The sequence below is a fragment of the Lactuca sativa genome, chromosome 5 (genome assembly GCF_002870075.4).
Source record: "Lactuca sativa cultivar Salinas chromosome 5, Lsat_Salinas_v11, whole genome shotgun sequence".
Taxonomy (NCBI): Eukaryota; Viridiplantae; Streptophyta; class Magnoliopsida; order Asterales; family Asteraceae; genus Lactuca; species Lactuca sativa.
In genome coordinates this window covers 348111303-348183391 of record NC_056627.2, presented here as the reverse complement: position 1 = coordinate 348183391, position 72089 = coordinate 348111303, and the positions used below count along the sequence as shown (strand labels likewise).

Sequence of the window (72089 nt, the reverse complement as noted above, 5' to 3'; positions counted from 1 at the left end):
GACGAATTCCATGGGGAAACCCATTAGAAATCGTCCTAGGCATCAAAGGAAGGAGTCCATGGGTTGCTTAGGGCCTAAGCAGTCAAATTAGGGTTTCCTTGTTAGATAACCCTAATAGCCTCACTATTTAAGGATCCATAGGGAACCAAAAACGTGGCCAACTGATTCCTTAGGGTTTCTGCATGTTTTTTGGTGCCTCCTCGTTTATCATTCTTCATCCTCTTGCTCTTGGTGTTTGTGAGCCATTAGAGGAGTGACACTTGTGACTCTAAGCTTTCTAAAGCCATTACAAGGAGGATTTGAGATTGTTATTGCTACATAACAATAAAGGTAAGATCTAAAACCCTTTCATATGTTAATATGATTAATTGTATGCTAGATCTAGGGTTTATAGCTTTGGATGTTCAATTGCATGTTCATTAGACAAACTAGATCCAAAAGCTATTAGGGTTTGCATGTACACCATAGGAATGATGTTTTGCTCAAAACCCATCACCAAAAAACAAGATCTAGTCTTTAAGTCTCAAGGGACCCAAAAAGTGCATCTTTTCCAACTTAATTCATTAAGTCCAAGTCTCTAACCTCATATCTAAATCAAAATGATGTTTAGATGGATAAAGTTTCCAACTTTATACATAACAAGGTCACAAACCTTCAATATCTAAACTTTATGCAATTAAAGTGACCAAAAGCTCATAACACTCAAAACTAGCTAGATCTAATAATTTCATCATCAAGATTCAAGCTTTATACCTCTAAGAGAAAGATCAAGGCGGACAAAGTACGGATCTACAAGCTCCAATGCAACCAACAATTATTCAATGAGTTCATTCTTCTCCAAGGTGCACCAAGAACACTCTATAGCATTTAAAAACATGTTATTTTTGCTCGCAAGGATCATTATAGGGTTAGGGTTACAAGAGAGGGTGTTGGAGAGGTGGAGGCTGAGAATGGAATGGGTTTGCAGGAGCTAAGGAGCTTAAATAGGGCTCAAACCACGAAAATAGGGTTTGTGCACTGATCGCGTACACCCAACATACTCAATTTACGCCCAGCGTACTCAGGCATACTTAGTACGCCTAGCTTATTCAATTTACACCCATAATACTCAGGCGTACTCAGTATGCCAAGCGTACATATTTTACGCCCAACATACGTGGCCGGCCCAAAACTCGTCCTAACTTCAAACGGTCGTAACTTCTTTGTTCCATCTTCGTTTTCGACGTTCTTTATATCCACATAAAGGTATTGAAGAGCTCTACAATATTATCTAAATATCTTGGACTAAAAATTTCTTGAACAAAAATCCATATTTCATGTAAGAACCCGACTTATGACTTTTCCCGTATTACCCTTCGACTCCAAAACACAATTTAAGGGTTTATATCTCATTACCATCTTTACCTCCTTCTAAAAGGTCTGAACATCGCCTCCTTAAGTGTCAAATCCTTTACGCAATTGACTTCCAGCCAATGGCCCAGAATCACAAAATGATCCCAAACATGGTGTTACAATAACGTCCCAAAGTTTAAGACCAAAATTTTCATTTTTATTTAATTAAAAAGACCTTCAACCAAACATTTCATACAAAACCATAGTGAAATAAAAGTATGTCAATAATCATCGAAATACATCAAGTCAACAAAATGTGGAACAACATGGTGTGTGCGATGCGATCATCCCAAACTCTTACCCTTTGATCCAGAAGTACCTGAAAAATAAACTGAAAACCGTAAGCATGAAGCTTAGTGAGCTCCCCCAAAATACCTCATACCATAGATATCAAACATACAATGGTCCATGCCCAACATCCATCGGGCCTTGCCCGACATCGAGCCCTTCTCAGAACAATCTGTCAAAACATGAGATGGGCCCTACCCCATCACATTCATTAGGCTCCACCTAGCATCAGACCCCGCCCGAAATTCATACAGACATATAAACACATGCAAGGACCACTAAGATAAATAGCATAAATACATCCATCAGGCCTCACCTAGAATCGGACCCCGCCCGATATACATATCACATACTAAATATGCAAGAGTCACACAAACAACTAGCATCTTAATTATAATAAATCATGGGTCGACATTGGTGCCTTCGACCCGCCAAGCACAGTGAGGAGACTCACCTTAACTGCTAAAAATCAGATAAATGCTCGGACTACTGATCTATAAAATCCTTGCACTAAACAATCTAACAATACCCTAATTAATAATTGGGCGATAAACCATAACTGGGAATCAATTTTATTTGTCCAACTCCTAGGAAAGAAGACCATTTTACCCCTTCCTTACTTGGCCCAATAACCGAGGCCCAATCTAATGGCTCCAAGAGCCCAATATGGCCCAAAATCCTAAACAATGACCAAAGCCCATTATAGGCCCAACTCTAGGAAGGAGCAAAGCCTAACAATGTGAAAGTGCAAGACTTAGTGTGCGGACAAGGTTTAAAAACTCCAACCTTGAAATAACTTAAGATCAATGTCTACTGCTAATATTTGGGTCTAGTCAAGTCTGGTAAACCAATCTTGTCTCAAAGTAAGAAGATCAACAAAGTATTCGACAAAATAATCAAGTGAGATAAATTGGGTTTGAACAAAGTATAGATAACTTAAGAACAATGAGAATGATAGATTAAAAGATTTGACTTACAAGATACTTAGTATTTTATGTGAAAGAGATTATTGCTTCTAAAAAGGGTTACAATTCATGGAAAACTCATCTCCCTAAATAGCCGAGGAGAGATAAAAGACAAAATCCAAGACTTGCATGGAGAATGTAAATTTGAGAAGTCAAAAGTTGAAACACATGGTTTACTCGATTTTGTCCCATGAAGTGTATAATCAAACAAGTACTAGACGAAAAGAAGCATTAAATGCTAGTACAGACTAAATAACACTAAAACTAGGAATGTCTCGGGTAAGTCTTCATCTTGGAAGAAGATTGACTTCGGAACCCTTCACATCTCGTAATGCACTTGGACTTTGGTTCTGGTTTGACTTAAGATTGCTAGAGGATCAATTTCATGTATAAACAATCTCCCTAAGTGAACTTAGCAATTAATCAACTCCTCACTTGACTTCATCAAGCACAAAGAGATAGGCACTCTGGAGCCAGCTTCGGACTTCTAAATACCATATGGTATGTTCGATGAACTTCTTCTTGACATGCTCAGGAGAATCACTTTTGCAACATTAGAAATGAACTTCTGAAGGCTCATGTCATTGTCAAAACAAGATGTTTGTCAATAAATCTAAAGAATTATTTTTGGTTAGTCTTCTTTTTGAGATAGACATAGTCGAGTTTTGGTTCTTTAATGGGGCCTTCTGCTAAGATATGTGCTTCAGGGAGTTCGGTAGTGATTTTGCCAAAACGTTCTCGGTTCCGAATAGGTGAGAAAATTCAATGTCATACCTGTAGAACTCAACAATATAGTCCTTCAAGAAATTGATTGTAGCATTGTAAGCTCCGATGCTCGTTTCACTTGATTGGCGATCTCGAAAGTGAGCAACCATGGTGAGAATGTCATTTGGGTTGATTGAAGGAAAGTCGACATCCGTGATGGTGATGATTGATTCTTTGTTCCGAGAGACATAATATCTGTACAACATGCATTTAAGATCAAACTTGCTCTGAAACTTGTTACCGTATCCAATGATCCAGGTAGTCCTCTTCGGAGACTACACTTCCTTTTGGGGTCATGCGTTGATGGTGTAAAAGGTTCTCAATATCTCATGCTCTGTTCTGATGATTATTTGAGGATTATAATTTGAATGAAGAGGAATCTACTTGATGTAGAAGTGACTGTGAGGAGAGATTGGCAAATCAAGTTGATTGACATCTTATGTTGGAAGATCATAATACATCAACGGTACAAAGTGTATGTCGTGAATAACTCCTTATCGGAAAAGAGAATATATGCCCAGCATCGAATTCAGATTGTCTTTCGGCGCTTGAATATGAATGCATACTTCAAAAGCTTGATCGATTTGTTCTTGAGACCAACCCTAAGACTTTTTCAACATCTTCGCTCAGTTGTTTGATTCGTTAGCAATCTGTTTGCCTTTGTCTTGTGGAGTTTCGCTCATGCCAGAAATGTTTTGTTGACTGGATTTGGTGATCATAAATTCTGGTGAAGGAGGAATCAAAGGCACTTCTGGGAGATCTTCAGGTTTGCAGGTTGGAGAACCTACATTGATTTAAGCGATCCTCGGACCAAGGATTAGTAGAAGCATAGATTTAGTAGCTCGGAATGCGTCGACAGTTAGCTTTGTCTTGATTTTTTCCATATTTCAAATTCATCTGAATGTGTCTGCTAAAGATGATGGCCACGTAACCGAGAACCATTTCAGTTTTTCTGCATCCGAAAGGATCCTCACAGGTTGTTGCATGATAGCTTGAAGTCCTAAAATAACATTTTCAGCTAGGTATTCTTCTTCTTCATCTTCTAATTCAAGAGGTTCTAGAGTTTCAACCTCAAAAATTTCTTCATTAGACAATTCATCTCGGAGCACAAACTCTGAGACAGGTTTCCATTGAATATGTCTTTCTCTTTCACCAACTCCTTTTCCCCCTCTTGCATTGGTTTCACGTTGAAGTTCACTCAACCGTTCAAACACTCTTTGAAAGCTCATATTGATTTATCTGGAAAGAGCATCTTAAGCTTCGACTGTAGGAGCTTCAGATTTAAGATGGACAAATGTTTCATCAATAATTACGAGCATGTCATCGAATTTTTTTGTTTAAAACATCAACAATATTCTAGGTGGCTCGGATTAGCTTGATAACCACTTGTTGCATAATCATATTCATTTCTTCCTTTTTCCGAATCTCCTTTTCCAGCCTTTGAATTTGTTTCTCATGATGAACATGAGTCTGCTTGATGAGTTCGTTGGTAGCATTCATCATGTTGTCATGAATCTTGAGCATAATGGTGGTGGTGGAGATGTGGTGATCGAGACTATCTTTATACTTCTGTCTGATTTCTTCAAGAGTGTGCTTGAACTGGAGGGAAATGAGTTGGTCGAGTTGATTGGATCGATCGAGTTCATAGGTGGTAACATCTTTGATACTGGGAAGAGATTTGAGAATGAGCTATAGCTTGGAGTCGACACTTGTAACCTTCTGATCAATCTTAGAATCAAGGTTTGAGACAGTTTTATCGAGGGAGTCAACTTGGGAGACGCAAGATGCAAGATTGTCTTGGAGTTCTAACAAGGCAAAAGGATGTTCAATGTTTTCATCCGAAGATCCTGTGTCCGAGGTGGAACTCTTAGACTTCTTATCATTGTCGTCATCATTAGCACCATTATGAGGTTCTGAAGGCTTGGGATTATCAACAATATTTGCTTGATCCTTGTTGCCTTGATTGCTTTCCAAGATAACAGGAGACGATTGCTTGTTGGCATTAACATCTACTTCTTCTTCTCTGTATTCCTCGTAGAATGAGAAAAGACCGAAATCATAAGTTGGTTTGGAGGAGGAGGGATTTTGTAACATGTTGAAGGATATGAGGATTGGAATAGCACCAACTGATGTGATGTTATCTTTGAACATTCCATCATCTGAGATACCCTCTTCGGTAGGAGGCTTGGGAGTTTCTTCACTTGTGAACATCAGAGGAGGATCATCCGAAACAATTGTAGGACCGAGAACATCTCCTGTAGCGGTTTGATGAGCTTCTTCAGAAGGATGGAAAACTTCATCAATCTCTTCATCAGATGGAAAAGTGAATGGAAGATGACTTTAAAGAGCTCTTTGATGCATGGAAACAAGAGTATAATCCACTTGTGCTCTTGTTATCTTTGAATGGCTAGAGTGATCTCTGTCAACAAAATCAGACCAGTCTTTGTCAAAAATACTCGATCATCCTTTACCTGAAGCAGTTATCAGAACGGGTGAGGCTTTCGAAGTAGGAGAGACTGCTCCAGCTTCAGAAAGCTTAGAATCAAAGGCAGGAGTCAATGATTGTGCTTGTGTAGAATCGAATGGGATTTCCGAAAAGACTCGTGGGTGTGTCCCAGGGGGCTTCAAGGGACTATTTTCAATACTAGCACCATCTTTTTGGGAAGATGGGGGTAGATTATGTGCATACTCCCCATGAGTGTGTGCATGTGTGTGGGCCAAGAAGATGTTTTGGCTTAAGGTAAGGCCCATTAGAGGGATTGGGTCCAATTTGGCAAATTGGCTATTAGCGGGTCACTAGTGGGCTTGGGAAGCCTACCTAGTGTTGGGCCTTTTTATATTATATCTTGGGCCTTGGAGATGGACCAAGTTGGACTAGGGGTAGAATGGTCATTTTACCCTAAGAAGGATTATTGATCCAATCTATGTGATATTTTGGTATTCGTAGCTCGGGGAGCCGACGGATCAGCAGTTCGGGGACTTTTAGATAGCAGCCAGAGGGGTATGAGCAGGTTTTCAGCAGTGCAAGGTGAGTGTCCTCACTATGTGCATGGGTCTACGGCTATAATGTTGGCCCATTATGTTTGTGTATAGTAGGAAGACTCGGGGTTAGCCCTAGGCAATTTTATGATATGTGTTCCGGATTACGATCCGATGTCGGGCGAGGCCCGAGGTGTGTTACTATGCTACAGGTCTTTGTGATTCTTGCATGTGCAGGTAGTATGTTTTCGAACTAAGGTTCTATGCGGGGGTAAGCCCGAAGAATGTTATATGTTGCATATTAGAGTATACTTGTTGTCTTTGTGATAGATGTATGTGGCTGGTAGGGAGGTGAGTGTGGGCGAGGTCCCGTATCTCACCACTAGCCGAGTGTGGACGGGGTTCCACGACTCATCAGTAGCAAAGCAGGGGAGAGGCCCAAGGTAGGCAAGGCCTTAGAATAGGAGTACAATGTAGTATGTTTTTTTATTTACTAGTATGTTATATGTTGTATGTGTATAGGTGGCGAGGCCCAGAGACAGGAAGGGCCTATGAGAGACAAATCTATATACTGAGCAGGGCTCGATTCTAGGTGAGGCCTATGAGAGACAGATCTGTATACCGAGTGGGGCTTGATGCCGGGCGGGGCCCGATGCCGGAGCGAGTTTGATGCCAGGCAAGTCCCATTGCAGTGGGCGGGGCCCCAGTATGTGGTTATATGTATGGCATGCGATAGTATGGGGAACCCACTAAGCTTCGTGCTTACCATTTTTAGTTTTGGTTTCAGGTACTTCCAATAGTGGAGGAAAGAGCTTAGGATGACTGCATGACACACATCAAGATGCTTTTAGCCTGGGATGTTTACTCTGATAAAAATAATATGTTTTTGAGATGATACTCTGATTTGATATAATTGTTTTGTTTATAAATGAAATGGTTGATAATTATGATTTTATTAATGTTTTAAAACGAAATTTTTGGTCTGGATTTTAGGGATGTTACAATATAATTTTGACTGAAGTCATGAACCAGAGTTAAAAAAGGTCAAGGATTTTATGAAAACTTAATTTCTAATAAAAGATCTTGGAGTTCTTAAATATTTTCTAAGAATTGAACTTGTTAGTATTAGTAATGGTTTATTTTTAAATCAGAGGAAATACTGTCGTAAACTTCTTCATGAGTATGGTATGCTTGGCTGCAAGCATGTTACCATACCTTTGGAAACTAATATAGTTGTTAACTCTCGTGATTTTGTTAATAATGAGGAGTTATTGATAACTAAAACTGAATTCCAAAAGCTTATTTGGAATTTAATATATCTTACCATTACTAGACCTGATATTTCTTATGCAGTTCGGGTTCTAAGTCAATATATGGATAAACCTAGAAAGTCATATTTGAAAATTGATTTTAGGTTACTAAGGTATTTGAAAAATACTACAGATAAAAGGATTGCTTTAACTAAGACTAATGTTTTTGAGTTAAAAGGGTTTTGTAGAAGTAGATTGGGCTAAATGCCTGTTTACAAGAAGATTTGTAACTGGTTATATGGTTTCCTTTAATAACTCATTGGTTTCATGGATGTGACATCCCCAATTTCACGGCCAGAAAATACCGATTTGTTTATGCTTTGTTTTGAAAATCAGAGTAATCGTTTAAAGAAAATGATTGCGGAATTCGTTCCCAAAACAAAATATGATAAGAATTTATCAAAGCATTTCTTTAAAGAAATGTATTTTCATTATATAACAAAATCTCGAGATGTCATGTTCCGATACAGACCAAAAGCATAAACAGAATAACATAGAACTTACACAGTTAATTATAACTACGAGCCTATAATCCATATCTCTCGTTATGTCAACCAACTTATGCTCTTGTGCCACAACCTCTAATACAAAGAAAATTGAGTGGGTCAGGCTTGGGAGCCTGGTGAGCATATAGGGTTTTCAACCCACAATATTATATCTTATATATATATATATATATATATATATATATATATATATATATATATATATTCAATCATCAAACGATCATTCCAATTACCCATCACCATTATCTTCCTTACTCTTAAGAGTCTACCCTAAGAGTCATCTATTCGTTCATTCCGTATTAGGCACTAAGACAATAGCTGCGGGGATTCTTTATTAGGCACTAAGACAATAGATGCCAAGGTTCTTTCGTAAAGCACTAATTCCATAGCATCTATGGTTCATTTATCGGGTACTAAATCCATAGCTATCAGTGTAGCTACTAAGTCCATAGCTACCAACGTTTGTCTAACAGGTACTAAATCCATAGCTACCATCGTCTATCTAACAATACTAAATCCATAGCTATTAACGTTCGTCTATACGGTACTAAATCCATAGCTACCAAAGTTCATCTATACAGTACTAAATCCATAGCTACTGAGGTTCATCTTTACAGTACTAAATCCATAGCTACCGAGGTTTATCTTTCGTCTCATCCTCAAACTCATCCTTCATCACACACCAGCTATTTCGTCTACCCATGTTCTACCCAACATATTTGTAAATATAAAATACATATACAGTTTAACTCATTTAAAACCTATATAAAACATCCATTCCACACCCATCTCAAATAATCAACAATATATAAACACATAACACGTATTTCATAGCCAATACTTCATATTTATGTGTTAGAAGACAGTGTCTACACACTCACCCAAACCATATACTTAATACATTCAAACAATACTTGTATTAAAATCGTGTTTATGAAAGGGACTATACACTCACTTGATCAGAAAATGATCGGACAACACTACGGCTCGCAATGGTAGTATTCTTCGGTGAAACCGGGATATCTTCACACACCGGACTTCTCGCGGGCAGAGCTTCGGCTCAGAAACTCTTTTCTTCTCGGGATCTTTGGGCTTCGGGACATGCTTCGGGTCTCGGGGTTGATATCGGGGCTTCGGGGGGTTAAAATAGGGCATAGAGAGTGTATCGGGAGTGGGAGAGAAGAGATGGAGCAACCATAATCGGCTGGCCCTTGATTTCCATTTATAGGGCAAATTTCTCATTTTCCACGTCGTGAATAGTACTTTCACATCGTGGGCTTGATCGTCACTGCATGCGTCATCACAAGTTGGGTTTTGCAGACTCCAGGAGGCGTCATAAGACATGCCACGTCGTGACCACTGATTTTACGTCGTGGTCTCTGACAGTCTTAGGGTTTCGCGCCCCGAACTTCAGAAATTCATAACTTTCGCATACGAACTTCATTTTCGACGTTCTTTATATCGGCGCGTAGGTGAGATTATGATCTACAACTATCGTTTAGACTTCGTCGGCTAAATTTGACTATATTTTTAATATATTGATAATATATCATTTTTAGTAGGCCGGGACAGGAAAACTCCGTTAGAAAATCATAACTCCTTCGTTTGACGTCCACTTTCATCTGTCTTTTCACTGTTGGACTACTATCGACAAGATCTTCAATTCTCGTTTAGATTGTTTCGGCTAAATATCGCTCGATCTCATATTCGAACTTCGGGCTGTACACTGCTAAGCCGAAACTTCGAAAAATCATAACTTCCTCATACGAAGTCAGATTTGGGCATTCTTTTTATACACTGATATTACCCACGAACTAGGATCCGTGCCTCACCTACAGTTTGTAATAAACGAGCCGCAACCTACAATAATTCCATAATAACATAAATAACTCATAATAACAATAGTAAACAAAACAGATTAATACAAATGAAAGAAAAAAAATAAGAACACAATGAGATTATGAGAATGATAATATGCTTACAATGTGCTTTGAGAATCCTGAGAATCTTGCTCCCAGTTACACTATTCACCTGAGCAATACCATGGGAATCACGAAGGATAACACCAATCTGGGATGGGGTGAGACCTTTTTTAGCAAACTTACAGATGCTGTCCTGAATCTGAAAGAGTATTAAGAGAATACACAAACAGTTTCAGTTAGAAAAAGCTAACATCAATAATATCTCGCCCAGTTCATATCAGTGACCCGAGATATTATTGATGGCAATAGCAGTGTATTGTCCATTCAGTCGAGATTCTCAACACACAAAGCTCTCTCTCTCTCTCTCTCTCTCTATCTATCTATCTATCTTAATATCACCTTCTTTCGTTTAAGGTTTCAAAGTAGTTTATCTTCATTGTATAAATCTATTGTTCTTGATCGATTATTGAATATCTTTGTAGAATAGGTTGAGTGTATAGTTCTGAGAGTAGATTAAAGTTTTTTTTTAATGAAGTTTGATTTGTAAGTATTTTGAAAACCTTTTGGTTCTTTGTCATTCAATGATATAAGAAACGTTGATGTTGGCAATATATGATTTATCGTTTTTTAACATTTTTCATTCCATGCACTTGAAAGTTGAAACCACCTCTTTAGCACCATTCACAAGTAACTATCAGTTAGTAGAATTTGAAAGGTGGGGGCTAAAGTATTCGTATTGCACTCTCTAATAAACAAAATAGTAAAATGATAAAAAAAAAAAGCAATTACCGAAGGCCATTATCCGAAAGAAGCGCCACAACTAAAATTTATCAAGTTTACCTAGGTTATGACCATTATCGTTAATTTATGTTTCCGACATTTGATCTAACTCATCAAAGTTAAATTCATTGATAGTAGTTGTTGTATCGTCAATACTTTCATTAACCAATTGTATTCATTAATTGCATATATTTTTTTTTTAACCGGAAAATATAATATATAACTACTCCTAAACTAACACTTAAATTTTTTTTTAATGAAGTTTGATTTGTAAGTATTTTGAAAACCTTTTGGTTCTGTGTCATTCAATGATATAAGAAACGTTGATGTTGGCAAAATCTGATTTATCGTTTTTTTAACATTTTTCATTCCATGCACTTGAAAGTTGAAACCACCTCTTTAGCACCATTCACAAGTAACTGTCAGTCAGTAGAATTTGAAAAGTAGGGGCTAAAGTATTCGTATTGCACTCTCTAATAAAGAAAATAGTAAAATGATAAATAAAAAAAGAGCAATTACCGAAGGCCATTAGCCGAAAGAAGCGCCACAACTAAAATCTATCAAGTTTACCTAGGTTGTGACCATTATCATTAATTTATGTTTTCGACATTTGATTTAACTCATCAAAGTTAAATTCACTGATAGTAGTTGTATCGTCAATACTTTCATTAACCAATTGTATTCATTAATTGCATATAATTTTTTTTAACCGGTAAATATAATATATTAATATATAACTACTCCTAAACTAACACTTAATTTTTTTTTTAATGAAGCTTGATTTGTAAGTATTTTGAAAACCTTTTGGTTCTTTGTCATTCAATGATATAAGAAACGTTGATGTTGACAAATTCTGATTTATCGTTTTTTAACATTTTTCATTCCATGCACTTGAAACTTGAAACCACCTCTTTAGCACCATTCACAAGTAACTATCACTTAGTAGAATTTGAAAGGTGGGGGCTAAAGTATTCGTATTGCACTCTCTAATAAACAAAATAGTAAAATGATAAATAAAAGAGCAATTACCGAAGGCCATTAGCCGAAAGAAGCGCCACAACTAAAATCTATCAAGTTTACCTAGGTTGTGACCATTATCGTTAATTTATGTTTCCGACATTTGATTTAACTCATCAAAGTTAAATTCATTGATTGTAGTTGTTGTATCGTTAATACTTTCATTAACCAATTGTATTCATTAATTGCATATAATTTTTTTTTAACCGGCAAATATAGTATATAACCACTCTTAAAGTAACACCTAAATCCACCTATGTCCACGACGGGATTTGAACCCTCAACCTCAAGGAGAAAGAACACCACCTGATACCGCTAGACTAAAAGCCCTTTAGTATTTTTACCATTTCATTCGTACTTGATTCATCAATATCTATTTTATAAATTGATTTATCAATACATTTTTTATAGATATTTATGTTTGTAATATTTCCGTTAACTCATCTAAACTCAAATTCATTAATTTTTTTTCCTTTTTGAATAACTATCATTTAATGATTTCTTTTTATTGGTATTCGATGGTTTTTAACTTTATTTTATATGCAACATTATTAAATAAGTAGGATTGGAGTTATAATATATAATTTTTATAAGTCCGATAAGTAACACTTGAACTTATAAAAGATAAAATTTTATATTATATAAGTAAGGTTGGAATTATGAAATATATTTTTTTATAAGTCCAACTTCATAAAAAAAGTTTTCGTCACCTCATTGTTTTTGATAACAATATAAGCTAATCATGTATATGAACGTTGACCAAACAATAAGATACTCGATTAAAATCTCAATTCTCTTTGATAAAAGTACCAAAATCATATGCACGAGGAAAATAGCACGTTCTTGATATGTTTATCATCTTTAGCATCTTATCATGCATGACGTTTTTTTTTTCCATAATAAAGAAACAATATATATATATATATATATATATATATATATATATATATATATATATATATATATATATATATATATATATATATATATATATATATATATATATATATATATATATCCTTATTACAATAAATGAATAGTTTTAATTTCCTTTTGCTAAATGTCATTATAATATTACTCTTCATTAATATTATGTCATATGTCATGTAAATATATTAGAGAACAACTCATCTCAAAATTAAAATTTACATTTACTAATTATATGTTAAATTTGAAGTTATAATAACTTTAAAATTTTGATATATCTTTTAATTAATAACTTATTTACAATGATTTATTTAAAATAATTGATCAATAATTATAAATTTTTATTATAAAAGTTTAATTAATTTTATAATCCGTGGTTCCACGGGTTATAAACTAGTATATATATATATATATATATATATATATATATATATATATATATATATATATATATATATATATATATATATTTTTGAAGATAATATAATCATGATTTTTGAAAAGGAAATTTTTATAAGTTGAGATAAGCCCATTAAAGAAGTAAGAACAGAAAGCCCAACTCAACTCATGTGAAATTGGGCCAACCTCCTAAAGGCTGAACCGCTAAAGCGTAAATACGAGCCTCTTCTGCTAGGGTTTGCAATTAATCTCTGTTCGCAGATTAGGGTTTTCAAGCAATTCAACCAGTCAGGCAGGTAGTAGCGGCAAACACATCTCCGTCACCATGGGTCGTATGCACAGCTCCGGGTAACATCTCCTCGCCCATCTGTCTACAGCATTGAAATGTACTGATTTGATCTTCGAAATAGATCTGTGTATGTGGTAGCTATGGAAGTGTATAGTTTTGCTTTTGGAAATGCCTACGATACTCTCTCGTGTCCTCAAAGCACGTTTACTCATGATTTTTGAGTGTGAAACAAGTCATTTTGTCAACGTTAGATTCTTATGAATATGTTATAAACGAAGAACTTCGAACATCTTGTCTTATTGCAGTTGTTCGTGCTAATAAAGTCCTCGTTTCTGACTTTTAGGCTATATAGAAATACTCGGATCATGAATGCTTGTTGATTTATGAGTGTAATGTTTAATTAGCTTGATATGTGATTTGACAGAAAGGGTATTTCCGCCTCAGCTAAGCCATATAAGAGGACTCCGCCAAGCTGGCTGAAGATCTCTCCTCAAGATGTAAGTGAATCTAAAAAATTCATGGTTTATCTTCTTTTGATTTGATTCAGTTTGTTCATGTAATCAATTCTTAGCCTTTTCTAACTGAAACTGTTTGTGTGTTCTCTTAATACTCTTTCAGGTTCAGGACAGCATCTGTAAGTTTGCTAAAAAAGGTCTCACCCCATCCCAGATTGGTGTTATCCTTCGTGATTCCCATGGTATTGCTCAGGTGAATAGCGTAACTGGGAGCAAGATTCTCAGGATTCTCAAAGCACATGGTAAGCATATTATCATTCTCATAATCTCATTGTGTTCTTAATGTTATTCTTTCATTTGTATTAATCTGTTTTGTTTTACTAATTTGACAGGACTTGCACCTGAAATCCCAGAGGATTTATACCACCTGATCAAGAAGGCAGTTGCAATTAGAAAGCACTTGGAGAGGAACAGGAAGGATAAGGATTCTAAATTCAGACTCATTCTTGTTGAAAGCAGGATTCATCGTCTTGCTCGCTACTACAAGAAAACCAAGAAGCTTCCACCAGTCTGGAAATAGTAAGTCCTTTCCCTTTTCTATAAAGTATTCTTGATGCATTTGCATGTTTTTAAAGTGTCTAAATTCATCAAGTTTCTCCCTAAAAGATTGTTTTAAGAATGTTCTGTGTTTTTCTTAATGCAGTGAGTCCACCACAGCAAGCACACTTGTGGCTTAGAAAAGAGTTGTGGGGAATGGAGTTTTGAGTTTAAAAGTTATATTTTTTTTAGTTGGAAGATTGTTCTTGTTTTTCTGGTGATTAGGATTGTTTGGACCATGAAAAGATTTTTGTGTTGTTTGAAGAAATTGTTTTATGAATGTAGTATCAGTTCATGCACTTCTCATACATATGGTTATTTGTCAAGAATTCCCTGATGACCAAAAATTTGTGATTCATCCTACTTTTTAGTTCATAAACTTCCAAAGTTTCCCTTTATGTCTGTTTTTTTTGGTACTACTTTTTACACCTCTCAATTAATAACAGTAGTTTAACTATTTGAGGTTTTGATTGGTTGGATATAACTGTATTTACAAATAATGAGTTATTTGATGCTTAAAGTATATTGTTCTAAAAGTATAACTTTAGGAAAAACCAAGTTATCTTCCATTTTGCAATTTGAGCCTGGGCACTTATGATGATAACTAAATTTCGTCTACTAGCTTCATGGTTTAAGTGACCAGAGAAGCATATAGAAATATAGAAGCATGTCAGGATACAAGAGTAGCATCTATATGGTTCTTTATCTATGCATATTCAAATATCTTACATGATTGAACACCATTCACCATCTATAAATATTTGTTTAAGAAAACATGTTATTAAAGCATTTCATCAAACATATCAGCATGTAAAATTATAGACTTGTTTAATAAATACCAATGTTCTAAATAAGACTTGGTTTGTGGCAATGTTAAGACTCAAACTTTTATGAGTTGAAGCAAGTATATTTATAAGATGTGATTAAGGTGACAGTTTTGTATATAATTAATAATTATGTATATTTATATATATTTTCTAATTTTGTGTGTGTATATATATATATATATATATATATATATATATATATATATATATATATATATATTCATTCATTCTACTATTATTTATTTTTGTTTTAAGGTGACATTTTGTTAAAGTGTAGTGTCAAATATAAGTTTTAGAGCCATGACGAGCTTTTTAAAAGCTTGATAAATACAAAGTTATAATTAACCTTAATGTAGCGTTGGAAATAAAATGACACAGAAAAGGAGAAAATAAAACATCACATACCTTCCAACTTTCATCGTTTCAGGTTAAGCACTTTAACAATTTTGATTATACTAGTGAAAGTGATTTAGGTGATTTGTGTCTAAAGGCACCACATGCTCAAGATTTTCTTATAACTACTCCTATTGACGGTTTTGGCCAATATATGTCGCCATGGAGTATCATGTCATCCTCAAACATCGTCTTATGATCCCTTTATGTTCGGTTAACGGGACTTGATCTGTTTGTCGTAAGGCATGCTTGAACTCCTTTGGGGAGCATGCAGTTCATTGTAAAGAGCTCCCGAGTTTCAAGTACCGACACGATCTGATTAAGGATGTTCTTTTCGACATATTTAGGCACAGGGGTTTCTGCCAAGAAAGAGGCACCTGAGAATTTTCTGACTGACCCATTGAAAGGAAGATCAACACTTAGACCAGTTAATGTTTTAGTATTTGGATGGGCTAGAGGAAAACATGCATGCATGGATCTAACATGGGTTTCCCCTATCGTGGGCTTGGGGAGTAGGGTTTTCACCGTGGGGCAAGCTGCATCAAGCAAAATATAGTTCAACGGGTTATGCATGGTAATGTTATGAGTCCAAGATCTATAAATGTTGTTTTTAAAAAAATTAGTTTTGTCATCCAAAAAGGGGTTGCGACCCAACTTGTTGATCGTTTACCTGCTACGTCTATTTAAAACTTTTTTTTTTATTTAATATATTATCAAAAATGCTTCACAATTAAAAAAAATCAACCAGTTCTACTATTGAAATCGATTCAACAAATTCAACTATCATACTTTGATGAAACAACTATCGAGTATAAATCTAACAAAATAAATTTGTTGTGATAAGAATGAACGAAGAAAGTTATGTTGCAATTTATATATTCGTAACCAACTGATAAAAGGTAAAATTAGTAATCACATAGTCGCTTATTGTTCTTAATTGATTTTATACCCAACAATGGATCCAACGTCTTCACACGGTCACTAATCAAAATAGATTGTAACCATGTGATATCCCACCATCTAAGTGTTTGATGAAAAGGTGAATAGTCATCTCAATGTTTGCATCACAAATAGGACAAAGCATGCGATAAAGATCCATTAGAGCATCCACATCCGAACAAAGTACCTTGCAAAAAATGCCACTTGTCAATATTGAAAGCCAACTCACTAGCATGATTAATCAATTCTTGTAAAACAAAATGGTAGGCCACAATTCTTTTGCAAGACTTTCAAAAGTTGCAAGAGGTAAATGGACCCGACAATTAAAGTTGTATAAGTGGCATCGCAAAAAATTTGAAAGAAGCCCATGCATATTGTCTTACCAGAATTTGTGACATAAAATAAGAAACTAGGTGGGAATCCCCGCGTTGCGGGGGTCGGATGCGACAAGTCTTTCAGCAAAATTGAAATACGAACAAAATAACTTTACATAGGGGTAGTTTAGTCACAAAGATGTTAACGATAACAAAACAGATCGATGCCCTAAACATGATTCATAAATATACCAAACATCAAGGAAAAAACTTGTAATCTAATTGAAGGAGGTAACTATATTCACAATTTGCAGTTAAATCTCACAAAGTGAATGGAATGAATTATAGATATATGCTCCACAATGTATTAAAGTGATCCAGCCACCAGATAACAAATTTATGGGTGCCATATATGGGCATAACCATCTGGTACCTGTTGCATATTACACAAGAAAAAAATTCATGAGGAGCAAAAAGAGGATAAAAATTTCTCAAGTTTCAAACAACTGAAAATTGAGATCTATACCTTTTGGCAATTGAATTCTATACATTTGGACAACCATCTATTGCATGTCTATTTCTGCATTGAATTGGAAAAGTGACATGTTTGGTTCCCAAGTTTGAATAGATTTTGGTAACCAAACATATCTTACAATAAAATCTTGAATTCCAACTACTTTGGACTAAGCTGGAATCCATGAGCTAAAACAGGTCCGTATCAACAAAAATCCATATAAATCTAATGGACAAAACACAAGGAAAAGAATCCTAGATTCCAATTTCGTTTGATTTACCTAAACCAAATATACTCCAACGATATGTTTTATTCACGGATTCGGACGAAATCCAATGAAACTGGAGTGTAAGATTCCATTTCATGACGTGTTTGCTCGCGCAATTAGTGGAATTGAATTGAGTCAATTCCAACGGAATCCGCCAAAATCCATATATGATGGATTTCACATTTATTTTTCAACAATTGACATATATCCTTTTAGATCTTTCACCACTAAATATATTGATGGTCAAATACCTTTCAAGAAGAACATATTGTTGGTTTCCAACTGTACTCAACCCGAAGAGTTGACAATGAGTATCCATTTCCATAAGGGACAGAAACAGAAATCTCATCCACCCAATTTTTAGTTATATCAAAATCAATCGGAATTCTAGCATATCCATCTCTACCAGAGGCCTTCATATACATTTTTGATGTAACCATTAAGTAAGTGCACCAATACCAGATGATAATCTTCGGTAAAATATTAATGGAAGTTAAAAACAAACCATAAAATGTAACAGATGCAGGTATTAAAAAAGAAGTCATGATGCACCTAGTAGTGATTCCAATCTCTCAAAACAACACGGAATCCTGAAAATCATTTCCTCAAATATATGTAAAATATTTATGTGATTCCTTAGTGCTATTTACAATGAACTAAATCAGAAAAATCAGAAAAGAGAAAAGAAGCCAATTCCAGGCCAAAAGTTATCAAATAAATGAAAATTTGAGAAGACTATACTTTTACTTATTTGTGTATTATAGCATCATGATTTTTTTTTCTATTATAGCATTCTACTTTCGAAAGAATATTCTTATTAATGCATTGTGCTTTGAAAAATCCATAGAATTATAGTTTTTTTTTCTCTATATCAGTGAAACTGATTTGTCCACGGATGACTTTAGTGAGTACTAATACAAAGAAACGAAAGTAGGATGCTATAATAATTAATAAATAAATCAATGAATACATGTAGTTTTCTATTTTTTGAATTTTAAGCCTAAAATTAAAAATATTACCTGACATTTTTGCAGAGAATACCGACATAGTGACTCAGAATCCTTAATCAAACCAAAACCATCAACCTCCATGCCATAGTAATAGCTCAAATCAATAAATATATAGGAAGACCCCGCAAACCAAACGACAATTGTTACAACCAAGATTATGCATTTCATTCTAGGACCTTTTTAAGTGATTGAAATGTGATGCGTAATTTGTATCAGCTGTTGCATAAATTGGTAAGAAAATGAAAGAGTTAATGTCACTATTTAGCCACAAACCGTTGTCATTTTGTTGTTCAACTCCCTAATTTTTTAATACCCTATATGGCTTAAATTTTGTGAAAAATAAAATAAAAAATAAATATAATAAATCTTTTTTCAAAGATTTATGAAGAGAAAAGTCCATTTGATAGGTTCTCCTTAGTATATATATAGTTGTTGCAGACCCATTATGACCATCAAAGATATGCCAAATTCAAGTCTGGTAAAAGAACTATAACAAAATAGAAATGAAAGGACATAAACAAATGTTAAAGAAAAAAGAAGTCAGCTACCTATCTATCTTTTTCTTCTGTTAGATTCAAATGAAAAATCACCATTGTACAAAGCAAGCATACAGTAACAATCATTATCAATGGCACCATGTTGATAAAGGGATATTAAATAGTAAAAAAGGGAAATAATGAAGATAACAAACCCCAAAAATAGAATAAGTTGTCACACCATCTCCTAAAATCAGTTGCCATTCAATTTTGACTTTTGAGTGGCGTCAAGTCTTCCCTTTTCTTGGGATGATTAGCTTGGCCAGTAGTAATAATCATTAGTGGGATTCTCACTCGCCGAATCGGGCTTCAACACAACAATGGTAATAATCATTAGTGGGATTTAGGGCAAGAGATGGACATCGAGCAAAGAGATGGCAACCGAAATTCCTAAGCCCATATGAACCACTTAAAAATCAATCACAAAGTGTAAAATATATACCGATTCAGACAAATTAATGAAAGTGAATTACCTTATTGTCAACAGATAAGCCATAATTTGAAGCTTCTCCTTCACTTAGAGCCAACTCTTTTACCCCATCAAGTAATATTTATTTAACACATGAAAAAAATTCACATCAACACAATAACCAAAGCATTTTAAAATTTCAACATTACAAAGATTCAAGCAATTTTAATACTTTCAAGCGTGTACCTAAACACACCCTTTCAAGTATTGCTTAATTTTATTGTCTGATAGAACATTTGCATGGATAACCGAGGTGTAGCTCTCATGGATAATTGAGGTGTAGCTCTGAAGCTATCTCTCATCAAAGTTGGTTTGACCTTTGAGACAACAGTTTTATCTATAAAAAAAGTATCTCCATTCTTTAAGATAGAAAATTTAAGATAAAGATTATTGCATAATGATATGCTACCTACTTGAAAATAGTAGACTTCCCTGACTCTCCCATAGCTAAGCATTTTTATGTTCAGTGGAAGTGCAATTTCATTTTTATCCCCCTTTCTCGTTCTTCAGCACTCTCATCTAATACCCATGCATAAGAAAACGAATATTCCCCCTGATTTTAACACAAAATTAGCAACGTACTTTTGGTTGTTTGTGTATTGTAGTAGCATTCTTTATTCATACCTGTAACTTAGCCTTCTTTTTAAACTTATGCATTTATTTCCGAGATATTTTCCCCAGAAGGTGTAGCAATCTTCTTGAAAGTGTCGGTTTTCCAGAATACACATGGCAAACCTGCAAATGTTAGATAGAAGGTTTTAGAATCATATTGGCAAATTATTATGTGAAAAAAAATAAAGTGTTACACTTAAAATAGCAAGATTTAGCTGACTAAGACAATCTTCTCTTCATTAAGTAGCATCCACTTCTCAGGTTTATACTGTGAGCGAGACCTATTAGAATAAAAAAACTTATAAAGTAAAAAAAGAAATGCATAACAAAAGGCAAACAATCGCTCAAGCATTTTAGAAAACAGATAGAGGGCAAAAAGTAAACACACAATACTAATCAAATAATAACCTAAGCTCGAGAAACAACAATCATAAAACTAAAAATCTCGTCATAGAATCGCGAAATCGGAACCCAGAATACTAAAATTTTGAACCGAAAAAGTATGTGAAATTGAAAAAGAAATCGGAACCCAGAATACTAAAATTTTGAATAGAAAACCCTTGATGTATTCCTTTGAACATAATCGAATGAGGAATTAGGTCAAAAATTGAAAGCCTCACGACATACAATCGCGCCTCTAACCTTTGATTGTCGCGTGAGTAAGTTGATCGGATGATGTTGCTGCTCCGTCGATAAGCCACAAGATTGCCTTTCCGACTCCCAGAGTTTTCTTTGCGATCGATTTGCAGTTGCTGCTCTCCTTTGCTTTTCTATTTTCTGTTGAATCTGAAATGTACAGAAGAACATGAAACGTTAATGCTTATAGACTGTTTTTGTTGAACACAAACGATATTAGTTCAGTAACAATCGAACACACCGGAATAGCCGACGTTGACCCCCCATCACCAACAACAGCTGAGGGCCCAACATCACCGCAAAACCGTTTCCTTGGAGCATACACCACAAAATTTAAACGCAACAAAAAGCAGGAACGGCCAAAACGAAGGAACACAAAAAATAGAACTACAACGGGAATGAAAATACCAAACGTTCCGAATAGAACGGAAGAAAACATAATACAAAGCAAAGATTTTACCTGTAAACAAAGGAACAAAGGAAAAGAAGGGAATGGAGAAGCGAAAAGTGAGAGAAGCAAGCGTAAAAGAAACAAAGACCAGTCAATGCACAAAGATCAAAAATGGAGATAAGCATGAAGAAAAAAGACGTGGGTTCACTTGAGAAGAAAGAGCAAATAAGACCCAAAAGACAATTAAAGAACAACTAGACCCATGAAAATACCAAAGAAAACACAAGGACCATTCTTGCCAAATAACAGATAGCTTTACTATTCCTAAAAAGTGACCTTCTTTAATATATATATATATATATATATATATATATATATATATATATATATATATATATATATATATATATATATATATATATATAAAAGAACGTCCACCTCTTTATCTTATAGTCGCTTGATACTTGTAAGCAAAGCTCCCCAAACAACTTAAGTATAGGGCCATTTTTCACCAATATCGAACCTACAATCATGACCATGTAAAATTTTTCGGAGTCACCCAAAGCATATTATGAGCGTGTTTGACAAAAGTAGCTGTTAGCCGATAGCTGATAGTGGGTAGCGGGTAGCTGGCAGCGGGAAGTTGTAGCTTTTATTTGTTATATAAGTGTTTGACAAAAGTAGCTAGAAGCTTTTGAAATATATAAAATTACATAAAAAGACAATTGATTAAAAATAAATAAATACATAAATATATTTTTAAGGATAATTATGGAAATTGATTTCAAAAGCTCAATAGTGTTTTGTTAAACGCTACATGAAGTAACTTTTAGATTTGGAGTGTTTTGTTTAAACTAAAAGCTAAACGCTCGTACTGCCAAACGAAGCTTTTTGTTTAAACTTGAGCGTTTTGTCAAAAGCTAAAAGCTAGAAGCTCTCAAACGCTTCCAAAAGCTCCGTGCCAAACACGCCTATGTTTCAAATAGAACCTCCATTTCTATCACAATAGATATATACTTACACTCTAATTGATTGTAATCACAGTCATCCATACGCCATGTTCACCATGTAAACAAAGCTTAGTTCATTAACTTTTGTTAGGACTTAGGATCGATTTTACAAAATATTTAGAACGACAAAGTTTTAGCAATCTGTATTTAAGACTAATTACAAATTAAAATATTAAGAAAGCACGTGAAGTCTTTTAAGTATCGAATTCTATAGGTATAACCATATCCTTATATCCCTTTACTTAGTGATGCTTCCTTTATGACTTTCTTAAAATACACCTTGAAAAAAATGCTTCTAGGACGAATCGTCTTGTGAGTGATGACTTTTATGATACATATGTAGCACCTGGTTCCTGGTACGCAAATTTCCTTGAGTATTTTCATTTTTATCCTTGGACTTGGCGAGTTGTAGGTCCAACTCGCCGAGTAGGGACGGGACCCGGAACACGTTTTAAGTTGGCGACTCGGCGAGTCCGTATCCTGGACTCGGCGAGTCACCGCTGTTTGATGAAACCCTAAGTTTCAGGGGTTTGCACCCTATTTAATCCCTCATTCCGCCCCAAACTCGCCCCCATTCACCCTCAGAGCCCCAACATCGTTCTTGCCCTTTTTCCTTGAGAGATTGAAGTAATTTGGGTGTGTTTTTGAAGTTGTTGAGGAGAAAGAAGAGGAGAAGGAGGCCAAGCATCTCTGTGTCATCCCAACGTTTTCCTTGAGGTATAGCTCGTTTCCCCTCTGTTTTTGAGCTTGTAGTCCCTAATAGCTTCATAAAGACCCTTCTTGAACCATTTCCCAAGTTTGGTTGTGCATTGTTGGTTGATTTAAGTTGTTAGCCTTTAGATCTAGGCCCTATTCAGTCCCTGGAGCCTGGATCTACTGCCTTTATGGAGTCATATGTTGGGTTTTGAGCATTCTAACACCCCTAAGTGTACATGCAACCCTAAATACCTTGGATCTATGTTTTCTCTATTATACATGCAAATAAGAACTTCCAAGGTATTATCCTAATCTAGCATACAAAAACAATGAGTATAACAAGATAGAATACATACCTTTTTGGTGTAGAAAGTCTTCATGAAGCTTGAGTGCTTAGTGCCCCAAGTGTGACACCTCAAATGGAATCACAATCATCAAAACACTTAGAATAGCTTGAGAGAATTCTACACTTCTTGAAATCGGCTAGCCCTCTCTAGAATACTACTAGTGTCTCTCTAGTGGCCGATTTTGCCAAGAATAATATCTTTATATAGTGTTACAATTAGGGCAAACCCTAATTGTCATGACTTTCCATTTCCTTGGATCCATGGGTACAAATACACCATGGAGCATCCATGGACCATCCTATGGGTTTTAGCCCAACTTGATTATCCATGGAGCATTAGCCCACTATACAAGTATGGATGATTTACACAATCAACCCATATATTTAATTAGTCTTCTTTTGATCACTTAATTAATCCTAGATTAATTCTTGATCAATACTAATTAAATAATCTTATTATTCTTATTATTAATATACTAGAACTTATAATATATTAATAACCATAAGTGTCTTATTTCTCTCATCCAAGTGCATGATGGTATGCAACCCAAATGGACCATGCCGGGTCGGGTCAAGTCTTACCAATTATAGTTATGGACTTAGACATTAATCCAACAATCTCCCACTTGGATAAGTCTAAAACTATTATTGCGTATGACTTCAGGAACCAACTGGCAATCGTAGCTCTCAAAGCTTCTGTCAAACTCTGACCTTGTAGATGAACTCTGACCTTTGTCAGTGACTTGTCCATTAGATAAGGGATCATATATTCCTCCATTCTAGATATCATATGGACTGAGACATGGATTATAATCATTCTCTCTGTCCATTTGTTGTTTCCCGATTTCCGATTTATGACGACTGACTAATTGAACAAATCAAATCAGTCCTGGCCCGGCCGAGCACTTCCATTTGTCATCATCAAATCATCGAGGGGCCCACAGATATCACTTTTATCCCGAAGGTAAAAGGAATGGATAAACTTCGACTCATATGGCTTGTTCTACTACTTGTTGAATCATACACAAAAGCACGTTTTATAGCACAGAGTTACCAAATGCGGTTTCGTGCAATCAATGTACTATCAACTCATAGTAACAACTCATATCTCTAGGTTTGAAGAATATAAGATATTATCGTCTCATGATCACTCGTGATAAAATCCATGAAGTGATTCCAATGAGCGCGGGTTGAATCCAATACTCAGAACTTATGAGCACTCATGATTGCTGTAGCCTTGTCCAACACCTTAGACCTCTACAACCCATCATGATAGTCTTAATTCATATCTACTTCCAAAATATGACCGACTGTGGATGGTTTGAATAACTTAGTCATTCCGAAAGAATAACCTAGTATATTCGGGAAGTCAAAACATGCAAAATGAAACACAATAATAATCGAATCCAATATGGTCTCAGAACTTATGAATATAAATAAAACACCTTTTATTTATCACCATATGATTACACATTATTCATTGTATACTGTTTCAGCTATCAACTTTAATCTTGAATTTAAAACAATAGTTGTCCCATGCTCCAAGCATGTACACTATGTTTTTCTCAAACACTAGTCATGCCATACACCAAGTATGCATACTATGTTTGTCTATGATCTTTACTTTGTGAACTAGATCAATTGAACATAACTTTAATGATTCTTTTTTCACACTCCCAAATCCTTACCGCAAATGCAAGAATTCCAAATTCATGCCATTTACTGAAATCTGTTAGATTCTAAACTTATATGCATTGATCCTCTTGTAATGATTATGCACAAAGTCATAAAGACTTGACAACAACCATTACAGAGTATTCCAAAGGAGATCAGCTCCTTGGAAACATCCTTCTTGCATTAAGTTTCCTTAATCTTACACAGATTGAAAATTCTAACTTTGAAACATTTCCAGATTCCATTTTGACCATCACTTCTGAACAAGAGTTGCCTCCTTACAGACTATGTCAATATGGTCCTTCCAGAATTATCACTATACTTCCAACTGTCCTTGAGCAACCAATCTTTGGTAAACCTTAGATTGTCCTCGACAATTGTTTAATCCTTTTAGTCATATCCAGTTCTAAACCTTTTCCCTTCTTAATGCCCCATGCATTTGGAAAATTTTAGAACGGATGATTATAGCACATGTAATCGATCCTATATCCGAAGCATATGGGACACGATTCATGATGTCTCGCATAAAGACTAAACCAGTCTTTTGCTATAATATTTCCATTTCTATTTGCCAAGTTCTCATAATTCAGATTATGAAAAGGGATGCCGTAATCATAATCGAATTTTAGAACGCAAATAATGGACCCATATACAGAATTTCCTTATGTTGAGCCATTCCAACATGAAATTCATATATATCCTTGACTAAATGATTAAAACCTCATGATCTAAGCTTATAGATTTGAGATGAAGCATAATTTCCTCTCCCTTAATTATAGCAAAACAACTTTTTCCCAATTGAAACTTTTGTTTTCTATAATTAACATTGCTAGCTTGCAATACTTATCATAATTATCATGCTCCCACTAACATGATGATTATTAGCATAACACTTATGCTCCCAGTAGCTTTGACATGTACTCAGAAATCAGCTGACTTTCTTACCAAAGTTCAGATTTCTGATACTAGATTGTTTTGATAAGGCTTTATCAAAATCATACACCTTCCCTTAGATAGCACACTTGTGTATCTAAACAATTATGAAAAGGGATGCCGTAATCATAATGTTTAGACCTTTTTGCCACTTCTCACAAGTCCATGTTAGTGTGCCGGTTAACCACACGCGCTCCACTAACGACTTTGAGAATGCAAATATCACAATTGCTATCTAGCTAAAATCTACTTAGTGAAAGTGTTTCCTCACCATCATTTTCATGAATCGGAGAGAAACCTTATGACACTTAGATTTAATGGTGTATGTGTTCTTATCCATGTGAATTGTCAAAACCATAATCACAAGACAAAGATAATGACAAATCCAAACTCATATGGACCGAACTCAATCTTAACTTCTTGCCACCTGGCAGCTCAAGGGCCTGCCATTGCTTCCAAGTCGTTGTGCAACAAATTGAGAACTCTAAGAACTCATATGCAAAACCAACTTTAACTGGAATGGGCACAAAATATGTCAACACGATAGGTTATAAACCTCAAGTTGTGTGCTAGTGAAGAACTTTAGGTTTTATTCTTGATTAGTTCTTGAGACTTTCAAGACTTTTAAGACTCCCACTGTCCTCTTGACCTATAAGACTCCCTTGTCAAATATCCAAGAGATAGTGTGGATTCTAATCAAGACAAACACTTCACACAATTGGCCTTAGTTGGTCTTTGTTTTATCCAAAACATCACAACTTACCAATTTCAAATGTACAAGAGTAGAAAACTTTTACTCTTACATTTGACAAGTGTTTTAAACCTTCTTTAAGACATGTCACTCAAGTTACAATCTTGGAGTATGACTCTAAGACTTGTATTGGAACGAAGTATGACTCATCTTCTTGATTTAACCACTTCAACAATTCAAGATCCCTCTTCTTAGTCATAAGAATGCACTAAGAGTTTCTTAGAGAACTAATTGTGCTATGGTTTCTTAATCATTAAGATGATCACAAAACTGATACTAAAGTACTCTCCCATCTTTTCAGATTTGAGAAACTTTTATCCTTCTGCCATTTTGATTCTTCTTATTCGCTCTGCCATACATTGGAACCTTTTCCAATGTCTTAGAGTTACACTTAAGCTTGTAAGTATAATCATATTTACTGAGCTTTAGTAAACTATGACGAATAGTCTTATCAATCTTTTGTGGTGGACTTAATCAGTGCACAAGAATGTGTACTCGATCCCTTAGTCCTTCACTTGACTCACACATCCATGTGAACAAGTAATTAGTCCTAATTGTTCCAATACTTGAAAGTTCTCATTCATCATGCTATACAACTTGCATGATTCCAAGTTCCGGTCCAATTGAAACTTGGGTGATGAGAATCTTTCCTTATTTGGTAAATCTAGACATTACCACAAATGAAAGAATCAATTTCATATTTCCACTCTTGCTCTTAATGGAATCATATAAGCAACAATTTTTTCCTCAAATGCCATTGTAAGGATATTTTTAAAATAAATAAAATCAAAAATTTTTCTTTTATTTTAAAACTTTGCGGAAAAAAAACTTATCCTTACAATCCATAAGCACATGAAAACTTGTTGTTATCTATTCCTAAGCAATATATCATAACTCCTAAGAAGTAGCTCAAGAATCCGATTTTTCAAACTATGCGATAGAAATCCATCTATGCGATCAGATTCAGCATATTCTTTCTTTAAGTTTCTTCACCTTTCTTTGGTTCTTAAAAGATCACCATGTGACCCAGTCACATCATGTATCAAGAATCTCAGAATAGAAACTTAACAGAGTTAGATAGTGGAATTTACCTGAAGTAGAGTCAAACTTATTGACTTTAACATCCTTAGGTAAACTTGGCAGCTTCGCAACCAATGCCCCTTTCTTTGGCAATACAAACATATGGACCCTTTGATAATGGTACACAGGACTATCACAGACTTAGCTTTTTCTCTTTACCATTTGGTCAACCGAGTTGACTATGGCCGATCCCTTTCCATTGGGAAGAGAATGCTTTCCGAGATTTCCTGTGTCACTATTGTCAATGTCCATCAAGTTTTAAGAAAGTTGATCTTAGATAAGATCATTAAGGGTCTTGTCATAGTCTATCTCATAGGTGTTCCAAAAGAACTCACTATGTGACTTAGAAAGTGATTGAACCACCAGCTTTCTTAAGACTTTGACACCCAACTCTCCCGGCTTGTCAATATGTGATTACATCTCCAAGATGTGACCACACCTAGACCTTGCCTTGCCAATAGGGCTTGAGTGACCTTGAACTTGTGGGTTAGGGAGAATAATTGGAGGAGGAGAAAGAAGTATGATATCCATGGGACATCATCTTCATTAGGAAACCTTGTTTCAAGAGATTTGGGAAGATCATAGGTGCCTAAACCAGACAACTTTTGGGAGATATTCAAGATAGTTGATTTAAAGTCCTTAATATGACACCCAATATGAAATATTAAGGCTAGGACCCAACAAACTATTTTATAACTTAGAAGAGGTATGCCGTAATCCAAGCTATAAAATATTTGAAGGTAGGTGAATGACGATTCACCAATTTCCACCAAGATAAACGAAATGTATAATTAGGTTTTAATTGGTTTTGAAACTCCTAGATCTTTGAGATTCATTGAACTTTTCAAAGGCATGTTTCAATCTCGAGTGTGCCCTCCAAGTTTTGTGACTGGGATGCCGAGGATCACAAAACGAGGTGTGAAGTAACCATGCAAATCACTTGGTACCCTTAATAAATTACCCCTCAATCGATGTGCCGGTTAACCACACACGCTCCATCGATACTATGATAAATATTAAGTCACCCTTTACCTACCTTGTTAAGTCCAAGTTAGTGTGCCGGTTAACCACACACGCTCCACTAACGACTTAAACAAAGTGCAAAGTGTAATTTCATGGATTAGCACCTTATTCACATTTTTCCTAAGTAACTAAGATTGGGTATTATTAAGAGTTTAGTTACTTAGTATTATCATTAATACTTTTAATGTAGGGAGAATTCTAGTCCTGTCAAACCCGTTCGGCTAACGACCCTCCACCAGTCAAGCAAGCGGTGGGTGAGAGTGGACACCCATTAAGTTGCCATTTTATAGGCAACAACCTTATACCCACCTTATAGACGGGCTTCGTGAATGAGGCGTACTAGCGGTAAGACTGACTTTACTCTTATACATATATATTATTAACTTATAATATTATAAAGTATAAGGGTTGAATTTTAACTTTTAAAATTCTAAGGGCTAACTTGGAATTAAAGTATTCATACTTGAAAACTTTTCAAATTCCAAAACTTGAGGGCAAGTTTTGAAACTATTCAAAACTAATTAATTTACATAACTTATGTGTTTAAAGTAGTTTTAATCCAAAAACTCTTCAAGTTCCATAACTTGAGGACAAGTTATGGAAGACTTTAAACTAATAAAAGAATTAACTTTTCTTTATTTTATAACTTATGAAATTAATTAAGGTTACACTTTATTTATTTGTTTGTTAATGAAGTGACTCTTGAACCTCCATAACTTAAGGACAAGACTCTTCATCTTTTATAACCTTTGCCAACTTTTATGAGTTTTATGAAATTTAAATGTGACTTTTCATATAACTTGAGGACAAGTTACACAAACACATTTTATACTCAACTCTTAGATTAAAATGGATTGAAAACAACTATTTCACTCAACATTTCTATTAATCTAAGCAACTCATAAGAACAAGATAATTCAAATCAAACTTTTTCATGTAATTAGTCTAAACCTTAAACTAATACAAAACATGAATCTATTGACAATTATCTTTGAAAATGGATTAGCATGAACATTACCACATCAAAAACAAGTTTATAAGTTCAAAAACAACTTAGGGTAATGTTCCTAGTCCATTTCTAGCCAAAAACTCGAAAATATGCTGTCTGGGGGTCCAACTCGTCGAGTGCATGAACAAACTCGGCGAGTTGGATCGAATTCATCACTTTTTAGGCATGGACTCGCCGAGTCTGATGGCCAGACAGCACCAAATTCGTTTTTTCAGCCTCTATTGCAGGTATAACAAGAAAACAAGCCTAGACTCTGATACCACTGTTGGGTTTTGAGCATTCTAACACCCCTAAGTGTACATGCAACCCTAAATACCTTGGATCTATGTTTTCTCTATTATACATGCAAATAAGAACTTCCAAGGTATTATCCTAATCTAGCATACAAAAACAATGAGTATAACAAGATAGAATACATACCTTTTTGGTGTAGAAAGTCTTCATGAAGCTTGAGTGCTTAGTGCCCCAAGTGTGACACCTCAAATGGAATCACAATCATCAAAACACTTAGAATAGCTTGAGAGAATTCTACACTTCTTGAAATCGGCTAGCCCTCTCTAGAATACTACTAGTGTCTCTCTAGTGGCCGATTTTGCCAAGAATAATATCTTTATATAGTGTTACAATTAGGGCAAACCCTAATTGTCATGACTTTCCATTTCTTTGGATCCATGGGTACAAATACACCATGGAGCATCCATGGACCATCCTATGGGTTTTAGCCCAACTTGATTATCCATGGAGCATTAGCCCACTATACAAGTATGGATGATTTACACAATCAACCCATATATTTAATTAGTCTTCTTTTGATCACTTAATTAATCCTAGATTAATTCTTGATCAATACTAATTAAATAATCTTATTATTCTTATTATTAATATACTAGAACTTATAATATATTAATAACCATAAGTGTCTTATTTCTCTCATCCAAGTGCATGATGGTATGCAACCCAAATGGACCATGCCGGGTCGGGTCAAGTCTTACCAATTATAGTTATGGACTTAGACATTAATCCAACATCATATTGCACACAAGCCCTAGATCTACCCCTTTTGGTGCACTTTGAGCCTTAAAACCTTTATTGGTGATGATCTACACGTAAAGTTGGAAACTTTACGTGTAAACCAGGCCCTAGGAGCCCAGATCTATGTATGGCATGGACTGGATTCGAGCAAAATCACGTATATGGATTTTGCATGAAGCAGACTCGGCGAGTCGCTCATCTGACTCGACGAGTCTAGTCGCGAGTCTCCGAGTTTGTCCCCTTTTCGTTGTGTCGAGTTGGGTAGTGGGTCCTGGGTGGACTCGGTGAGTTGGTAGCCAAACTCACCCATGAAGGAACTCGGCGAGTCAACGCCCTAACTCGGCGAGTTCAAGGCAATCTTCTTAGATCAAGAACAGACTCGGCGAGTTGTTCATACAACTCGGCGAGTCACATCATAAAATGTTCATCGGATGAAGATGAACTCGGAGAGTTGTTCATACAACTCGACGAGTAGGATGAAGGACTTGGACATCAGTTTAGAAGGAGAACTCGTCGAGTCAACGCCCAACTCGACGAGTAGAGACGGGTTGCAGGGCAATTGATTGGATAGGGACTCGGCGAGTTGGAGAGCCAACTCGGCGAGTCGGGCCAACTGAAAGTTGACTCTGGCTTTGACTTTTAACTTGATCAAGGGTAAAATGGTCAATTTACCCGAGGGTCAGTTAGCGGTGTTTGATTGAGTGTTTTGTGGGAATTATAGCCGGAGGATTTCCGGAGCAACAACAGCAGCAGACAGTCAATTCCCACATCAACCAGCAGCTATTTTGAGGTGAGTTTCCTTCCAGTAGGAACAGGTCTAAGGCACCAAGGCCGACCTGTGTAGACGAGATGTTAGCACTAGAGTGTGGGCCGAGCCCGTATCTCTTGGTTTAGTTGATTATGATATATGTGCCAGTATGATAGAATTGTCTATACTTGTTGTCTGTGTGATACTTGTATATTATGGGTTAGCGGTTGAATGTGGGCAAGGCCCGTATCCCTCCGAGAGTGGAGTGTGGGCTAGGCCCATATCTCCCAGATAGTAGAGTGTAGGCGAGGCCCGTATTTCCCGGCTAGTGAAGTGTGGGCAGGGCCCGTATCTTCATGAGTGTGGGCAATGAAACATCCCAAAAATACGACCTGAAAATTTCATTTTTAATATAACAAAAATCATAAAACTGAGTATCATATAATAAAACCATACGTTGCGTATCTCAAACCATACTAAAATATTGTGAGAAAAACTGTGTCACAACTGTATCAAAACATATCTAAGAAATTGAATCAACTCCCAGGACAAAAACTGAAGCTGTGGTGTGTGCGATGCCATCATCCCGAGCTCTTCCCTTTACTTGCGGAAGTACCTAAAACCAAAACTGAAACCGTAAGCACGAAGCTTAGTAAGCTCCCCCAAACTACCACATACCATGCAATGACAAATAAAGCACATACTGGGCCTTGCCCACTGCATCGGACCGAAGTCCGGAACTGACTGCATCGGACCGAAGTCCGGAACTGACTGGGACCTTGTCCCCTGCATCGGACCGGAGTCCGGAACTAGCTGCATCGGACCGAAATCCGGAACTGTCTGAACATAGCATAACATAAACACGTATCTGCTAAGATAAAACATATACTGCATCGGACTGATGTCCAGAACACATAACACAAAACATGCTTGAATCACAAAGACATCAAGCACTCTAACTATTGCATCAGACTGAAGTCCGGAACTACTGCTAACTAAACGGGCCGACATTGTGGCCGTAGACCCATTCCTACTGGAAGGAAACTCACCTCGTGAACTGGTTGCTGAGTGTATGGCTCTGGAAGCTATCTACTGCTGCTCCGGTATCTCCCTGGCTACAATTCCATAAACACACTCAATCAAATACTAATAACTGAATTGGGGTAAAATGACTCTTTTACCCATGGTCAAAGTCAACTCTCCCGGTCAAAGTCAACCTACAGTTGACCTGACTCGCCGAGTTGGGTCGCCAACTCGCCGAGTCTCTATTCTCACTTCTCAACCTTACTCGCGGCTACTCGTCGAGTATGGCATCAACTCGACGAGTTCCCTTTCGATTCTAGAACTCAGGCTATCTGCATCCGACTCGCCGAGTCGTATGAACAACTCGACGAGTTGTTCTTGAGTTAAGAAGATTGCCTTGGACTCGTCGAGTTGTATGAACAACTCGTCGAGTCCCTCCATTACTGAGTCTGACCACCAACTCACTGAGTCCACTCTACTACTCACTGGTCCCCACTCGGCATCACTCAAAAGGGGAAAAATCGGGGACTCGCGACTCGACTCGCGGAGTCGTTCTTCCGACTCGCCGAGTCGCATGCATGCAGCTACTCTAAACTCGATTCTACTTGAATTCAGCACATAAAACTTATAGATCTGGGCTCCCTAAGCTCGATTAACATGTAAAGGTTCTATCTTTACGTGCCCATATGCACCCATGAAGATTAAGAGGCTCAAAAGCATAATAAAGGCTAGATCTAGGGTTCTCAAGCAAAGAAACTTCGAAAAGGCACTAGATCAGGGCTCTAACACTCCTAAATGAACAGATCTAGGGATATCTCGACCCAACAAGGCATCCATACAACTATAAAGCTTGGAAAATACATTAAACTAGCCTTAGAGGTGTTCTAATGGAGGTTTTAAGCACAAAACAGGATAATTCCGAGACATACCTCAATGAACTCTGACTTTGGCCTTGGATCTTTGCTCTACACTTCCTCTTTTTGGTCCTTTCTTCTTTTTCTTCTTCAATCCTTCAAGAATCCACACAAATACACTTAGATCATACAAGGAATGGTTTAGGGTTTCTCACAAGCTCTCTGAGGGTGAAGGAGGCAAGTTTGGGGCACATAACATTGCTTAAATAGTGAGCAAACCCGGGGATTTAGGGTTTCTTCCTGGCAGGCGGACTCGCCGAGTCGCCGACTTACACGTGCTCGAAATCCCGTCCCTACTCGACGATTCGGGCTATAGACTCGCCGAGTCCCTCTTGAAAACTTCTAAATAAATACTATGGAAGCAACATACCAGAGACGGGTCGTTACAGTCAAGGCCCGTAACTCCTAGCTGAATGTTGTATGTTATATGCTTGCATGGTATGAGGTATTATGGGGGAGCTCGCTAAGCTTCGTGCTTACGGTTTTCAGTTTTGGTTTCAGGTACCTCTTCAGCTAAGGGAAGAGAGCCGGTGCAGTAGCGGCATATCACACACACGCTTTTGTTTTCCGCACTATGGATTTCTTGGATGTACTCTGAATTATTATTATGATATTACCGGTTTTCAAACATGGCTTATTACTAAAAATGTTTTGTAATAATGTTTTTATGTTCTAACCTAAAATAAAAATGAAATTTTTAACCGGTATTTTTGGGGCGTTACAACATAAATCAATTATAACTACATGTAAAGTTAATGCATAATATATTGACAAGTATCAAACCACTGTAAACACACACTATATTTTTTGAAATAGATTTCCTAACATGTAGCCTACCGGTACATATAAAAAGCATTAATTGAATTATTATTTATGGTGAATATTACTATAATTAAATGTGAAATTCATTAATTATATAAAATATTCTTCATAATTAATACATTTCACATTTAATTATGGTAATATTTTCTATAATTAATAGTTTTTATGTGTGTTCTTAAGACATATGTTAAAAATTTCTTTTTAAAAATATTTTTTTATTAAAATTGTGTAAAATTAAAACAAAGTTTTTTAAGGGATAATGACTTGAGAGGGTAACATACTATTGTTTTTGGTCACATTTGGTTACTAATTTTTTTTTCGTGCTCTAATAGCCATTTAACTTGTTGATTCGTGTAAAATTTCCCCCTACGACTGCTTTTTGCCGGTTTCAATGGATTAGTCGATCCTACGTGTCAGTTTGATCCTACGTGGTATGTAGGGCTAATGTTATTAAAAGAGGGGTGTATGTGTAACGCCCGTAGATCCGGGCTCGTCAATTTAGAGGCAATAGGGGTCGAAAACGACTTTTTCGACAAAAGATTATTTAGAATAAATAATGTCACAAGGTTTCCGTACATATAAAGAATGCCGAAATCCGAGTTATAACGAAGAAGTTTCGCGACGAAACCGGCACGGCACCGGGAAGCGTAAATAGTGAATTTACGATATAACGAGATTTAGCCTTAGCGCTCTAAACGAAGGTCGTATAATATGTTAAACTAAGAACATCGATAAAAAGAACGCCCAAATCTGACTTTGTATGAAGAAGTTATGATTTTTCGAAGTTTCGGATTAGTAGTGTACAACCCGAAATTCGAATATTAGATCGAGAGATTTTTAGCAGACACGACCTAAACAAGAATCGAAGATCTCGTTAAGAGTAGCATAACGAGAAAAAGATGGGCGAAAACGGACGTCGGATGAAGAAGTTATGAGGATTTAACAGAGCAATCATGTCCCTGCCTGTTAAAAATATAACTTTAAAAATAAAGTTAAAATTAGCCAACAGAGTCTAAACGAAAGTTATAGAGTACGTCTCCACCTACGCGTGGATATAAAGAACGTCAAAAACGGAGTTCGTATGAACGAGTTACAAATTATAATAGCATATTTACGTATTAAAATAAAGTATAAATCATATATACGTACACACACACACACACACACATATATATATATATATATATATATATACATATGTATATATCATTAGAAAGGTATCGACGATGCGGTCATTATAAGACTAATGTTGAGTTCTTTCGACATTAGATTAGTGCAAATATCGTTAAATCTATTTAAAATAGTATTATAAAAGGGTGTTTAGTTGTTTATATAACTATAAGGTCATTAAGTAATTATGGAGGGTAGTTTTTGTAAATTCAATTACTATAAATAAGAGGCTTGGGCTCTCATATTTCTTGCACCATTCTCTTGATTCAAGAGTCTTTCTCTCCTTATCCCCCGAGCATTTCAGTCCCTCGTGATTCGACTTTTCTTTCTGTAGTTTTAGTATAGTAAGGTGAGCGCTGAAGCGCCGCACGAATCTTTCTTAGAAAGATTCAGCGACGAAGTTCTGCCCCTGCAGAGCCCGACTCCTAGCTAAAATCCCCTTGTAAGTAAGTTATGCTTACCCTATTTTAAATATAGTTTATATTTAAAATTAGTATTGTTATTATAAATTTATAATAAATATTTGAGCTATTATTATGACTTATATAAATGTCGTTATAATATCTTTTTAACTACTCGCGGTACGGGGAATCTGGTTTAAAGGGCCGCATAGGGTTGTTGGATTTCAGAAGTGCTATATGCCAAAATGGTCTTGCCCTTCGGTGTTTTATGTCTGGCCTCTGTCTGTACATAGTGGTTGGAAAGTATTGTTTAAACGCTTATATAATAATAATAATAAGACTAATAATTAGTCACAGTAAATATTAGACTAAAATCTAGTAGTAATAATACTAGGTTTCGTCGAAGGAAATTATTTTAAAGTAAACGAAGCGCTGTCCGAGTACCGAGTCACCACCTTCTCAGGTGAGTGCACAGTCCCTTTCATCTTACACATAGATATGAAGTATTTTAATATAAATTACGTGTTGTGTGTGCATATTGTCTGAATACTTGTTGTTTATGCTGGGTGAAAGATTTTTATACATGTTTTAAATGATTTAAACTGTATATGTATTTTATATCTACAAAATGTGTTGGGTAAAACATGGGTGGATGAAATAGTTGTTTTGTGATAACGCGATGGGAGACATCAATGTTGTCAGTGATCCAGTCATCTAATGGAGTATAGATGATGACCATGGGCGATACTAGACGGTCCGGTGGAACGCTAGTAAGCTCGTAACCTGTAGGTGTTTTTGAACTAGGTGCTCATTAGGTATTTTGAACTGAGTGTGTTCACTACGTATCTTTGAACTGAGTGTGTTCACTAGGTATTTTGAACTAAGTGTGTTCACTAGTTACTTTTGAACTAAGTGTTTACCAGATGTTTTGGACTACGTGTTCACAAGTTGTAATCTATAAGCTTTGGTAACGATGGAATTCGTGCCGATTCCTTAGGATAATCCTTAGGAATGAATGAACGAGAAATAGCTGATTCTTAGGGTAGATCGTTAAGAGTAAAGAAGATAATGGGGATGGGTAATTGGGTTTAATTGCTTGATTGTTTAAACATAATAATTATATTATTGTGGGTTGAAAACCATATGTACTCACCAGGTTTCCCAACCCGACCCACTCAGTTTATTTATATCACGGGTGTTGATATGAAGTCACATTACACGGAGAGATTAAAGAGATGTAGATCACTAGTGTAAATAAATATAAGTTCTGTTTATGCTTATGTTTATGTATTGACAATGACATCCCAAATGTTTTAAAATGAATAAAATACGTCTCTTCGAAAATGTTTTTATAACTTATTTATCGTGTTTTTCTGGGAACAAATTCCGCAACATTTTTATGAAAAAGTAGTACTCTGACTTTTATAAAGCATAAACAAAATCGGTCTTTTCTGGCCGTGAAAATGGGGATGTCACAGTATGTGGTTCCTTTATTGTGCCATAATACCCTGATGGCTTCCTCCTACTGTTGGATTAGTGTCTAAGTCCATAACTGTTTTGGTATGTACTTGACCCGATTATGAGCATGGTCCTTTTGGGTTGCCTTCACTATAGCAATATGTAGGATGATTTAAGAAGAGAAAGGTTTAGATATGATTTATTAATATCTTATGAGAATAATATATTAAAGGAGAAATCATATTGTTTAATTAATATTGGTCAAGAATTAATTAAGAATTAATTTTGTGGCTAAAAGAGATTAATTAAACTTAGGGGACTGAAGTTGTAATTATAAGATAATTATAATTGGGCTATGGATCACCTAATAATATATAGGTTGAACGAATTCTATGGGAAGCCCATTAGAAATCGTCCAAGGGATATGTTTAAGGAATCCATGGGCTGCTTAGGGCCTAAGCAGTCAGATTAGGGTTTCCTAGTTGTAAACCCTAATAGCCTACATGTATAAAAGGGACCCTTAAGCCCCAAAACGTGGACAACACTTCCATTAGGGTTTCCAGCCGTTTTTGGTGCCTCCTTTTCTTCTCCTCTTCATCCAAGTTGCATATGGTGTTTGTGACTCCATTAGAGGTACTACACTTGTGGTACTTGCTTTCAAGAGCTAAGGAAATTCAAGGAACTAGTTGTTATTGCTATATAACAACAAAAGGTATGTATTCTAGCTTTATATATGAATTTCGAAAATTATAGTAGCATGCCAGGTTTCTTTTTGTGTTCATAAAGTTGTATAACTAATAGTGAAAACATAGATCCAATACTAGGGTTGCATGCACACATAGGATTGTTTGTACTAAACCCATCAGTGGTATCAGAGCCATTGGTTTTTGTTTTCAATTAGCTTTTATTCAAATTTATGAACTTGACATATTAGGGTTTATGGCTAATGAACCCTAAAGGCTAGGTATTTTTCGCAATTAGGGTTGCTAAACCCTAGATGGCGATTTTTGCTAGGGTTTCCCAAATCCTTTCCTTAGCCTCCAAGATTTTGAAATCTAGGGTTTCCCAACCCTTGGATTTCGAAATTACCTCCTTCCCCAAGGTTAGATCCTAAATTTTAGGGATTTGGATAATCTCATATCTTGTAATTATATTTTAATTGTTAAATATGGTAATTAAAGATCTTGAATTATCCCATCCCTTATTTTCGTGATTTAGAGAGGGATTCAAGGGATTTGGATATCTTAGATGTATAATTGGTAATTATCCTCATGATCTAGATAATCCCTTGTGATTTAATAATTTAAATTAATTGTTTAATTTATGGTAATTATTAAATCAACAGTTTTAATATTTAAAATTTTAATTTAAATGTCTCAAATTCAAAATTTTAAGTGAGATTAAAACCTAATTGTTTTGAAGAGTTTCAAAACTTGCCCTCAAGTTTTGGAATTTAAATTGTTGATTAAAAGTTAATTTTGAAAGTCTAAAATCCAAAACCTTGATTTTGAAAAGTTCAAATTAAACCCTTATGGTTTTATTAAATTAATTAAGTGTATAATTAAAAGAGATTTAATAAATCCATAATGATTTTGGTTAATTAAAAGTATAATTTAAACCACCTAGTATTTTAAAAGTGTAAAATACACCCTTATACTATATATAACATTAAAAGTTTAATATTATATATGTATAACTAAAAATTCAGTCTTACCGTTAGTAGGCCTCATTCACGAAGCTAGTCTATAAGGGGTGTTTAAGGAAATTGCCTATAAAATGGCGATTGAATGGGTATCCACTCTTACCCACCGCACTCTTGACTAGTGGAGGGTCGTTAGCCGAACGGGTAGGATAGGACAGAAACCTTCCATTATAAGTATAATGAAGTACAAAGTAACTAAATGCTTTTTTCAAATTCCCAAATCATAGTTACTTTAGGCAAAAGGTGAAATTGTATGCTAACCCATGGAATTACACTTCGTACCCTTGTCAAACGTTAGTGGAGCGTGTGTGGTTAACCGGCACACTAATTTGGGGATGACATTGGTAGCGAAGGGTGACTCGATGTTTGTCATAGATCAATGGAGCGTGTGTGGCTAACCGGCACATTGATTAGGTGATAGTAACATTGGGTGCACCACGTGATTCGTATGGTTATTCACACCTTGTTTGTGATCCTCGGCATCCCAGTCACGAATAGTAGGGCATAATCGAGATTAAACATGCCATTGAAGAGTTCAATGAGTCTCAAAAGATCTAGGAGTTTCAATTCATTTAAAACTTAAACTTCTTTTTCGTTTTTCATGGTGGAAATTGGTAAATCGTCATTTACCTACCTTCAAATATTCTGCAACTAGATTACGGCATCCCTCTTCTAGGTTGTAGAGTATTGTGTTGGATCCTAGCTTGATGTTTCATTTGGGTGTTGCATCAAGAATTCTAATCAACTTAACTTGAATTTTCTCCCGTTTTGTAGATGTCTGAATCTTACAATAGTCTTCCCAAATCCTTTGGAACAAGCTTTCCAAATGAAGATGACGTTCCGAGATACGATCAAGGAAATGAGAGTCATGCTTCACTTCCTCCACCTCCTCCAATTATTCTCCCTGACCCAGTTCAAAGGCTTGAAAAGTTCAAGCTCACTCAAGCCCTTTTGGCAAGTAAACACGAAGATGGGAAACCTGTGTGTGCGCACGTCTTAGAGATGAAGTCATACATTGATAGGTTAAACATGTTGGGTGTTGAGATTTCAAGTGGGTTGGATATTGACTGGGTTCTTCAGTCACTTACTGAATCATATAGTGAGTTCGTTAGAGAGTACTATATGATGGACCACGACGTGACCCTAATTGATCTCACCTACTTGCTTATAGCTGCTGAATCAACAATGATTTGGCGTGCTGGTCAAGCAAATTTGTCTAGTGAATCAAACTCCCAAACTTCAATGGATACTGGCAACATTGGAAGTCCAGAAAGAACTAAGTCTGTGATTGTCCGATGTGTTGTGCCAAAGGAGTCTATTTGCTTTTATTGCCAAGAGAAGGGGCATTGGAAACGAAGCTGCCCTAATTATCTGAGAGATCTAAGAGATGGGAGAGTCAAGACGTATGACTCTGCTTCAGGTAAAATCCATTAACTAACTCTTTTAAGTTCCTATTCTAGATTCTTAATACATGATGTGATAAGATTACATTTTGATGTTTTGTAGGATCGAAGAAAAGAGAGGAAGCTTGAGAAAAGAAGTGAGCTGAATCTGATCATGAAGAAATGGATTTCGATCGCATTACTTGAAGAATGGATTCTTGAGCTACTACTTGGAGTTAGAATAGATTGTTAAGAAATATGTAATAACATAGTTTTTCAATTGAATTACATTGTAAGGACAAATTTTTTCCGCAATAAAATGAATTTTGATTTTATCTTATTTATTTATCCTTGCAATGGCATGTATGAAAAATTAATGTTTGAATGTTTCTATTATTAGCAATAATGGATTTGATTCTTAATTGTATTATTTGTGGAAGTGTCAAGAATTTACCAAGTAAGGAGAGTTTCTCATCACCCAAGTTTCAATTTGACAGAAACTTGGAATCATGCAATGTGTATTGTATGATGAATGAAAAACTTTTACATTTGGGAAACTTAGACTAATTCTTTGGCAAAGTGTCAATTAAAGGACAAGGAGATCAAGTACACAAGGTTGTGTGTTGATCAAGTCCACCACAAGAGTGACAAAGATATTCGTCATGATTTACTAAAGCTTAGTAAATATGATTATACTTATAAGATTAAGTATAATTCTGAGTTGATTGAAAAAGTTTCAATGAATAGTAGAACGAATAAAGAAGAATCAAGTAGGCAGAAAGATAAAAGTTTCTCTATTCTAAGAAGAAGGGAGAGTACCTTTTATTGTGTTTTATGATAAGTCTTAATGATTAAGAACCATATCTCAATTGATCCTCTAAGTGAGTCTTAGTGCATTTGCATGTCTAAGAAGAGGTATCAAGTATTGTAGAAATGGATATATCAATAAGTCAATCATACTTCGTTCCAATATCAAGTCTTAGCGTCAAGATTGTGACATTGAGTGAAAAGTCTTAAGTAGGTTTATAACACTCATCAAATGTGGAATTTGTAAAAGTTTTCTTATTCTTGCACATTTGAAATTGGTAAGTTGTGCTGTCTTGGATAAGACAAAGACCAACTAGGACCAATTGTGTGAAGTGTTTTGTCTTGATAAATGCTTCACTAACTCTTGAATATTTGTTTGTCAAGAAATGTTTCTTGACAAGAGAATCTTATATGTCAAGAAGTCAGTGGGAGTCTTAATGGTCTTGAAAAGGTTTCAAGAACAAATCAAGAATAAACCTTATCGATCATCACTAGCACACGACTTGAGGTTTACAACCTATCGTGCTGACATTGTTTTGTTTCTGTGCCATTCCAATTGAGTTAATTGTGTATATGAGTTCTATGAGTTCTCATTTGAATACAGACTAAAGCCTTAGTCGATGGAAAGTAAATTGATATGTAAGGACAAGTTACTAAACTACTTGGAAGGCATGGTGGGCACTCGTGTTACCATAGGGCAAGAAATCAAGATTAAGAAAGTTCAGTCCATATGAGTTTGGATTTGTCACAAACCTTGTTTTTGGCAAATTCACATGGATAGGAACTCATACACCATAAAATCTAAGTGTCATAAGATTCCCTCCTTCATGAAAATGATTGTGAGGAAATGCTTTCACTAAGAGAGATTTTAAGAAGATAGCAATTGTGAAAATTGTATTCTCAAATTCGATTATGGTTACGGCATCCCTTTCCATAGTTCGAATTGTGAGATTTGGCAATTAGTTTCAACATTTGGAACTTAGTAACATAAGTTATGAATTGTTTAAACACACATATGAGCTATCTAAGGCAAATGTGTATAAGGTTAAGAAGCTTAGATAAAGGCTTATCGAAGCATCTGGTATTAGAAATATGAATTTCAGAGATTCAATAGGCATTGTTTTCTGAAAGTTCATTTGTTTTCTGAATACATGTCAAAGCTAGTGGGAGCATAAATGTTATGCTGATATGATAATCATCATGATAGTGGGAGCATAAGTGTTATGCTTGTATGATTGTTATGGCGAGTATTGCAAGTTAGCAATATTAATTATAGAAAAACAAAGATTCCATTTGCAAAGTTGCATGGGTTGAAAAGTTGTTTTGCTATAATTAAGGGAGAGAATATTATACTCCGTTTCAAAATCTAAAGCTTAGATTAAGAAATTTTAATATTTTCAGTCAAAGGATACATTGTGTGTTCTTAAAATTCGATTATGATTACGGCATCCCTCTTCATAGTTCGAATTGTGAGAACATGACACATAAAATATTATGGCAAAAGATTGGTAAAGTATCATATCTTTATGTAAGACATTATGCATCGTGTCCCATACGCTTCGGGTATAGGATCGATTGTAAATGCTATAGTATTTTACCATTCTAAAATTTTCCAAATGCCTAGCGCATTAAGAGGGAAAAAGGAATAGAATTGGTTTTGACTGAAAGAATTTAAACAACTATCAAAGGATGATCCAAAGTTCGCTGAGGATTGATCGCTTGTAAGTAGTTGAAAGTATGGTATTGGATGGACCATATCGACATTATTATGAATAGGTAAGATTCTATTAAGAATGAGTTGTCATATGGCAAATGTGGAAATGTTTCCATATTGGGAGTTGGATATTGATTGTCTATGCCTAGATTAGAAACTTTTATGCAAGAAGGATGTTCAAAGGAATGTACTTTGAATGTGAGACTTCACATCTATGGAATTGTCTTGTAACAATTTCTAAGAAAATACTTTGTAATTTCATTAGCTACGTCTTGGTGACTTTTGTACTATGATTTTGCAAAGGGATCGTTGCATAAAATGTTAGAATCTAGCATATTCTAGTAGTGGCAAGAACCTTGTGTTCCTACACTAATAATTAGGATTAAGGAATTGTGAAATGAGCATCATTGGAAAAGTTTTCAGGTGATCTATTTCACAAAGCATGGACCATAGGAAACAAAGTGTGCATGTTTAGAGCATGGGACAATTGTTGGTATAATTCAAGTAATGAGTTGATTATCCGAAACATTAAATGATAAATAATGAGTAATCAATATGGTGGATAAATAGAAGGGTTTTATTTACTCTCACAAGTTTGGGGCCATATAGGATTAAGTATTGTTGTCGTGTTTCAATTTGCATGTTTTGACTTCCAGAATAACTAGGTTATTCAAACATCCACAGTTGGTCATACGTTGGGAGTAGGTATGAATAAAGACTGTCATGAATCTGTCTGTAGATTGTCTGAAGTGTTTAGACATGGCACAAGTTTGCTGCAGAGTTCGTGAGTGCTTTGATAAGATTAAAGTATTGGATTAAACCCACGCTCACTTGGATCACTTCACGGTTTTATCACGAGTGATTAGTGAGACGATAATATTGTATATTCTTGAAACCGAGACGTGTGAGTTGTTATTTGTTGGTCAGTTACACATTGATAATAAGTAAACGCACCAGTAAGTTGGTGTTATAAAACTTATTGTTGTGTGTGATTCGATCAGTAAATGCAAGCGAGCATTTGAGTCGAAGTTTATCCATTCCTTTTACCCAAAGTGGGATAAAAGCAATATATGTGGGCCTCTCGATGATTTAGTGATGACATCTAAGCGCTTGGCCAAGCCGGGACTAAGTTGATGTGTTCAATTGTAGTCTGTTATCAGTCATCATGAATCGGAAGTCGGGAAATAGTATAGAGAGAATGATTGAAATTCATGTCTTTTGTCTATACGATATCTTGAGAATGGAGGAATATATAATCCCTTATCTAGAGGACACGCTATCTGATAAGATCAGAGTTGACAGCGGCTTTTGAAAGCTACGATTGCTGATCAGGTTTTGAAGTCATAGGGAAAATAGTTATTAGACTTATCCAAGTGGGAGACTGTTGGATTAGTGTCTAAGTCCATAACTGTTTTGGTATGTACTTGACCCGATTATGAGCATGGTCCTTTTGGGTTGCCTTCACTATAGCAATATGTAGGATGATTTAAGAAGAGAAAGGTTTAGATATGATTTATTAATATCTTATGAGAATAATATATTAAAGGAGAAATCATATTGTTTAATTAATATTGGTCAAGAATTAATTAAGAATTAATTTTGTGGCTAAAAGAGATTAATTAAACTTAGGGGACTGAAGTTGTAATTATAAGATAATTATAATTGGGCTATGGATCACCTAATAATATATAGGTTGAACGAATTCTATGGGAAGCCCATTAGAAATCGTCCAAGGGATATGTTTAAGGAATCCATGGGCTGCTTAGGGCCTAAGCAGTCAGATTAGGGTTTCCTAGTTGTAAACCCTAATAGCCTACATGTATAAAAGGGACCCTTAAGCCCCAAAACGTGGACAACACTTCCATTAGGTTTTCCAGCCGTTTTTGGTGCCTCCTTTTCTTCTCCTCTTCATCCAAGTTGCATATGGTGTTTGTGACTCCATTAGAGGTACTACACTTGTGGTACTTGCTTTCAAGAGCTAAGGAAATTCAAGGAACTAGTTGTTATTGCTATATAACAACAAAAGGTATGTATTCTAGCTTTATATATGAATTTCGAAAATTATAGTAGCATGCCAGGTTTCTTTTTGTGTTCATAAAGTTGTATAACTAATAGTGAAAACATAGATCCAATACTAGGGTTGCATGCACACATAGGATTGTTTGTACTAAACCCATCACCTACAACTTCTCATCATCCCTCAATTGATCAAGCAAGAAATCAATAGTGAACAATCCAAAAACTTGTGATTGTGGGCTCCTTGCACATATTCTAATGTCAACAACACCAAAGAATCCAGGGGGGCATTTCATGGTGTGCAATGAGGTAAGTTATTTCACTTGAATCTTCTTCCTTTTCTGATTATTTTTCCTAATTTGAAATCTCATTATGAGTTATTTGTGTTTAAGGGTAAATGCAAATATTGGAAATGGTTGGATGTAGAACCTGTACAAATGCCGACAATGGAAGTGGTTGAAGGAATGAAAGCTAAATTAGTAGCATTGAAGACCGAAGTAGAGAAGGTGAAGGAAGACATGGAACAAATGAAGAAGGAAAAGTACTCTGATGCCATTGAAATGAAGGAAAAAATATATAAGTTTACCATAGGATTTCTGTTTTTGATCATCATGTATATGATTAAATGATGTGAAATGATGTATTGAAAGATGTTGTTTGAATGGAATGAAGGCATTATCTTAACTTCTTGTTGGAATGGAATGAAGTAATTTTGACTGGATGGAATCACAAAGTAGTAATTTATGATTGGAATGGAATCACAAAGTAGTAATTTTGACTGGAATGAAGGGATATATGTAAAAGTAATAACATTATACATCAAGACGTCCAATTAACTTGTAACAGACAAGAAAGTAGAAAATGATGAAACTACTCTTGGTAGTTAAAATTGATTAACTATCATATTAGCAAAGCTTTTGACTGGAATTAGAAAGAAGTAATTTTGACTGGAATCATAATGTAGTAATTTGCACTGGAATGGAATCACAAAGTAGCATACATATAACAATGAATACATATATGTTGATGTTCAAAAGATTGGTTTGAGAGAAAAGGATGATTGAAAATAAACTTTTTCTTATTTCTCTTCTAAACATCTACTGAACTATTACATATATGTAAAATTAATAAAATTACACATCAAGACGTCTAAATAACTTGTAACAGACTAGAAAGTAAAAAATGACGAAACTACCCTTGGTAGTTAAAAATGATTAACTGTCATATTAGCTAAGCTGACAATATATGATTCCATTCTTTGACTGTAATGGAATCACTGAGACAACAATGCATAGAAATAACAAGAAAGTAATTGAATATGGTGGTTAGATTCATTAAAATACTCCATCAACATTTGGAATTAAATAAAGGGTAATTAGTTTTTCTGCATACACAAAAGATAGAACAAAAGATTCCTACTAGGGACCACAAAAGAAGGGCCACCATGTGCCCACATATCCAAAAGAAAAACATAAATAAAACATAGTACTTTGTCTTTACATCACAACTTGATAACAAAAGATGTGCCCACCCACTACCTACACACTAACTTAATCAAGGACTGCAGGGTTCTCTGCACTGCTCCCAACCCCTGGTGTGTTCCTCCTCAATGCCATTTTAACAATCATTTCAAAATATTGCCTCCGTCCACTTCTACCAATTGGGCCCCTTCTTGGGACAGGCCTTGCAGCTGGTGGTGGTAGTGGAGGTGGTTGGGCTACTGGTAGTGGTTGGGCTGCTGCTACTGGTGGTGGTTGACTTGGTCCTGCTCCACTACCCCTGGAGGAACTTGGTGCTGAAAAAAATTGAAGTCTCAATTACTTATCAAAATCATGTATTATGTTCAGATGATTGGGACATTTACCCGATGTATTTGTTTGCTGCTTAGATGGACACTTTTTCTTGTTATGGCCTGGTTCCTTGCAAATACTACGCCTTATCAGGGCTCCCCTTCTTGTCACAGAATGGCTAACTGGTCCACTCAACTCTCTTTCCACTGCATCCCTCTTCCTTTTCACTAATGGCCTACCAGGTAATCTTCTTCTTTTGGGAGGCAAAGACTTTCGATAAGGAACTTCTGGCCACATATCATTACCATTGAGAGGGTTAATGCTATAATTGTAGCATTTTAGATAAGCCTCTTTACTGTATGATTGGGACACATATGTTTCTGCATCTTGATTTAGGGAAGAGATTGCAGCTACTCCATGTAAGCATGGTATCCCTGTAAGTTGTCATATTTTGCATGCACAAGTCTTTGCATTTAGATCCACTCCATATGCTGCATCATTGAACCTAACTTCATACTTTTGATAACCACAAGGAGTAACCCCCACAATCTATATAAGGCAATAACGACTACAAATTAATAACTAATAACACAAAACAAATAAAAACCTTTTGTTGAATTGTAAAACTACATGTTACCTCTATTTAACCTTCAAATCTTGTATAAGCTTCTTAATACTTGGACAGATAGTCAAATCCCATTCAATTCCTTTACTCTTTGATTGATATCCTCTCCATCATAAATATCCTAATCTCCTCTAGCATAGTGATGATTGGTTTCCTTCTAGCATGCCTAATAGCATAATTGAAACTCTCACTCGCCCCATTTTCAATTGCATCACAATCTCTTCCCTCTTTAAAAAAATGCCTTAGAACAGGTGTAACGCCCTGACTTTTCAGGTATTGATTCAATATAAAGTTTCTTGGTTTCAAGGGCTACTCGACAAGTTGGTTTCCCTACTCGTCGAGTAGCAGCAGGTTAGTCCATGCGTTTTAATGACCTACTCGCCGAGTCCAAGAAGGGACTCGATGAGTAGGAGCTGGAAGATGAAACCCTAAATCTCAGGGTTTTGCACCCTATTTAGAGGATCAACAGCCTCCCTTTACCCCCTTGCATTCTTTTGATAACCAAACCAACCCTAATTCGTGTGTGAGCTTCTTTTGGTGTGTTATAAGTTTTGGAAGGTGAATCTTAGTGAGGAAAGCTTGGAGAAACAAGTGGCTAAAAGCAAGGAACTTGTGGGGATCAGAAATCTACCTCAGTTAGCATCATTTGAAGGTATCAAGTCGTCACATTTACCTTATTTCTTTCTAGATCTCATTTGGGTGGGGTTTAGGGTATTTTTGGCTTGGTTATGATGATATTGTGGTGTATGAGCTAGATCTGAAGTTGCAACTTCAGATCTGGACCCTTCTTGCGTTCTAGGTTCATAAAGTTTCGAGTTGGGTCCTGCATGAAGCCCTCCTTGAGTGTAAAACTCCATTATAATTTTAGATTTGTCATTTAGATCCTTTAGAGCCTTGCATGCATGTAAAGTTTGCAACTTTATGTGATAAACATGCCTTGGGAAGCTGGATCTACAATATGGAGCCTTAGCATGGCTTAAAAAACATCTTTATGGAGGAAGGATTGAAGGGACTCGGCGAGTCATATGAAGATGGGCATGAACTTGACGAGTTGATGAACAACTCGGCGAGTTCGTTGAAGATTGCCTTGGACTCGGCGAGTCAGTCGAAGACTCGGCGAGTCGGCTAGGGTTTCTCTCAACCTTTGGATACGTATGAACTCGACGAGTTATAAGGGAACTCGACGAGTTATAAGGGAACTCGACGAGTCAACCTAGGATTTAACGACTTCTCGAGTTCAGGAAGAACTCGACGAGTCGGTGAACTGCAATCGACGAGTTGGGTCAACATGGACTGTTGACTTTGACCTTGGCCAAGGTTTGACCAGTTGACCTCTGGGGGTATTTTGGTAAATTGGATATTTATGGAAAAAGGGTTTTATGGTATCTATAGGTAGTGGAGTTCTTGTTGGTGATTCGAGAGTTTGAGCCTATCATTTTCAGTGCGACATTGTGAGGTGAGTTACCCTCACTATACTCAAGGGTCTAAGGCACCAAGGCCGACGCTTTGAATTGTTATTGACTATGTTATGTTAGTATGATCTGTTAGATTGACATCATAGAGGGTAGGATAATATTATGTGGTATGTGCTATGATCTGTTAGATCAGTTATGTGGCATCATCTACATTTAATGTATGTAGACAAAGTTTGTTTAAGAACCTGTCACCCATGGTTTTGTTGGCTGGGAATGGATATTCAGCATCATCTTCTTCATGGTCAACAGAATAAGTGTCCGACAAGATTGAGTCTTCATCCTCTTCACATCTGTAGTCTTGATCTTCATTTTCCTCTTCCTCAATCCATTCAAAGATTGGTTCATTATAGTGGTCCACATACACATTCATTCTCCTTTTATTTGCATAAGCCAAATCCAAAAATTCTTTGTAATCACCGTCATTCACCAGTGTATGAATTCCCTGAAGACTCTTGTGGAAGGCAAAAGTAGATTTCTTTGCTTCTAGTATTGGTGAGCTTCTTAAGGAATTCCATGAACTCCTCGTACTCAAATGCACTGAAGTCAACATCTCCTACTGATTGTCTGGGGGATCAAAGTATACTAATGGGTTGGGTGCAAACGTTCCATTGTAGTGGAAATCCACTATAATAAAGTTTCGATCAGTGGGGCATTCTGATGAAGCCATTATAGAGATCGATTGCAGATTGAAGGAGACAAAATCGGGGGTTAATGAGACTTGGTGCCCTAATCGAATTTAAGGACCAAATGAGACTTCACTCTTAACTTTAATGAGGATGTGAGGCAAAATCGGGGCCTATATGCCACCTCATTGGCCACTTAGGATAAAATAGTCACATCAGACCGATGCAACCGCTGAAACCGGCTATAATTGGTCATAGGGGGGAAATTTACACGAATCAACAAGTTAAATGGCTATTAGAGCAAGAAAAAAGATTTATTGACCAAACGTGACCAAAAACAATAGTATGATACCCTCTCAACTCATTATCCATTTTTTTTAAAATAAAGATGTAATAACTAATTTTTTTGAGAAATAGCCATGACATTAAAATAATATCATAACACCAGAACGCGTACATCAGAAAACACGTCAAATCTTCATCGTCCATATTTACCATCAACGGTCAACATTCATCAAACTTAAAAAGGCGTTACAGATGACGTAAAATATCAATTCCGTGACCATGGTATATATACCCCTTCTCTGTACTAGAGTCCTCTCAAAGTCAAAAAAATTGAGATCGTTCTGACCAGAACACCCCTGAACTTTTTACATATTTCCACCCATGTCCTCCACTCAATCACTCCCGATCTCAGATCCTCCGTCGTCCACCACCGGCAATGCCGCCTGGTCGTCGACAATCTCCGCAACTCCTGCCTTACGCGCTTTCCTAGCTCGCCTCACCGAGTCTACAAGACGCGCCTTCGCTCGCCGTCGCCCTTGGTACGAGCTAATCGACCGGACCGCCTTCTCTAAACCAGATTCGCTCACCGACGCCACATCCCGCATCCGCAAGAACTTCAACTACTTTCGCGTCAACTATCTAACGTTACTCTCCGGCGTGCTCGCGTTCTCTCTTCTTTCCCATCCGTTCTCTTTATTCACGATTGTATCTCTCCTCTGCGCCTGGCTCTTCCTTTACCTCTTCCGTCCTGCCGATCAGCCGGTTGTTATCAACGGCCGCACCTTCTCGGACAAAGAAATTCTAGGCATCTTAGTTGTTCTCACGGTGTTCGTTGTCTTTCTCACGAGCGTCGGTTCACTTCTCATGTCGGCTTCGTTGATAGGGCTAGGGATCATCTGCGTCCACGGTGCGTTTAGAGATCCAGAAGATCTATTTCTTGACGATCAAGAGATCCCTGGAACCGGACTGTTTTCCTCGTTCACCGGAGCTGCAACTTCCGCCGCCGTAGCCGATGTGATGGCGCGTGTTTGAACAGATAAGTTTGTTCTCTGAGATGCAACTATCATCGATTATTCCGTCATTATTTTTAGATCCCTATTGCTTCTTGTAGCTAGATTGGTGTAAGATCTGGCAGAATTCATGATTTTTCGGCTACATAATAGTAGATTGTTGGATTTGTATAAGTATTCCTGATTGATTCTATTTATTTTACTACAACTAAATGAAAATTCGGTAATGAAGTTCGTCAAGTTTTCATATGTGAAAAGTAACGAAGTAATTATTCACTAGAATTTCAGTCGAAGTTATGTTGGAATCATATTCTTTTATTCTTTCTCCATAAGCAGTAGCAGAATCGTTGTTCATGTTCACATTATACACCAAGATCGCCTACATAACTACATTGAGACTCGAACTTTGATTGGCTAGTTAAAAAATTACTTAAACTCGAACTAAGTTCGCCAATTGCCTGATCCTTCCTTCGATTTGCTTAGTTCTGGTTTGTCAGATCTTGCATAAACTAATTATCTATAATTTAGATTATCTGATTTCATGATAAGATACTTGATTACCTTTGAACATGTAAAAAGACAAATAGATGAAAGGATTAAAAATAAAGATCACATCTTAAACGGGAAGATTTGATGTATGTTGACACTTGGTTGCTATAGATAGTATCGAATGAAAAACTTGTTTTTTGATTAAGGGTTCCATGACATGGGAGAACTAGAATGACACTCGATGAAATGGTAAATGAAAAAAAGAGGGAATTGGTGAAACATTTCAAGAATTTGAACTAGTATAATATTGCCCGTGTTTAATTTTTTATGCAATACCTTTATTTTTTTATTTGTGAAATTATGTGTTTTTGTATTGCCCTGACTCACTAAATTGCAAGTACCTGTCCCTTGAATATCCATGAGAAGATTATATGATGAGATTGATATTAGAACCGTTTGAGATAATTAGAGAACTACTCTGATTATCATCATCTTCAATACTGCACACAACATAATTTTTAGAAGTCGGGGAAAGTAAGAGAATATGACTTATTAAGGTAATTAATTTTTCGGTTTATTTATATCTGACTATCTATTTTTTTTTTTTTTTTTTTTTTTTTTTTTTTTTTTTTTTTTTGTGAACGCTTTCTTTCAACAAGTTCCAAATACGAAGATACCAACAAAATGAAAAGTAAGAGTAAATTATACGATTGGTCCTTGTGGTTTGGGGTGATTTGTGCGTTTGGTCCCTAATTTATTTTTTTAATTCGGATAGTCCTTACTATTTGTTTTTGTTGCACGTTTGGTTCCTGTCGTATCTAAAAAAATTATTGTGTCCTTATTAATTTATTTTTTTAATTAAATTTCTTATTTATGTATTTATTTTTTATATATTTAAAAAAATTAATAGACCCCATATATCTGTATCTATTTACCGTAAACCTGAAACCACATTTGAGAAATTTAATCTGGGTCCCATCGGTCACCATCCCATCCTTCATCCTTAACTTCTATTTCCTTTCTATCTTTAGTGACATCGACGACTTCCCCATCATTTTTATTAGTCTTTCAACTCTGTCGAACTAACAACACAACCCACTAAAGATGAAGGGACAGTTGGTTGTGATTTTGGTTTGTCAGGATCGAAAAAGAAGAATTGGTGAAAACGTCGATGTCACTAAAAATAGAAATGAAATAGAAATAGAAGTTGAGGAAGATGAGATATGAGATGGGAACCGATGAGACCCAAATTAAATTTCTAAAATGTGGTATCATGTTTAGGGTGAGAAGATATATAAATATATGAGGTCTATTAATTTTTTTAAATATATAAAAAATTAATTAAAAAATAATTTATAAGGGCACAATAGTTTTTTTTTTTTAAGTACGACTCAATTTATTTATAAGTAGTGTAATTGTTTAATAGGATTTAGGCCATGACATCTTACCTGTAGATTAATCGATGTCTCATTTAACCAAAGTACTAAACTATTGTTTCAACGGGATATAACTAATCATCAAGTTGATGGTTGTTTCCAACTTTGAAGATTCGAATAGCGGCAAATTAAGTGGCTTGAGAAAAAAAACTTAGAATCACTAAAACTAGACCCGACAGTGACATGATTTTCGAGCCACTTGAATTCTATTTTGAACAACTCAATGATTAGATTAAACAAAAGCCAAGAAAAGCTAGAAATTACAAAATGCTTATTGGGTTTTGAAGTCGGTTAACCCAAAGAAAAAAAATACAAATTTTGCTATTTCTATTCTTATACCATAAAAAGAAAACTCAGTTATCCACCCAAAATAAGGCCCGTATGTTGATGTTTTGGATTAAACTAAATGCAAACTTCCTTTTTGAATCTCCAAAGCACCCAACAGGGATAGATAATGGTCACTTTTCTCACAAGGGATAGATGAAGCTAATATTAATTGGAAAATCTATGTCCCAACAACTGAGAAGTAGCGTTTCACGCCCCTCTGCAATTTCACACTTAACAAACTAGTGAAACAGGGTTTTGAAGAAGTCCACACTGTTCCTATTGATGTCGTTTTAGTCAAGGGCACCATCCTTGTTTACGCCATTATCAAGTGTCTTCGATATTGTCCTATTTTGTTTACTACTTGACACCGACTTATGATGTCGATAATTAGACCAAAAAATAGAAATTAAAGTTGATCCGCACTACATGATGTTGAGCCGGAGCCTGAGCGAGGATAGTTGAAAATGAAAGCAATCTAGTTCAAGGATGATAACTACGTCATAAAGCAACACATGTTTTCCTCCTCCAACTCCACCTCTACCATACCCAATTTTAGAGTCAGAGTTCGATGAGTGCATTTTAGTTCAATAAGTTTGGTTCCTTCTCTATAAAAATCATTTCGTCGATCATCCAAGAAAAAAGACATGCGTAAGGATTGTGTAATAAATAAAGGAAAATTGTTATAAGTCTGACTTAGATTGATGTTAAGATGCCAAATGAAACAAGGCTAACGAGAATAACATTATGATTGAAGTTGAAAAAGACTTTTATGATGAGTCTTTTTCGAAGGGCGATGGGGATAATGCATGCATGCAGGCGGGACTAGGCCAGACCAAAAAATTATGAAAAATGATGAAACAAGGAGAGAGAGAGAGAGAGAGAGAGAGAGAGAGAGAGAGAGAGAGAGAGAGAGAGAGAGAGAGAGAGAGAGAGAGAGAGAGAGAGAGAGAGAGAGAGAGACTATTGCGGTGTAGACATGAAACATTAGAATTTAAACACGAGGTTTGTGATATAGTGGTTGTAAGTGTACTTTGCTTTGGACCCGGCCATATGTTTTACTTGATGGATAAGATCTATGAACCTTCTAGAAGACTCCAAAAAATGGCATCCAACAAAACAAAATCAGTCCGTTTCTCTCATTATCTCTCTATGAACAAGAGTTATTTCTAAAAATTTACGGAATTCTATTAACTCATAAAAATAAAATCATTTTATATCACAGACAATAGTCATGGATGTACAAAAACATTGTATTCTTTCATTCTCATACCATATCTTCTACTATTGATCTCTAATAGCATACACTTATTCTTCTATTTTCCTTAACATCTTCTCAGGCCCAACTTATATTCTACACATAATCTATCCCAACTTATACTCTACACATAATCTATCTCTGCCTCTACACATAATCTATCCCAACTTATACTCTACACATAATCTATCTCTGCCTCTATCTCTATTTCTCTCCATACTCTATCTCATATTATTTTTCTCTGCTCTTCTCTAGCTCTATGCATGCTCTTCTCGATCTCTTGCTTTGTTCCTCTCATATCTCTAACTCTTAGCATGTCTTATTATACTCATCTTACTTCATCACGTACTTTTCATCTCGATTCCTCACGGATCCCTGACATTCTCTTTCCTCTCTTAAATCCCTCATGGATTCCTTACTCTTAACCCCTCACGGATCATCTTTAAGTTCTTAAAAGATCTCTATTACCTTGTTCCACTCATGAAACCTTTTCTTTATCTTCTCTAACCATACACAATCTTTATTCCCACAGGAATCATTTATCTGCATCCCCAAATGGATCATCTATCTATGTTCCCTAAGGAACCATCACCTCATTCCCGAAGGAATCATACTCTTGTCCCCGAAGGAACCTCTATCTCATTCCCAAATGAATCATACTCTTATCCCCGAATGAACCTCTACCTCGTTCCCAAATGAGTCATCTTTCTAAAAATCTCTATCTCTATTATGTGACTCATCACATAATACATGTCCCATGAAAATTTCATCTCTTTATTTCATCAAGATATCTTCTGCTATAAATCTAGTACTTAACTCATTAAGTACTTATTCTTTATCTATGTCTATTAACATATATGTATTCTATACAATACCATTCATGTCTAGACATACTGTAACGACCGAAAAATTTCAACCAATTTAAACTTTTCAAAAACAACCCGATTTCATTAAATTATTACAAAAAGGTTTTCAATACAATCAAATTAAAGTATTCCCAGAATCACATCACAACATAAACATGAGGAGCGGTACGATCACGCCTTCGCCTTGCCACAGTCTCCTGAAGAACCTGAAAAACATAAAACCACAACTGTAAGCCCGAAAGCTTAGTGAGATATCCCCAAAATACCAACCACATATACCATACACGCATATCATGCCATATCATATCCGATCACAGAACAACCATGCACTTCGGGTCTACTGTGTGACTGGTCCGCCGCACCGGCCAACAGTCCACCTGGTCCACCCTCCGAGTCTAGCCATATACATCGAGTCTGCAGTGTAATTGGTCCGCCCGCACCGGACCTTCAGTTGGCTTGGTTCACTCTCCGAGCCTCGGCACGTCTGGCCCGCCCTCTTGGGGCCTACAGCCTATCCGGACCGCTCGCTGGGCCTTCGGGACAACCGGTCCGCCCTGGGTATCTTGGCCTGCAGCACAAAGTAGGACCCGCCTCAACCCAACTCCAGTACAAACAACCATGTGCACATAAACATACAATCATATAACAATTCACAGTCAACAAACCGATCAAACAGATCACATAACATATCATCATCCTAACCAGGATACCGACCTAACCGGTCACTAGCATAGCATCACCCTACATCTCAGGATACCGACCTCAACCAGGTCTCTAACATATACCATCCTAGCTACCAGGATGCAACATATCAAAGCAATATCATAACAACAAATACCCGGATCTCAATCCGATAAAGGGCCGGCCTTGGTGCCTTAGACCCTGTTGATATAGTGAGGATAACTCACCTCGAAATTGTCGACTGAACAGATAAACCCAAGCTACTCCAACCACTGATACGATCTCCAACACTGGCCAACACCAAGACACTGAACTCAAAACAATATTCAAAAATTACCAAAATGCCCCTGGAAAATAACTGGTCAACCCTTGGCCAAAGCCAACCCCTGACTGACTCTACTCGCCGAGTCATCCCAATGACTCGCCGAGTCCACATACACAAAATCTCCTCCATCCGCGACTTAACTCGCCGAGTCCAGCAACTCTGAGTCCTTTCTCACTCGACTCACCGAGTCATCCCTTGACTGACCGAGTCACAGCTCAACCAGAAGAAACTTGGACCTCACGACCAGACTCGCCGAGTCCAAGAACAGACTCGCCGAGTCTAAGGCTATCTTCAACCTACTCGCCGAGTTGTTCTTCCAACTCGCCGAGTTCCAGACCATCTTCAAGCAACTCACCGAGTACACCTTTGTGACTCGCCGAGTGCCTCTAGATCTCATCCCAAACAGAACCTTCTAGGCCATGCAATTGATCCAAAATGTAGATCTAGCCTCCTACAACCCATCCATCACGTAAAGTGGCAAACTTTACGTGAATCCAAAGAGATCTAGGCATTTCACACTTTAGGGATAGGGTTTGAGACATGATGGCTTCACTAATCACTCAAGAACAGGGAATTTAATGCCCTTTAGACCTCCTCCACTCCAGATCTGAGGTAGCAACCTCAGATCTACTCTTCAAACTCAAGATACCCCAAGCTAAACCTCCCATACATTCCAAGAATAATGAATCTAGAAGAATAACAGCCCAAGAACGAGATAATACCTCAAAAGGAAGCCCCAACAGCAATGAAATCCGAATCTAAGCAAAGCCCCTTACTCCAAGCCTCCTAACTCTCCAAAATCTTCCTCCAATTGTCTTCTCCAAGGCTCAAATGCACTCAAAACCTTCACAATCGCGTTTCTAGGGTTTTCTGGACTTCAAGGGAAGGTAAGGAGGCTGGGGAGAGGATATAATGTCCTTTATATAGGGCTCATCCTCCGAAATTAGGGTTTTCTCCACTCAGCGCCAACTCGCCGAGTCCAGCCGCCGACTCGCCGACTCGGCCACTTAACATGCGACCAAATTCGCGACCCTACTCGCCGAGTCCACTCGTGGACTCGCCGAGTTGCCCTTTCCAATTTACTCTTTTAGCCCTTCAACTTCACTCTTGATATTCCGGGATGTTACAATTCTCCCCCACTTAAATTAGGCTTCGTCCTCGAAGCCTACGGCAACTCAACTCCAGAAATACTCCCGCAACGCACCACCTGGCATTAACCAAACCAGGTTCCTCAAAGCACAACCATAGAAACCCGAAACTCACTTTCTCCTTTCTGGCGGTGTCCTGACCACCGTCTCAAGCCGGCCACCGGCTTTACCCTCTAATAACCACACCCATCAGGCTCCACACTTAACAACCGAGTACCACTCCATGGCAGTTTTCTCGATCCTGATCACCACAATCACTTGACTCTTACGAGCTAGATATAACCTTGAACCACCGGGTTCCTGATCCGAGTCCAACTTTTTCCACACCCTGCTGACAGAATGACACATTCTTCAGCCTCAGAGCAACTCCCATGAGTTCTCCTCTTGCAATCGCATGTACATGCTGAACTAGCCCTAGCACTCTCGGGTTGGGAAAACCCGTCACACTGACGATATCTCCAAACATCCCCCAGGATGAACCACCACTACATACACAATTCCCTGATTAGAATCACACTGGGAGACCAAGACTCCCTCCCTGCATCCCTTCCGAGCCTCTTGGATCTACACCCGCGGAATTCCTTCCGCGACCTTAGCAGACATCCCAAACCGGATGTGATCCCATACCACTGCCGCAATCACGCCGATCAATGACCGCAATTTGACCACTCCAATCATAACTCTGCGCTGCTGCTTTCACTTCCATGAATTTACACTCCCTCTCGAAGTTACATTCCTCTCTCTTTCCCTTACCAAGGAAATCCACTTGGCCGCCTTATCACTACGTCAAGTGCCACGGTGTTCGCCCAACGCTACACCACTCCTTTATAGCATAACCGCTATCCATGCAACACACATGCTCTGAATCTGCTCGCAAGGACTCTCGAGTCCATGCACTATCTCCACTAATCAAGATCAATACCCGGGGCCAGACCTTCTAATGCTGACACATCGCAACATACTCAATCCATTTCCTCGAACCGATCTAACAATACCTGTAGAGTCTTCAGTATGACTGGACCGCCTTACCAGGCCTTCAACCAATCTGGACCACTCTCAGAACCTTCAGCCAATCTGGACCGCTTTCCAGTGCCTTCAGTCTGGCTGGACCGTTCTCCGAGCCTTCGACCTGACTGGTACGCCTACCGGCCTTCAGTCTATCCGGACCGCTCAACCAACATTCATCACTCCGAGTTATCTATCCGGGAAACCCTCCCATGCAAACTGTTCTAGCCCTCTAGGGGTTCCGAACTCTATCTCCATCATACATAATCGATCCCGACCTGATCTCAGGCCATCCACAATCAAATGCCCTAGGTTTGTATCCCGCCCCGCATGCCTGCCACTTACTCATACCAGCCTACGCTCTGGGCTGACAGAACCCTGCTGAATCCCAAATAGCTAAACAACCTCACATGCTCATCGATCTTCTGGAGAATTTTCCAATTCTCCCCCACTTATAGCACTGATTAACAATCACCGGTCGCCATCACCGACCTCCCTCAACAACCTTACACAACACAAACACTTACACGCGAACTGCGTCCCGCAAGCACAAACAACCTTCACAAAATCACATTTCCACACTGATCATCTCGCTCGAAAGAAACTCAATCTACAGCTAACCAATCCTCAGAAAGCAGATGCTACCCGACATTCAGACCAACGCCAGATTTCCACTAATAACCCTCATGAATGATAACCAACGAATTTCCCATCACTAACCCATGACCATACCATAACTCCCAAAGAACAACGAATACCACATCGAAAACCACACAATGAGACTAACATATAAACAATACTCCACAATAATCACAAGATAATCAAGACATCAAGAAAGAAACATACCCGCGGCTGCATCCGACACTGCTCTAACCTCCTCTGCTGTAAGCTGAAAAGCACGACCCTGAGCCCTTGGGGGCTCCGCTCCACCCTGACCTCCACCCGTGATCCTCAAAGTGGCCGGTGCTGGAGCCTGCACCGGTCCTGCAACGAGCTGTGGACAGTTGACCCTCAAATGTCAACCCTGATGACAATGATAACAAATCCTCAAATCACGAACCGGCGCTGACTGCCGACAATCCCTCGCATAGTGCCCCTTGTCACACCCCAAAACCGGAACGGCAGAAACGTTCTGGGGTGGATGACGTCATGTCAAGTATCACAACACATGAATATAGTAATCAAAGTACAACAAAACATTGCATTAATAGTAATAATTTTACATGGTTACATTACATATTATCACAGTATACATTTAATATAATAAGTACAGCAAGGTATTAAGCCATCTTCATCAGCAGCTCCGGTGATGTACCTGTCTAATTGCTGACCTGAGATTACAAGTTATTTGAAAAGCGAGTATCAGCATTTTCACAAATGCTGGTGAGTTCATAAGCATTTAGTGACATTTCATTCAAATAACTTAATAAAGAAATAGTTTAAGAGGTTTCAGTGTATTAGAGTCTTTTCCAGAAAATCCTATATTTTCTTTAAATAAAGCAGCCTTCTACCAAGATTGGTCAGTGATGAGTGGTAAAAAGTAGTTTTCCCTAAGTTGCTTATCATTATCAAAATACTAAATTTGAATATTGAGGAAAACAAACGACATCAGGGAATATCATACGCCTCAGCAGTGAGGACTGCTTACTAAGGCAAGAACCATAGACTCCAGGAAGGTATCAATCAAATGATACGCATGGTTCAGTCTAACAAAGGGGAGACACAGACCCCAGAAGGTACTAGGTGAAAGGTACAGGTAGTAAGGTCTAAAACAGTGAATATAGACCGAAGACGATACCAAAAGAAAAGTACATCTCGCAAGGTCAAAACAAGGACTACAGACCCCAGACAGTATCAAATGAAAGATACAGCTAGCAAGGTCAAAACAGAGACTATAGACCCCAGACAGTATCAAATGAAAGATACAGCTAGCAAGGTCCAAAAAGAGACTATAGACCCCAGACAGTATCAAATGAAAGATACAGCTAGCAAGGTCAAAACAAGGACTACAGACCCCAAACAGTATCAAATGAAAGATACAGCTAGCAAGGTCAAAACAGAGACTATAGACCCCAGACAGTATCAAATGAAAGATACAGCTAGCAAGGTCCAAACAGAGACTATAGACCCCAGACAGTATCAAATGAAAGATACAGCTAGCAAGGTCAAAACAGTACGACTCTGAAAAGTGACGTCAGTATACAGTGCAAATTGCTGACGAAATACCGTTACCTTAAAGCCATGAATTATAAGGTAACCCAGGATACTCGTAACCATACTGACTAGAGTTCCAGACGCCCTACAAGCATCTATATAATGTGACATTTGTCACCCGTTGGCTTGGTGAGCCGTGGACTGTAGCTAGCAGTCAGGGTGCGGGGGTGTCAATCCCGTATAGATCTATACACACAATGTCCGCTCTCTCTACAGGAGACTCTGGTTACCAACTAGACGACGGAGAAGGCCGTGTCCTGAAGATGCATCCTAAATAGTGGGTTTCTAATGAAAGTGCTGGACTAGAGGTAGAGACTTCCCAATAGTGGGTTTCTAATGAAAGTATAAAATAGAGGTTGAGACTCTTAACTGAATTGGCTGAAATAACCCGTATGTCTAAGCTTGTAAACATAGTATATAACTAATGAATCAAACGACCTTCGGATGGATATCCGATCCCACCAGACTACATCTCAACGAAGAAAAGGAAATAGGGTGGACAAACCTTCCTAAGTCCTTCAACCATTATTTATATGTGTCTACACAAGCACAGAAATACATTTAACTATGCTTGAGTGGGTGTCGAGTAAAAGTGATTCTCGTGAAGTAGGAGTGTCTAACAAGTGAAGTAAGAGCGGTCGCAAGTGAAGTATAAGTGTCGAATAAGTATAAGCACATCGCGAAGTGGAGACGGCAATAAGTGAAGTAAGAGCGGTCGCAAGTGAAGTATAAGTGTCGAATAAGTATAAGCGCATCGCGAAGTGGAGACGGCAATAAGTGAAGTAAGAGCGGTCGCAAGTGAAGTATAAGTGTCGAATAAGTATAAGCGCATCGCGAAGTGGAGATGACCACAGGTGAAGTAAGAGTGTATCAAGTATAAGTGAAGTAGACTCATATCACTAAGTGAGAGGGTGAATAAGTATAAGCGTCAACAGGTATAAGTGACTTCAGGTATAAGCGAAAGCATTACAGAGTAGGAGTATAAAATAAGTATAAGCAAAGCAGTAGTAACTAACAATTGAAAGTATTCATGAACACCTTTGAAAACTTTATTACTCAGGGAAATCGCATTTGTATTCTTCAATAAAATAGGGGTGAAAACCTTTAGAAATCTTTGGGAATCTTTTATAAATCAGTTTGAAAATGAATCTTTGATAAGCTATAAAAGTAAGAACTTGAACAATATAAAAACCCTTTTTGAAAGCCATTTATAGTGTCCTACTCGGTAAAACAGTGTACAGTGGTAAAATCTTGTGCATGCGGGTTATCAATCACATGTGATTGACATGATAACTGGCATGTTTAACTTGTAATCCACCCTATAAAACATTTAAAAGCATTTAAAAAGGTTCATTCAGGGGTATGAACTCACCTGGTGTAAGTAGGTCCGACGAAAGTGTCGTTTGGGCGTTCGGGGTCACGCAAGGACTTGAACACACACAAGGACCTATTTTAACATATGATAACATATGTTCACATACAATTAGCATATAATATACTAATTAAACAATTATACACACTCATAGGAGTGGAAAACACTTTTGGTTGAGTGTTTGGGGTCCCTGGTAGCGTTTAAGGGTGCTAAGGGTCTCCTATTAGTTGTGGGACTTTGCTATACTCACATATCAAGTGTGTAAATAGATTTAAAACAACAACATGGACCAAACAAGGAGTTTACGGCCCAACCTAAGGGAGTTTACGGCCGTAAACTCCCAAGGTCATATTCTTGGGTGTTTGATGCTTCTAGCTTGTTCATAGAATTATTCCAAGCACTTTTCCTCAAAGGCATGAGTGGGTTTGAGGCCTCTAAGGGTATGTTATGGGAGTTTACGGCCTAGGAACTCTCCCAAGGGAGTTTACGGCCGTAAACTCTCAATCTTTGAGTTTAGTGAAGTTTTAAGCCCCTATTGCCTTCCTAGAATTTTCTTATGAAGTTTGATGCTATTTTGGGTGATTAAAACCAACATTTGAGGGGGTTTTGGGGAGTTTACGGCCTAGATAATTCTTGGGCCATAAACTCCAAGAAATCCCTCATTTTCCTTGTGTTTAAGCCCTTAATTCCTTTCTAGCATTTTATAGAAATAGCCTATGGTCATTTGGGGGGCAAAAACTACAATTTTGGGCATGAATTAGGGTGTTTACGGCCTTGACCATGTCTAGGCCGTAAACTCCTTTCATTAAATCATTTTGGAGTGTTTCAAGGGTCTAAACTCAAGAGGATAAGTCCCTAAGTTATGTAATAAGCCCTAGGATGAGTTTGGGAGTGTTTTGGGGCACTTTTGACATGATTTTGAGGAGTTTACTGCCTAAGCTTGTGCTTGGGTTGTAAACTCTTGTTTGAGTCCTAAAATCATGCATTTTAATGTTTAAACACCCCTAGGCTATATCCCCTAATTATTTCCAAGCTTATGGACAAGTTTAGAGGCATGGTTGGCACCATTTTAGGGGTTTACGGCCCTAGAATGTTCCTGGGCCGTAAACTCCTTATACCATGCTTTCTTGGATGATTTTTGGGCTATAAACATGATTCAATACGTTTAGAATACGCTAGGGTAAGCGGACTTACAATTTGGAAGCGTTTGGTTACGAATTTGGGGCGAAAACGGGTCTAGAGAGAGAGTTTAGAGAGAGAGAGTGTAAAAAGTCTCCACTGGACTCCACTCACCCATATATAGGTTTCACAGTCGGGGCTCAGTGGAATTTTACCCGTTACTGCCGTTAAACAGGGCTTTTGGTCGCACCCGATTTAGTGGTCGTAATAATAAAACTTGACAATTTCCAATTGAATGAAAATGTGTGTCCTGTGTTTTTATTTCCTTTCATCACGACTTAACGGCATGTTAAAGGTAATCAAATGGAAATGTTTATTAAACTGACGCCCTTTAATTAACGGAACTTTTATACAGTGGAATATTCCGTTAACGGTAACGGGGAAATGTAACGGGACAACTTGGATTGTCACATCATCCCCCCGTTAGAGGGAATTTCGTCCCGAAATTCAAGTCTAGGCAAGGAAGTAGGTATGAGTGGCCAAGTAGAGGTAAGAGGCTACTTCCTATGCGATTGTCCTCACAATCCCAAGTGATCTCTAGTCTGTGTTTGTCACTCTCACAGACCTTCACATACGGGATGCGGATTCCGTCTAGTGTAGCTAGCGGGTTCCGACTGGTGTATCTAAGAAGTCAGGTTTCTTGATGGATTCTATCAAGATGAGTGAGACACGAAGAGTGTTGTCGGGAACTCACATATCAAGTCTAAGAAGTGGATCGATCGGGTGTGAATCTTGTGGCATATCCGAAGGTAGTAGCGCCCTGAAAAGGGTTGGACCATGTCTCCATGAGTATTCTCGGATGGTCGTACGCTCTCGGAAGGTTAGAGCCTTTCAGTACTTAGAACATAGTGTACTTCTATGGCAAGATCATCATTGGCGTGATCGCCATTTCGAAGTTCCTAACGTTCTCTCTCGTACGGGTAGTGTAGTCCTTCGGGTTGGTTCTTAGGAATCTCAAGTGGTCTTCAGTTTCGGGTTTTTCTGCCAACTAGTTGACGGGGACATTCTAGATCGTCGAGTGGGTTGCGTGACTATGGTTATCAGTTTGCTGTAGAGTGTCTATCTCAAGCTTGTGCAACATGGACCTGCACTAATGAACCTTGAGATACGGAAACCCTGAGGGTCGGGGAGATAGGGTTTCACCAGACGAGTGTTGGACTATCTCGGGAGGTGGTTCTACTATCTCTGCGCGAAATAGTATTCGTGGAACACCTAATAGTCCAAGGAATCTCTAAGACTGTGGTTTATTCTAGTGTGGAAAGTGCGTGCTCCTGCATAATCCCTCGACTAACACCAAGGCTGGTGTCGAGTCTATAATCTCTTCGGGATCCGGGTCATGAGATTTAACGCAACTACCTTCGCACTTGACCAAGTATTCTTGGCTGCGAAGGTTTCCCTGTGGTTCTCGGTATCCTAGTGTTCACTTCGGAGAATGAAGTCTATCGTCTACAGGGCGACGATGATTTCCTCCTTGCGAGAGGGTGGAGGATGATAAGCACCACTGGTCTATAACTGGGTGGACAAGGTGCATGAGTAGTGCGAGCAGCTACCGCAACTACTCTCCCGAAGGTTCTGAGTTTTCTCGGTCTAAGTCAAATCTAGTGGATATAGGGTCTCTTCACTCGGAACTTTACTAGCTCAATCCGCAGTAGTTCTCTTGATTTCTGCTCCTATGTTATCGAATGGGGTGAAAGTGTTTTGCGAAGAGGTTCATGGTAGAACTCATGCTTGGATTAACTGCCAATACTTGATGGATGCCAGCAGTATACCTGGTCATAGTGGCCAGCCTCATGAGTTCTATTCTCTGGGTTCACGAACCTGATGTGTGAGGTGAGAAGGGTCACTCAGGAGAATCTACGGAGTATGCTCCGGCTGGTTGTCGTCTTCTAGAGTATCTGCAGTGTTCTTCGCTTCGACGTTCATCTGACTACGAGGGGTCGGTCAACAGCGTACGGTACCCTCTCCTGGGTACTTCGGGAGGTGTGAAATAAGAGAGACGGTTGACGGATCGCATTAGGTTTGATTATTTGTGTTAGGTTTAGGTTCGGGAGGACCTTTATTTGCCGACAAGGCTTCGGAGAAAGTTCTTTTTGCACAGCACTAAGGGCGTACACATGGTTGCACGAAGTCAAACCATGATCAATAGAGTCGCCGAAGTTAACACACTCCGACATGATGTATAATGAAGATCGATAGAGTCATGTGCCGAACAGGCACACAACTTCTATACGTCTCGGGGTTTCGTCCTATGTATCACTACCGCGGATACTTGGACCGATTAGAGTCGACGCAGAACTATAGAGAGTTCTAAGTGCTTCCGAATAGAGTATCTTCTCTTGAATGGATTCTCGCGAGGCATTTCTATAATCGCCTCAGATATACTAGTCATGTATATTTAAGGTGGGGAGGACTGTTGACTGAGCGACCCCGCCCTAAATCCACAACCAAACGAGGAACAGGAAATGAGGCGGCATTCACTCACTCTAGGTCTGTCCATCTTAAGTATACATGGCCGTAACGTATATGTTTAGCCACTATAGTTTTACCTAATGAATTTTAAATTTTAAAACAGTGCTGCGACTTTCGCCTTACTGGAAAGAATTTATATTTGAATTAGTCTTTTATTGTTCTTAGCTTAGTTATCCGGGATCGAGAGACGTACCAAAAATCTAACGAGTTCCTTGCTGTTTCTCCCTAAGCAGTAGTGTCAGGCTCCTTCTGTGTCTGTGTCTTTGTCTTTCTCTTCGTTTGGGCAGTCCTTCTTGAAGCGTCCCATTTTACCACATAGGTGGCAAACTTTACGGGTCGCCACATTGGTGGTTGATGTAATGAACTCAACCGGGGTTCTGCAGACGCGAGCAGTATGCCCCAGCATGTGGCACCTAGCACAATAGAGTTCCCGGCAGGTACCATGATGATGGTAGTTGCACTTGCTGCAGTGGGGAAGGTCTCCTAGGTATGGTCTTCTTGAGGTCGGGAGGGAAGGATTTACAGGGGCATCGACTGCCTCAGCTCGTTGCCCTTCGGAAGGTCCTGGAGCCGAGATACTTCCCTCCTCTAACTTGAGTTTTCTCTTTAGTGGGTTCAGTGGAGGTTCTTGGGTGGCTGAGTGTGGAAGAGTGGGTTGCTGCCGTCCATTGCCAGGATTGGAAATCCCGACAGGGCCCTCGCTAACATTGGCGTTGTTAACATTCAAGTGAGCCATGATGGCTGCTACGGCTGCTGAGACTGCAGCTTGGAACGTAGCTTCATCGAATAAGAGGGCAGGTTTCTTGCTTGCGGATTGGTTACGCTTCTTCGGTGGCATGGTTTTTCCTACACGGAAAGGAATACAAGGTAATGAGAGACGATGGTTAACCCTGGACATTTTTGTCCTGAACGTATTAGGCATAAATTTTTCCCGTGCCTCGGGTACTGGTTGTCTGAGTGTCGACCTACATCCCTATGATGTAGTCCTGGTAATCAAGGTAAGAGTATGAGTATCGGAAAAAGGCCATAAGATGCGAGTCGTTCCTACTAAGTTACCTTTATACTGGGAAAGGTTTCACTCTCCGGCCTGGAGAGAATTGAGAATGGTTCGGAACGAAATCGTGGAAAGAGAGGCTCACAAGGGCAGATAGCTAAAATTTTCTCAATAGAGATGCGGGGATCCGCCCTAATCGTGTATCTGGCAACGGGAAACAACGATTTACCTAACACATAGCGTGAGTAGTGTAACCACTAACTCACTAAACTGCATTATTTTAAGGGTGAATTATCGTGACGAATACGAGGAAAAGACAATTCCCGGGTTCCATGTACTGGCCCCCTCGGTCTGCCTCGTATCTTTGACTGGAATCGGCGTTGGCTTCCTTCGAGTGGTTTCCTAGGGTTCTCTTCTCTCATGGACATATCGAATTTCTACTCCGCCTTCCTTCTGATTCCAACTGTGGGTGTCATCACTTCATGCTGGATGACTGGGAATCTCCGAAGTTTAGGCGAATCTCTCACCACTGTCCCTAAGAGAATATGGGCACTTGGTGCATTCAATAGTCTCGACCCAGTTCATTCATTTCCGAACAGGAAATCTTCTCAATGAATCTCCTCGGGGTCGGAATTAACTCTTCTGTCAAGCACTGAAGTGGGTAGGGTTTTCTACAGGGTTCGCGCGAGAATGGAAATGTCTAAAGAATCCTAAGGGATTATTAACATTTCACTGTATGATCCATATCGAGTCCTACTACGATTACATAGGGTGTACAAATCATACATAGCTTAGATCCGATGGGCCTTCGAATATGTGATACTACTCTAGAACCACATCCCAACGAGGAAAAGGAAACAGAGCGAAACCACACATTCTCAGCCTATGGGGTCCTTATTATATATAGCCTTGGGAGTACACCCTCTGTAGTTGTAGGTATATCAATAAGGATCTTTTTAGTTATTCACGCAGGGTTGTTTATAGATTTTAAAATACCCCCATGGTATTTTAATTCTTGATTGAGTCTTATCTTCTGATTATGATTCTGGGATTTGTGTAGATCTTTTAGCGTTCTAAAATACTCCCATAGTATTTTAACTTTATGTTTGGCTCTAGCATTCCTAGTTGGTAAGTTTCAGACCTGTTGCACACCACTATCACTCCCGAGCACACGTTCATCGTATCTCGGATAAATGTAGTTGATCAGGTTACATTTATCCCAGCTTACGATTACATAACTGCCCAGGTTTGACTGTAGTGCTCAACATCCGAAAACTTTTATTATTGTTCTTCTTGTGATACTTTTGTTCGAGTGTTTAGATTCTGGATGTTATTATACTTTGGTAAAATATGGTTATATTTTAAAGTATAATTCTTGGTCAGAGTGTTTTATCCCATTGTATTTATAGGCTGTATATCTTTTATGAATTGATATACTTAGCTCACTATAAACAATGCTCTGATACCAATCTGTCACACCCCAAAACCGGAACGGCGGAAACGTTCTGGGGTGGATGACGTCATGTCAAGTATCACAACACATGAATATAGTAATCAAAGTACAACAAAACATTGCATTAATAGTAATAATTTTACATGGTTACATTACATATTATCACAGTATACATTTAATATAATAAGTACAGCAAGGTATTAAGCCATCTTCATCAGCAGCTCCGGTGATGTACCTGTCTAATTGCTGACCTGAGATTACAAGTTATTTGAAAAGCGAGTATCAGCATTTTCACAAATGCTGGTGAGTTCATAAGCATTTAGTGACATTTCATTCAAATAACTTAATAAAGAAATAGTTTAAGAGGTTTCAGTGTATTAGAGTCTTTTCCAGAAAATCCTATATTTTCTTTAAATAAAGCAGCCTTCTACCAAGATTGGTCAGTGATGAGTGGTAAAAAGTAGTTTTCCCTAAGTTGCTTATCATTATCAAAATACTAAATTTGAATATTGAGGAAAACAAACGACATCAGGGAATCTCATACGCCTCAGCAGTGAGGACTGCTTACTAAGGCAAGAACCATAGACTCCAGGAAGGTATCAATCAAATGATACGCCTGGTTCAGTCTAACAAAGGGGAGACACAGACCCCAGAAGGTACTAGGTGAAAGGTACAGGTAGTAAGGTCTAAAACAGTGAATATAGACCGAAGACGATACCAAAAGAAAAGTACATCTCGCAAGGTCAAAACAAGGACTACAGACCCCAGACAGTATCAAATGAAAGATACAGCTAGCAAGGTCAAAACAGAGACTATAGACCCCAGACAGTATCAAATGAAAGATACAGCTAGCAAGGTCCAAACAGAGACTATAGACCCCAGACAGTATCAAATGAAAGATACAGCTAGCAAGGTCAAAACAAGGACTACAGACCCCAAACAGTATCAAATGAAAGATACAGCTAGCAAGGTCAAAACAGAGACTATAGACCCCAGACAGTATCAAATGAAAGATACAGCTAGCAAGGTCCAAACAGAGACTATAGACCCCAGACAGTATCAAATGAAAGATACAGCTAGCAAGGTCAAAACAGTACGACTCTGAAAAGTGACGTCAGTATACAGTGCAAATTGCTGACGAAATATCGTTACCTTAAAGCCATGAATTATAAGGTAACCCATGATACTCGTAACCATACTGACTAGAGTTCCAGACGCCCTACAAGCATCTATATAATGTGACATTTGTCACCCGTTGGCTTGGTGAGCCGTGGACTGTAGCTAGCAGTCAGGGTGCGGGGGTGTCAATCCCGTATAGATCTATACACACAATGTCCGCTCTCTCTACAGGAGACTCTGGTTACCAACTAGACGACGGAGAAGGCCGTGTCCTGAAGATGCATCCTAAATAGTGGGTTTCTAATGAAAGTGCTGGACTAGAGGTAGAGACTTCCCAATAGTGGGTTTCTAATGAAAGTATAAAATAGAGGTTGAGACTCTTAACTGAATTGGCTGAAATAACCCGTATGTCTAAGCTTGTAAACATAGTATATAACTAATGAATCAAACGACCTTCGGATGGATATCCGATCCCACCAGACTACATCTCAACAAAGAAAAGGAAATAGGGTGGACAAACCTTCCTAAGTCCTTCAACCATTATTTATATGTGTCTACACAAGCACAGAAATACATTTAACTATGCTTGAGTGGGTGTCGAGTAAAAGTGATTCTCGTGAAGTAGGAGTGTCTAACAAGTGAAGTAAGAGCGGTCGCAAGTGAAGTATAAGTGTCGAATAAGTATAAGCACATCGCGAAGTGGAGACGGCAATAAGTGAAGTAAGAGCGGTCGCAAGTGAAGTATAAGTGTCGAATAAGTATAAGCGCATCGCGAAGTGGAGACGGCAATAAGTGAAGTAAGAGCGGTCGCAAGTGAAGTATAAGTGTCGAATAAGTATAAGCGCATCGCGAAGTGGAGATGACCACAGGTGAAGTAAGAGTGTATCAAGTATAAGTGAAGTAGACTCATATCACTAAGTGAGAGGGTGAATAAGTATAAGCGTCAACAGGTATAAGTGACTTCAGGTATAAGCGAAAGCATTACAGAGTAGGAGTATAAAATAAGTATAAGCGAAGCAGTAGTAACTAACAATTGAAATTATTCATGAACACCTTTGAAAACTTTATTACTCAGGGAAATCGCATTTGTATTCTTCGATAAAATAGGGGTGAAAACCTTTAGAAATCTTTGGGAATCTTTTATAAATCAGTTTGAAAATGAATCTTTGATAAGCTATAAAAGTAAGAACTTGAACAATATAAAAACCCTTTTTGAAAGCCATTTATAGTGTCCTACTCGGTAAAACAGTGTACAGTGGTAAAATCTTGTGCATGCGGGTTATCAATCACATGTGATTGACATGATAACTGGCATGTTTAACTTGTAATCCCCCCTATAAAACATTTAAAAGCATTTAAAAAGGTTCATTCAGGGGTATGAACTCACCTGGTGTAAGTAGGTCCGACGAAAGTGTCGTTTGGGCGTTCGGGGTCACGCAAGGACTTGAACACACACAAGGACCTATTTTAACATATGATAACATATTTTCACATACAATTAGCATATAATATACTAATTAAACAATTATACACACTCATAGGAGTGGAAAACACTTTTGGTTGAGTGTTTGGGGTCCCGGGTAGCGTTTAAGGGTGCTAAGGGTCTCCTATTAGTTGTGGGACTTTGCTATACTCACATATCAAGTGTGTAAATAGATTTAAAACAACAACATGGACCAAACAAGGAGTTTACGGCCCAACCTAAGGGAGTTTACGGCCGTAAACTCCCAAGGTCATATTCTTGGGTGTTTGATGCTTCTAGCTTGTTCATAGAATTATTCCAAGCACTTTTCCTCAAAGGCATGAGTGGGTTTGAGGCCTCTAAGGGTATGTTATGGGAGTTTACGGCCTAGGAACTCTCCCAAGGGAGTTTACGGCCGTAAACTCTCAATCTTTGAGTTTAGTGAAGTTTTAAGCCCCTATTGCCTTCCTAGAATTTTCTTATGAAGTTTGATGCTATTTTGGGTGATTAAAACCAACATTTGAGGGGGTTTTGGGGAGTTTACGGCCTAGATAATTCTTGGGCCGTAAACTCCAAGAAATCCCTCATTTTCCTTGTGTTTAAGCCCTTAATTCCTTTCTAGCATTTTATAGAAATAGCCTATGGTCATTTGGGGGGCAAAAACTACAATTTTGGGCATGAATTAGGGTGTTTACGGCCTTGACCATGTCTAGGCCGTAAACTCCTTTCATTAAATCATTTTGGAGTGTTTCAAGGGTCTAAACTCAAGAGGATAAGTCCCTAAATTATGTAATAAGCCCTAGGATGAGTTTGGGAGTGTTTTGGGGCACTTTTGACATGATTTTGAGGAGTTTACGGCCTAAGCTTGTGCTTGGGCCGTAAACTCTTGTTTGAGTCCTAAAATCATGCATTTTAATGTTTAGACACCCCTAGGCTATATCCCCTAATTATTTCCAAGCTTATGGACAAGTTTAGAGGCATGGTTGGCACCATTTTAGGGGTTTACGGCCCTAGAATGTTCCTGGGCCGTAAACTCCTTATACCATGCCTTCTTGGATGATTTTTGGGCTATAAACATGATTCAATACGTTTAGAATACGCTAGGGTAAGGGGACTTAAAATTTGGAAGCGTTTGGTTACAAATTCGGGGCGAAAACGGGTCTAGAGAGAGAGTTTAGAGAGAGAGTGTAAAAAGTCTCCACTGGACTCCACTCACCCATATATAGGTTTCACAGTCGGGGCTCAGTGGAATTTTACCCGTTACTGCCGTTAAACG

General features: G+C 37.6%; 2 protein-coding genes across 2 annotated transcripts; both read left to right on the top strand.

Moving 5' to 3' along the window:
- Positions 1–13443: 13443 nt before the first annotated feature.
- On the top strand, positions 13444–14890 carry LOC111898356 (40S ribosomal protein S13). Its single transcript, XM_023894281.3, has 5 exons — positions 13444–13598; positions 13964–14036; positions 14158–14296; positions 14387–14573; positions 14698–14890. The coding sequence occupies exons 1-5, from the start codon at positions 13576–13578 to the stop codon at positions 14729–14731; spliced, it is 456 nt and encodes a 151-aa protein (XP_023750049.1). The 5' UTR covers positions 13444–13575; the 3' UTR covers positions 14732–14890.
- Positions 14891–50311: 35421 nt separating this feature from the next.
- On the top strand, positions 50312–51259 carry LOC111898357 (PRA1 family protein B3). The gene has a single exon (XM_023894282.2). The coding sequence runs from the start codon at positions 50391–50393 to the stop codon at positions 51039–51041; it is 651 nt and encodes a 216-aa protein (XP_023750050.1). The 5' UTR covers positions 50312–50390; the 3' UTR covers positions 51042–51259.
- Positions 51260–72089: the final 20830 nt, after the last annotated feature.

Coding starts and splice junctions, on each gene's coding strand:
- LOC111898356 (XM_023894281.3), top strand. CDS start 13,576: ATGGGTCGTATGCACAGCTCCGG. Junction 14,297..14,386: donor CAGGATTCTCAAAGCACATG/GTAAGCATATTA, acceptor CTAATTTGACAG/GACTTGCACCTGAAATCCCA. Junction 14,574..14,697: donor CTTCCACCAGTCTGGAAATA/GTAAGTCCTTTC, acceptor TTCTTAATGCAG/TGAGTCCACCACAGCAAGCA.
- LOC111898357 (XM_023894282.2), top strand. CDS start 50,391: ATGTCCTCCACTCAATCACTCCCGATCTCAGATCCTCCGTCGTCCACC.